The 72,089-nt window shown below is 38.1% G+C and overlaps 1 protein-coding gene across 1 annotated transcript; it reads right to left on the bottom strand.

Annotated features, from left to right (window-relative positions):
• Window positions 1–13,255: 13,255 nt before the first annotated feature.
• LOC309820034 (cadherin-6) lies at window positions 13,256–68,899 on the bottom strand (the record flags this gene model as incomplete). Its single annotated transcript, XM_082650495.1, has 11 exons — window positions 13,256–13,746; window positions 19,038–19,289; window positions 19,423–19,540; window positions 20,601–20,722; window positions 23,251–23,387; window positions 28,497–28,750; window positions 30,758–30,945; window positions 33,105–33,272; window positions 35,305–35,424; window positions 38,729–39,023; window positions 68,672–68,899. The coding sequence occupies 11 exons, from the start codon at window positions 68,897–68,899 to the stop codon at window positions 13,256–13,258; spliced, it is 2,373 nt and encodes a 790-aa protein (XP_082506621.1).
• Between the last annotated feature and the right edge of the window lie 3,190 nt (window positions 68,900–72,089).

Raw genomic sequence — 72,089 nt, 5'->3', positions numbered from 1 at the left:
GCTGGAAGCGGATTGACTGTAAATCTGTATCAGGAGCAGTTAGTCTCCAGATCCTCTTTCCTACCCTGCACATCCAGCTGATTTTTTTCACTGCTCTCTCCCCATCTCAGCAGAAGGTAGGAGGTTTACTCTAGAAACACTGAATCAGTGAAATCCTGTGCTCAGGAACAACAGGTATGGCTGAGGGCAGGGGGGAAGAACTGTACCTTAAAGGTGAATTACATGAAAAATCTCTATTCTGAACACTGGGATTCCTCCAGTTCCTTCCCTGTGTAAAGGTTTCTAAATACTGGCAACCAGGATTGGATCCCTGGGGAGGAGACTGGAAGAATCCTCTCACTGGAAATAGACCCAAGACGAGACATTCATAAATGCCGACATTTGAGTGCCCCAGTGAAACCATCGGTTCTTACTTCAGTCACACCATGGGGAGGCCCGCCAGCCGACAGCTAGACCTTCTAATTAGCTTTTTAGTACCTCGCTATTAATTAGGAACAGACAACTAAGGGTTGCTAGACATTTGAGGAAGACTTCTAATGTGGAAGACAAAGACCAAAGCAAACAGAAATTTAGAAAAAATAGAGATAAGCAAACAGGAGTAGAAGAAAATGTTTTAAAAAATTCATTCCTGATATCAGAGAGATGGAGAGTTTCTAGACGGATATGCAAGCAGAAGAGAATTGACAGATTACCTTATGTGATTGAGAGAAATTTAAGAATCACGTCAGGATGTTTGTGGCTGGATTATGACAGGTATATAAAAAAACAAGCAAAGTTTCAAATGAGGCAATTACTAATTTCAGGGAAAAATGAGCAAGAAAAGACGTGAAATCACAGTATAGTGTAAGGCTCAACTGTGAGTCATTGTATTTACACAGGCTAATAATGTAAATAAACTCTTAATCACCAGTTGTGCTATAACTATGTGGGAAGGATGGGGGGAGAAGTGAAAGCGTGTGTGTGCGTGTGTGTGCGTGTGTGTGCGTGTGTTTGGGGGGTTGTTGTAGGAAATCTAAACCCTTTCTCTCCATAGTGGGAAGTCAGTAGACAATGTTCAGAACTGTAAACCCCAGCGATAGTAGTAGTAAGCTGAACCATCTGAAACCGTTGATGTTAACCACTTTTCACCTACAAAAATTGCAATTTCTTATGATTCAACCTAACATAAGCATTATTTAGAAATATGGAAGTAAGCTATCTGGAAGAGTTGAAGGGGGTGACTTCTGGGTAAAGGGAGCGAGGGTAGAGTGGGAAGTTCTGGCTTATAAGCTTTATAGAGCAATTTGGCATTTTAGACGATATACGTATATTAATTTAATAAAAATTAAAATTAATAAAAGGATGAATAAGTGGATTACTTCCAAAGTACCTAAGTGAAAAGACCCATTTTCCTAGGAGGAATGATTAACGGTGGTAACTGATCAGATTGTGCTCACCTTTCCTCCTTTAAGAAGTTTTACCTTTTAAAAAGTGACTATTAGAAGAGCTTTCTCTGAAAAGACAAAAATAGTCTGTTCTAATAGCTCATTTAGAACTTTAATTGGAAATTTGGTTGTGTCTTCTTCCAATTAAGCTAACTGAAGTGGAACTCTGATTGGGCCCTGGGAGAGGAGGAGTTCCCCAGCTGAGGCTCATAGAATAACAGCTGACTTTAAAAAGAGAAACAAAAGCAAATGCTTAGGAAGACTGGAGAATTGACTTTATAGGGATTTCAATTATTTACTTATTGACTGACATATGCAGGGAACATAGCCAGAAAAGTTCTGAAAAAAAGATGGGAGAGTGAAGAGCTTCACCTGAGGATTTAAACGAACGTGTATGAACTACTCCTGGTATTTTCATTGGAAACTTGCAAACTTTTCTAGGGAGGGCACCTGTTTTAATTCCTTTATCATTTGCTAGACAAGTACGTGCATTGTGTTCAATAAGTAAAGGAAAGTTGGAAGCCATGTGCAACTATTACAACTTCTATCCCTCCTCCTCCCTTCAAGAACCTTCTTTTCTAGTTAAATCCGTCTACCCAGAGTTCCTTGAGCATGCCTTGCCTTTGTTACCGCAACAGAATTGTTTCTAAAGCTCTGGTGTGCATAAAAATCACCGGGGAACTTGCTATAAATGCAGATTTCCAATCCTGTCTTCCCTTTCTCCATGACATCTTTTAATATATTAGGCACAGTACACACAGTACTTATTTATGCTCTCAGATGAGCTGCAGCCCAAAAAAAGCCTAATTTTTTTTAAAAAAGGCTTTAAAATGCAGAAGGAAAATTGCAAATATAAAATCAATACAGGTCTAGTGGTATATATATATATATATATATGAATATATAACAACATTGTGTAAACTAGTGAACTGCAGCTTGATTCACATCTTCAAGGTAAAGTGTGGGTATAACTTAATATGTTGAATATAGTGAAGGTGGAGCCTCCAAACTTTGGAATGCCTACAGCCTCTGGAGTACATAAAATAGCCCTGGCTATTTGCGGAATGGGACCAGGGAGCTTGCATTTTAGAGAAGCATTCCAGTGACACTGCCGTAGGTTCTAGCACTCCTCCTGAGACCCAGTTCAGGTCTTAATGCCAAAATCAATCTGCCCCTCAACCTTTTCTCGCTTGAGAGCTATCATTTGAATCTTGGTGTCATTTTGCCAAATTCTTTTAAGATAGATGTAGTTCTTTGGATCCAAAGGGAACCAAACAGTCTGGATTGCATATTTATTATTTTCAGTACAAATTATTTGTTAAATATATATTCACTTGTGATTTAATTTTTGTAACTCTGCAAGATTCTTTTGTATAAATGTTTTCACAAATCAGAAAATACTTTGTCATGATCTTCTTGATTATGATAAGGGAAAAATATGTTTTATACAAAAAGTAGGTAGTAAAGTTTTCATCACATAAGAGATGTTCAGAAATCTTTGAAGATTGGCTCAATTTTAATATATTTTTTATTATATTTTAATACTATCATGAATACTTTTTATAATGCTTGAGATAGTAAAGAATAAGAAAACAGTTATAAATTAGCATTCAGTTTGAAGCAGTGACATTCTAAGGCAACTTTGAGTTCTTTCTGAATCTCTGCCAAAACCATAAGTCAGGAAAGAAACAGGTGTCTTTCTTAAGCTTTTGATCCTGACCTTCTGAGAATGAGAAATGACAATAACATAAAAAGCATTTCTGATCAATAAACTTCAGCTTCCCCATTTTGCAATAGGTGGGAGGACAGACAGGGAGGGTTAAGAGAATTATCATATTTTTTCTGGAATCCATCTACTCTTCCTAGCAGGTTGGCTTTAAGCTTTGACTATGCCTCGTCTTTCTCCTGACCCCCACTCTTGACGTTACTTTGGCCCCTTAGAATTTAGCTATAATATCAGTGAAAGGGTGTGGAAAGAAACCCTAAATGACTAAAGTTGAGCTTCTGTTGCTCACAGGAATGAAGGTTCAAAACAGAAATGAAGTTCAATTGTAGAAAAATATGGAAAGTACATTACTTTTAGTTTGTAAACAAAGATCTGTAGCTACTGCTCTGGCACATGGATACCACCTCACTGGGCAGTTGGGTTTTCCAAGGATATAACAGACACTGGGCTGTTGGTGTGGGTGCTTGGATTCAATGGATGCTCCTGGCTAGAGCAAGTCTCCTTTGTTCCTCCAAACTCATGAAATCTGAATTGCGACAGGAAGTCCTAATTCTTTTCCTTCTCTCCCATCTCTTGAAGGGCATGGTTACCCTATAGAGGGCTTACCACGATTTGATGGTGTGAAATATCAATACTGTCAAGATGATTATTATATAAACAACGAGAGTTTTTGCAGTCTGGGGTGGAATTTTATGTTTCTCGGGAATATTTTTCCTTGGGAAAGCTGTTTCAGTGGTATTTTATAATAGGAATCAGTTGGATGATTGGTGTTAATAGGCAGAATTTTGCTTTTCAGTCTCTTTTTTCCTTCACAGAGCATTTGGACTGATGTTATGGAGAGGAATCTTTTTTTTTTTTTTTTTGCGGTAGGCGGGCCTCTCACTGTTGTGGCCTCTCCCGTTGCGGAGCACAGGCTCCGGACGCGCAGGCTCAGCGGCCATGGCTCACGGGCCCAGCCGCTCCGCGGCCTGTGGGATCTTCCCTGACCGGGGCACGAACCCGTGTCCCCTGCATCAGCAGGCGGACTCTCAACCACTGCACCACCAGGGAAGCCCGAGAGGAATGTCTTTAAGGTTGCAGCCATCAGTGGAGTCCAACCTCATCTGAATTTATGTAAAGGAAAAAAGAATCTTTCTTTCTGCCAATAAATATTTATCTCAGATGGATGGGATTGGACTATGTGTACAAAGGGGAAAATGGGGGATTCAGTGGCAGGATTGCAGAGCCTGAGTTAAAAGAATTGAGTTTAATCCTAATTCCTGTGATGGGACATAGGGACAAATAGCCCCACTTTGTTTGTGAAATGGGAGTGATACAGCCTAGTGTACAGGGCATTTGTGAGAGTTATATTAAGTCATGTATAAGATAGTTATTTCTAAAGTGCTGCATAAAAGCAAGGCATTATTATCAGGCAGCTAAGCAAAGTTAAAAGCTTTAATAAAACCTATCCTTTACTGACTATAAGGACACATTTTCTTATCAATGTGCAAACAAGACATATTCACCATTAAAAGTTAAGTTTTTGAGACTAAATGGCTCAGGAAGCAATAAAGATGATCTAATATGTCAAGGGAGACATTTAAAAAAAGGAATAAGTATATTATAGACAAGTAGGAGACAATCTACTCCTTCTAAAGAACCATATCTATTCATAGCATATTTAGAAAAGTATTGAATTCAGGAATATAAGACCCAGAAAAGTGATCTAAAGAGTCAGGGTGTCATTCTGTACAAAATGTTTAGTCAGGTAAACTAAGATTAATAATAGGAGATTAAATCAGGGCAGTCCTGAGGGAAGGGAATGCACAGAGCAGGGTGTGTGTCTGTCTTTTTACCCCTGTATTCCTATCACCTTGATCAGTGCCCAGCCTATAGTAAATTCTCAAATGGTTTTTGCAGAATGAATATAAAGGTTCATGAGTATCACTATGGAGAGATGCAACAACAAGGCTGAAATTCACATCTGAATTGTTGAAAGAGATACAGGCTTGTTGGTTCAGATTTATGAAATAAAGATGTGAGCTAATTATAATGGCAGGCTGAGCCTTTTAGCTTCCTTAACTGTTCCAAATTTTTGATAACCTCAAGACCAGAATGCTCTTCCCAAATGTCAGTGGCGAGTAGTCAACAAAATTTAGAATGAAAAAAAAAAGCATGTCTTTTACAAGAGGACTTAATCTCTAAGGTTTGGGATGGCAAATAGGTCAACATTGTTCTGTTGTTGACAGCTGCTGGAGCATTCCTGCTAGAGATGCTAAGGCTAGAAATCCGTGAGTCAGTTCATCAGCAATGCCCACCATGGGTGTTAGAGTCCAGGGATGGTAGACAAACATCTCTTACAAGGGTTTTCAACTTGGAGGTTGAATTTATAAATGACTTTTTTTTGGCTGCCCCTCATGGCTTGCAGGATATTAGTTCCCCGACCAGGGATTGAACCCAGGCCACAGCAGTGAAAGCGCTGAGTCCTAACCACTAGACCGCCAAGGAATTCCCTATAAATGACTTTGTACCTGCTCTTCTGATAACACACTCAAGATTATTATGAGATATGGCTTATTATGGTGACTGAAATTGGAGCGGGGATTGGGAAAGATATTGCAAGATTGACAGAGACTGAACTTATATGTGGCAGATACATATATGTGTGCTGAACAGATTCACATGTTGCTCGTCTTTCTACATCTCCCAGCCTCTGTCCAGTGCCTTTGGGGCCATATGATTGAGTTCTGGCCAATGAGATATGAGCAGAAGTTGCATAAGCCACGTGTAGGCCCTGACTTTAGGAAGAGCTCATATGATCGTCCAGCTCACTCTGCTCCCCTGGCATGTTAGCCCTTGGAGGCAGCGAGCTGCGGATGGCATACCTACAAGAGGGAGAAAGGCCCACGACAACCCTGACGTTCACAAGGGTGAGACATAAATTTTATAGAGATTTTGGATTTTGTCTACTGCAGCAGCTAGCGTGAATTACTAATAAATATCATTATGGAAAGTGGTTTGTTAAGGTGATGGGAAAGGGCTTAGCCCATCTGAATGTTTGCAGGAATCTGCTTCCTGAACTGGGTCCTTGAGAAAGCACATTGCACTTCCTGCTTATGTTACTATTAGGTCAGGGAAGTTTCCTAGATCCTGCAGACTATGCTTGCCTTGGGGTGGCCCAGAGCTGGGGATGGGGTAGCGGGGTAGGAAGGGGTTGGCTTTAGTGCACCGTGCATACTACTGTACAATGTACATATCCTTCAAAAAGAATATTTCTGGTAGCATCATTTATTTCCATCGTTTTCTGTTTCCCACCAAGTTAACTTTAAGCCAAATGGCAAAAAATGAAAACACAAAGCAACAAGAAAAAGCAGCTGCTATGGCATTGGTGATCCTCTGTGTTCTGATGACATGTGACTTTTCCAAACCTAGTCCCCTTCACGGAACCTCAGCTGAGATCAATGGCATTACTTAAACATCCCTCTCTTTTCTCTCCTTTTCCTGCTATTCTTTTCAATTCTTACCTCCCTTTGTCTCAATCTCACTAATTCCTAAACCTCCCACACCCTCCTGTATCTGGGCAGAAAGAGTTTCTCCATCCTATGAAATCCTATGAACATTTTCATATATACCTCTCTGAAAACATCCCATGCCACCTTCTGGTAGGTACTCTAGTTATGAGTTTATGGCAGCCCTTCCTCATGGACAGGCATCTGGAGAGAAGGGAAAAATATATCTGGCTTATTGTTGAATATTCCACAGCACACAGTGGAGTGCCTGCTGTATACTGAACAAATGAATGAATAAATAAAAATCGCCGTAGCAAAGCAATGAATTCAATTCTCCCAATTAAAAAATTGGGAAACTTCCTCTAGAATAGGAGGCAGCTTAAAAAAGAGCAAGCGGGTAAAATATTATAGCTCTGAATATGCTGAAAACATTTTATTTACTCATAGTATAAGAATGCTGGAAGGATTTTATTCTTATTCCCCTTTGGACTAACCCTTTTTCTTTTTTAATTTTTATTTATTTATTTATTTGCGGTACACGGGCCTCTCACTGTTGTGGCCTCTCCCGCGTCCGGAGCACAGGCTCAGCGGCCATGGCTCACGGGCCCAGCCGCTCCGCGGCATGTGGGATCTTCCCGGACCGGGGCATGAACCCGTGTCCCCCTGCATCGGCAGGCAGACTCTCAACCACTGCGTCACCAGGGAAGCCCCCCTTTTTCTTTTTTAAATCAGAGATCCATAGATAATTGCTTGTATGGGAGGGAAATGAAGGATGGAGATTTGGGATGGGCAAAAATATAGAACTGTCCTTTTTTATCTAAAGCAATTACCATGAGGATAATCAGCTTTCTTAATACAGCGATTCCATAAATAACAGTAGAATTCTTGATGTCCCAGTGGTAAGAAGTCTGCAGGGCCCTGCCAATGATATATATTGCTGGCTGGGAGAAACTGTTGTTTACAAGCTAATTATTGTATAACAAGTTGGCTTTAGCTAGCTCTCTGAGAGGTTAAAACAGCAGATTTGGAAAGATAGAGTGTGTATCAGTATGTACATTTTAAAGATCTCTGATTACAAACAACAGTTTGAGAGAACTGAAAAAAAAAAACAAGTTAGAAAAAACCAGTTTATTAAGTAATATCATATAAATAACTTGTTACAAAAATTGATTTGCAAAAGGCATATTTACTCTTTGTGAGAAATCACTTTTTAAATTGCATTCTTTTCAAATTTTTACGTCTAAGAAAACAAAGGAAAATAAAAGAAGCCATTTCAAGGAGCGTGTATTTGCCATTTGACTACAACAAAAGGCCCGACCACACTGAGCTATAAGGTAATTGTCTCAACCCCATTCTTCTAATACAGAAAACTTTCTCCTGTAAACTGTGAAGTTATGAAAATCTCCCTAGCTAGAAATGTGGATGAAAGCTGAGCAGTGATTGTTTCCATCAGGTGTTGTTGCCAAAGACACGAGCGATACCAAGAAAAACCACATGAACTGAGCACTCCAGTCAGTAAATCTTCCAGGGTGGTATCAGCTTCAATTTATACTTGGGAGTATTTTTAATTAAAAACAATCAATACCAAAAAGCTTTTATTTTGGGGGTTTAAAATCACAAATCACTGTAGGAGAATGCCATGTTGCCTTAGCTTGGTACTACTGAAGATGCCCATAGCAATTATTTTAAGTCCTATTCTTATGCAGTTTACTTTCAAAGCAATGAAAATAATCACAAACAAAATAGTACAGTGGTTTTGAATCGCTCCTGTGTTTCTCCCGAGCAGATCAGTTTTCGTTTGCTACACAGCATTCCTCCTGAATGCCTAGTAATTCTATACATATGATTCCTTAATAAACACTAAACTAATAGATCATAGAAAACTAAAAGCTTATAGCGGGTGCCTCTAGACGTATTTACATAGATAGCACAGTCTTGCAAGAAAGACCAAGATCTCATTATAGTGGAATGCTTTTTCCACAACGCTGGGTCCATGCCTCATTTGTCGGATTAACCCCATTTGAGGAGAAATTTGAGTTTGTGGTCCATGCGTTTTTAAAAAAAGGGAATTAAGCAACTTGTAAAAGCTCTTTTGAAATTAATCTAATAACCCAGTGGCTCTTCGGCTAAGTGCCTGGTCCTGTCTGAAATACAGTGGGTAATAGGCTTTGTTTCTATTTCACCTCCTTTCAGCACTTTCATCTGCTGGCTCTGTCGGGCAAACGTTCCCCCCAAATTAAAAAATGAAACTGCATCATAAATAAGGTATTACCAAATGGGGAGTAGACTAAAGATTGTCTCAGCAATGCTTAAATTAAATTGACAATGCAGAGACCATAAACTTCTGGCTTTAAAAATGAACTATTTCTTTATTAACTTTTAACAAGTGTGTGAGTCAATGTATTGCTCTGCACAGAAAATATGGTCGGGGTCCGATATTTTTTAGTAGAGAATTATCCCTTTAGAAAATTATTCCATAAAGATGCCAAAGGGAGATTAAAAATGCTGCAACCGTAAGAATCACTGAACTTTTAAGGAGATGATACTGTAATTTTGTATTCTCTAGAAAAGAAAGCTGCTGTCAGACCTCAGGAAATAGTTCATTTTCCTGAAGATGCACACACGAAGTCTTAATCTTTCCACTCTTATTACCTGTTAAAGGAGGCTGGGTTGTAGTGGTAATAGTAGACTGCTTGGATTTTTAATCTCCTGTCACAATTCAAAAAAGATTTCCTCTAGACCAAAAAAAAAAAAAAGAATAAAATTACACTAAAATGATCCTTTTCAGAGGATACCTTTCAAAATAGTGGAGATCATGACTTTTTAGTGTTCTTCCAAAGTAATTACACCACTTCAACACTAGTGACTATGAAAAAATAATTTATTTGGTGGTTCGTTCAGTCTCTGGGGAAAATGAATTTAGCTGTACCTGCTTTAAATATTTAGTTTGTGCCCAGGAATCAAGTTTCTTCTTTCCTTTCAACTGCATACTTTTTTAATGGTCCTCAAGTATATAGAATTGAGGAATGCCCAATTCATAGTTTATACATGATTATCTCCAGTGAAATACCCATTTCAAGACAAAGCATTTGGTATAAGGTATTGCTCAGCAAATCAGAACACCTCAAATGTACGTATCACTTAAATGTTTAAATTTAAAAATTACCTAAAAGTGAAATGAATGAAAATATTCTGAAGTTAGTTTGGATCCATAAAATTTGGATGCTTCTAAGATAGAGATTCAACTTATAAGAACTTTTTGTATAACTTTTTGGGAGCTGAAAATGAACACTAAACCAAAATTTTTATACTGAGTTAGAATATAACACCAGGTGTTATTCCATCTGAAAATGGAGTTGATCTGTATCCAAACCTCCCTATAGGCACCTAAACTGTAAAGCTAGGAAAGCTCTTACAAAAACATATATTTTCTGGGCCCAGGTCCCCTCTTTTATGGCTCTATGAAACCAGTTTTGATTCTCCCTCATTTGATTTAGTCTTTTATTTGGGAATGAATGTTTTCCAGGCCTTTCAGAAGAGAGTGCCATGAAGTGAAGGGGCTTTAAACTTATGCACAATAGCTTAATGTTTTCAAAATTTCAGCTTATTCTAGGGAACATCTCAGTGATGAAGAAACTTTCTCCTTTGAATAGAGGGCAAAAAAAAAAAAAGTGAGAAGGGCCTCAAAGTTCTTGAAACAACCCACGAAGGCAATCTCCCTATACTTAATGAATTTTAGTTTCTCAGTGATTAAAGCAAATATTAAAACAACTTTACCTCTTCTCAATTTCCTCCTTTCTCATCACAAACATCTAACATCAGGACAGAGACAGTGTGAAAACTGAGCTGAAAGCTAATGTTTTCTCCAGTCATTCATGTCAACCCAGGTTCTTGACCGGATGTCTTGGTGGAAGGAAGTGAGACCAGCACAGAATGATGGAACTATGGCTCTTATTGTTTCCACGACATCAGGCAGCTTTAATTTTAGGAAAATGTTACTCAGTCTTGACATTTATAGGACCCTAGTGCAAAATATTCAGCTCCAATCTATCCAACTTCTTAGAGATTCACTTCATCATCAGCTTTTGTGGTAAGAGATTTAACAGTTATGTACTTAGTCATATTAACCTGCTCTTGGTATAACTGTCCCATCTTTAGGGTGGAATAAGATAACTTCCAATTACACCTCAGAAGTTCCACTACAGAACTTCTTACTTTCACTTTAGGAGGAAAGCGTAAACCTTACCCTTAAACATGGAAGTTGCTGGCATCAACCCACACACATTCCAATTAATGCCAAAATTTTAGAAGGAAGACTTCTGATGATACTTTTCTTTTACAGGACTGTCTTTCTTGATATACTTTATTACATGACATGAAATATAAGGATAGAGAGCTCTTAAATTTTACAGTAATTTGTGTGATTAAGGTGCTGTTCTATTGCTATAAATAACTAGTTCTTATAATTAACTTTCCTAAGCTATCTTTTTTTCAACACTTACCTGTGACTATGATATATATCGACTCATTACAGTGAAGCCCTCCTGTAGTATTTTGTCTGCGTTCCTGTGTGTGTGTATGTCTGTGTGTGTGTGAAGAACTAGAAAAGAAAACCTTGTAAGCAGGAAACAGCCCAACCATGAAATACTTGTTAGTATACAGGGAAGTCCATCCATTCAGGAAACACAAGGAATAATATGGTTGTAAAAAATTTTCACTCTCATTGGGTAACCCCAAAGACTATATTTCTCTTATTTTAAAGGTGCTGTCTTTACTTCCTGGGTAATAAACCTATTTAGAACTTAACTACTAAACAACAGTGTGTTTCCAAATAGAAAGTATGTGCTGATAGGACATTATCCCCAAATGGAAATGGCACTAAGATTACCTGTAGAAAATTACCATTAATTGAAAATAAATCCCTAAGACTAATAATTGAAGTCAGCGTATTCTTAAGTACATATTATATACATACAGAGCCTGTTTTTTTCAAAGTTTTCAAAACAAGGATGTTTCATTACAGTACTTTGGAAATTTCTGATGACTGCACAATGTAAGAGTCTAATGACAAAAATCATTAGAACAGCATATGAAATAAATGATCTGAACCTGCCAAAAGGATTAGTTCAGTTCAGGGTCCTCTGGATGATAACTATGATGCTAATTGCATAATTAGAGAAATAATGGATTTGAAGGATTGTACATTACTTTTCTGTTGCAGTTTGAGACCATTACTTTATCATTCGTTCAAAGACAAGGAGGGCAGGGATTGCCGTGGGAACAAAGTTAAAAACAATGAAAAAATTTTAATGCTTTTGAAAGTCAGCTATCATTTTAATTACAATCTTAAACACCCTTGTTGAAGGGAATCCAAGTTTTCCCTTTTTAAGTGTTTTCCAAACATGTAATATGTAGGTTTTCACCGTGATTTCAGTGTTCATCTATATGTATCATGTTATATAAATATATGGATATTTCCAAATGTGAAGGGCAGGGTGTCAAGTTCAAGTGTGACTGGCTCTTACCTCCCCATTAGACTCTGAGAGAGGGATCTGAGTTTTATGTAATCTACCTTCACTAATGCAACTTAATTGTATAAGACGTATCTGAAGAATATGAATTATTGTACTTCACACTGCTACTTTCAAGTATATTAGAATAATACTGACAATTACAGACAAGGAGTTAAACTTTGTCTCAGAAAAGTTCCTTCAAGAACTTTCTAAACAATTTAGACTTATTTGTAATTAGCCTACTGATGGCTGAAATAATTTCATGATACATTTGGTGGCCCAAACTTTAAAATATGCTAAATATTTCCTTTGTTAACATTGATTATCTATTTTTTCTTTTCCCTTTATATGGTGCAAGGGCAAACTTTTGTATGTCTAATATATAACAAATTATGAGTCAGTGGCAAGGAATGAGGTCTTATTAAATTTTTTTTTTTTTTTGGTTATCTTTGAATGTTACCATTTAATTGGCATCATTTCCTAAAGAAGAAGACGAATCTCAAAACGTTGGTGGATCTGATGTTTTGAATAGTCACTGGTGCCAGAAAAAGATCATGAAGGATAAACAGGACTGGCAAATATCATTTGAAATTCTTTGTAACAGAAATACACACCCATATATAGTTCATCATCTCCTTGTGAGCTGATATACCAGGAGCAGTGGTTCCTCCTTCATTTCTTTAACTAAAACTATATTCTTATAACGTATAATCCCTTATCCCATTAGCATGTGAAATGTACAGAGCAGTCAGCTGACCTTGAGTCAATGCAATGTACTATGAGACCAGGCCAGTGAAATCGAGCATGTTCCAAACCTGCACTAAGAGAACAGGGGAAAGGATTACTCCCCATCCTCTCCTCCAGCACGGTGCCTGTTGGGCTGACATGGTTAACTGGATGCGCTAAAAAATAAACATTTGCCTCTCAGAAGCTCATAAAAGTGTACTAGAAAAAAAGTCTCTAACATTGGATCCGCACGGACTGCAGCCATTAACTTTTGGAACGGGTAGAACAGAGAACCCTTCACGGAGCGGTGGATAAATAGAAAGAAAGAGCCACTTCACATGTTTCAGTGTCGTACTGGAAAATGAAAAAGGCAACATATTAGGAGTCCTTGTCACTGTCCACCCCTCCGTACATATCTGCGAGCTTTTTGAACCGAGGCCCCCAGTCACTAAGGTATTCGTAGTCCTGGTCTCCATCCGTGGTCACCGACTCCAGCGAGCTCAGGGAATCGGCCACCGAACCGGTACCCTCGTAGGCGAAGGTGGCCAAGGAGTCGTAGGGCGGGGCAGTGGGGTCCGTGTCATTTTCCTTTAACCTTTGGTTAATGAAATCTCGGACGTCGGTGTTATCACAAGCTGCTGGAGTCCGTCGGGGTAGAAAAAGGGCTTCGGGCACAATGTCCCTGCGTAATTTGCTGTCCTCTATGGCTTCGGGATTCCTCAGGGTGCCGATATCAAAGGCCTGGGTGTCCTCCTCTCCCCCACCTTCGTCGTTGTAACTGACAATGTTGTCTCTGATGTCCTCTTTGGAAATGATCAAAGGTTCTTTTTTCCGCTGTCGCCTGAGAGCCGCAAACAACACCACTGTCACTGGAAGCAGAAACAAAACAGCGAGGGAAGGGAAAGTTAATTTGCCGACCAATTAACATCAGGAAGAAACACTGCTCCAAAGTGAAGTTTTCAAAGTTTTCGAGGAAACTACTCGAGACTCAACTTTTGCTTCCTTAAGGTTGCACGTGCCTCCACGCATGATCAAACCATGACCCTCTCCCACCCCCAAATCGAGTAACTATTTGAAAGAAAGTTAGGATTTAAGTAGAGGATAGAACACCTTCATGTTTTGTCAGTAGTTCCTTCTTGCTTTGAAATGGCAGACTAGTTTCAAGGTAAGGGAAAAAAAAATAATGATAAAAAAGAGCTCAAACACAGTGAGAGCACTGCAATAAGAGTGAAAATTATGCTGAACACCTGAAATGCTCTGAAACTGTTTATAAGTACAAGGCTGGCACCTTCGGGGATGTGTTGAAGGGTTTGCATAACTCCACTTCTAAAATAACTTTTGCACTGATGCCTTCTTTGTTTTTCCCGAGAAAAGTATAAAGTTAGTTTAAAACCCAAAGTAGAGACGTGGATGTTTGGATACCTTTCTTACATATAAGGACAGGTAATACCTGCAGAGACCCAGATACTATTCAGAAAGCCGTTTTGGACTTCAAGATCAGCCAGTTTGAAGGGGGCAGGTAATAGTGCACATGCCAGATTATCTGTATTTAGGCTAAACAAAACAAACACATTTGAGTGGGAACTTAAAAAATCTCTCAGAGTTTCATGTTCTGTAAGTCTGTTGCCCGGAATGTTTGTTCTTTTGATTTTTCCTAATTCGGATTAGAGGCAAAGCAAGAGCTGTGTTTAAATAGCTCCTGACGTGGGCTTCCCTGGTGGCGCAGTGGTTTAGAGTCCGCCTGCCGATGCAGGGGACACGGGTTCGTGCCCCGGTGCGGGAAGATCCCACATGCCGCGGAGCGGCTGGGCCCGTGAGCCATGGCCGCTGAGCCTGCGCGTCTGGAGCCTGTGCTCCGCAACGGGAGAGGCCACAACAGTGAGAGGCCCGTGTACCGCAAAAAAAACAAAAACAAAAACAAATAGCTCCTGACGTTTCTTCATAGCTGGTTGGGTAGAAAACAGCTGGCTACCTGTAAAGAGACACATCCATGAATGAACACATAGATGGGAAAGTGACAACATACTGACAGCTTGGAGAGAAAACAGCCATCCAGGGCAGAAAATGCATTGTTAACCTGGGGTTGTCCATGGGAGATTAGTACCAGTAACACCTCTTTACTCTCTCATCCATAACATGGTCCAGTTTTTATGAGCCGTGCAAATTGAATTATCACAATAAAAATTGCAGAATAATGGCTTTTGGTGGATGTGTATATCTATCTCTATATTAATGGATATAGGCACACCCAGGTGTCTATATATTTAACATTTCAGATGTTAATAGTATTAATAATTGGTGATCTATCGAGATAGTTCTATGTGCCAAGCACTGTGCTAAGTGCTTTACATACCGAATCGAATTTAATTATCATAATAGTCTTACAAAGTAGGTACCATCATTATAACTCTATTTTACATAAGAGGAAATTGAGGTTTAGAGATGTCACGTGTACAAACAATTGAAATCTAGGTCAGTCAGACTAAAAAGCCTGTACTCTTAATTACCCTGCTTTGAAGCATGTTTGGATTGTAGACTATTTCTAAAGGATATGCAATTTTGCTGTTTTCAAGCATGCGGTTGTGTAACGGTACACATTCTCTTTTGCTGCCAGAGAGTATCCTGATGCCTCATTTATCCCTTTCATTCAGGGTATTTATTTACTTGTTCATTCAATAAATATTTATTTAGTGCCAACTCTGTGCCAGGTATAGTTCTAAGCATTATCAATAAAAAAAAAAAAAAAAGATCAAGAGCCTGTCTGAAAAAGGGAGGCAGGAGTGGTGGTGATGGGGTGGCGGATAGAGACAGAAAAAAACAATGTATGTAATAAATAAGGAAGTTATTATAAGGTGATAACTGCAATGGAAACAAGAAAAAGTAGGGCAGAGTAAGGAGGATGGGAAGGACTTCCGTGGACGTTTGAGGGGCTGTATATATTTTCTGGGGGGGAGACTGCATCATTGAGGAAGTAACATCTGAGCAAAGAGATGAGGAGTTATGTAAGGAACTATCTGGAGAAAAGGACAGAGCTAGGAGGAAGGCCACGGGGTGGGGGTGTGCCTGCAGCGTGTGAGGTGCCGGGGAGACGAGCGGAGTAGGAAGGGCCATGTCAAGTGGGGCTGTGTGTTCTTTGTACGCCTTCACTTTACCCGGGGGTCCAGGTGGGTGGAAAATTGCACGGCTTTGGGTGGAGGGATGCTCTTAATCTACCTTTTATGCTGGTTTCCAGTGTGATGCGGATTTGCAAAACAGAGGGTTGTAAATAAGGACAGCCTTTGGGATAGAGAATAGAATCAAGCTAACTGTCGCTCAAAGAAATAAATTCTGATGGACACAGGTTCATTCCAACGTTTAAGGCAAGATAGCAGGCATTTATCACTTCCTGATTTTTCCGCAGCTTAAGGTGCCTATATCTTGTCTTTTACTCCTGTGCACACCTGAAAGTGCAATTGTCTAGAAGACAGAGGGCACATTCAGTAATTTAAAGGCATTTGTGCACTGCCTAATTCTCCTACTGTTACAACTGCCTATATCTTTTCTTATTGGCCCAATGCACATCTGAACAGAATTTCTTGAGGGTGTAACTGTCTAAAAGGAAGATCTTTTTCAAAGCTAATTTTTATAAACCGAAAATGTGAGTTCTAAGCACATGGAACAAAAACACTCTGAGAAAGTAAAATGCTGCCTTCTCTGTAACTGAGCCCTTCCCTTTTCTCTACCCCCTTGAGTCCAGAGGACAGCAGTGAGATATTTGGGGCCAGCGTGCTTGGACAAATTTGTGTTCAAATCCCATCATAAAACTGGAAGGTAGCAAGGCATGTGAGATCAGCAGATCTAGGTTCACTTAAACGATCCGACCTTTCTAAGTCAGTTTCCTTCTCTGTAAAAGAGAAGCGATAACACAGTGCCCAGTGTGAAAGTTATTATGCCAACTCTAAAGCACCAAAGAAGCACGAGATGTAGTAGTTGTTTTTACTGTTGCTTTATTGACAAAAACAACAGATGCCACATGATCCACTTTCTTGACGGCAGATTTCCTCCTATATCAATGTGGCTTTCCTTCTCTTACCAACTCTCAGGTTTGCGGCCACTTTCTTCAATGGTCTCATTTTTAGTTCGAGCTCTCTTTCAGCCTGAAAGTTACACTGCATTCTATAAGTTCATGGAGAAAATAGAGTACAGTGTGGAAGCACCAGGGGTCGGCAGGGTAAAGACCTGCGTTTGGAACTTAGCTCTACCACCTGTTAGCTGTGTAACTTGGCTTCACACCCTGGGGCCTCTGTTTTCATATGTAAGATGCAGATAAATATAGACTAGATGGTTCTGAGGATTAAGTGAGAAAGACATTTGTAAAGCATCTTGCCCAGTGTCTAGCCCATGCTGTGAGCCTAGTAAAGATTAGCTCCCATTTTTCTCCTTTTTAATTAGGTACAGAATTCCAAAGAGACTAGACAAGATGTGGGAAACACTGAGGCAGATTAGAAGTAATGAGGAGACAGTGAAGTCACTGGAGGGAAAAGATGAAAAGAGAGGACATAGGGAGCTGGTTAGAAGGAAACTAAGGGGGAGGACAAAGTGGGTAGATGATGAGGGAAGGGAAGCATGACCTCTATGAGATGAAGGCTGGCTCTTCCTCCATAGACCATGAGTCCATGGAATTCTACCTGAGTATGGCATGCCAGTCTAGCCCTTCTAAAAATAACCTCTTTTTTTTTTTTTTTTTTTTTTTTTTGCGGTACGCGGGCCTGTCACTGTTGTGGCCTCTCCCGCCGGGGAGCACAGGCTCCGGACGCACAGGCTCAGCGGCCGTGGCTCACGGGCCTAGCCACTCCGCGGCATGTGGGATCTTCCCGGACCGGGGCACGAACCCGTGTCCCCTGCATCGGCAGGCGGACTCTCAACCACTGCGCCACCAGGGAAGCCCATATAACCTCTTTTTTTAATCAAAAAGAATATTCATATCTTTCTCTTGGAAAACAGTTTTTACAGACTCACACCATTAGAACACTGATTTGTCTTTGCATACTGTCAGTTTTTATTTACCCTCATATCTTAAAATACTTCCCCCAAATCTTAGCTGACAAAGAGAATCACAGTTCTTTAGCCGAGTTTCAAGACTCTGTTATAATTAGCAGAGTTGATCTGGAACGTGAAACTCTTGAACAGGGATCCCTAGGCTTTCTCTTCTTGGAGAAATGGAGGTTTTCCTTTCCGCTTTTCGAAGTCACTATATTGTCATTTTTTAAAAAGGAGTTTTTCTCCTTCTGTGAAATCCAGGTTAACTCTGGCTTATTTTTCCCCCCATGGTGTAGGCAAGCTTCTCAAATCTTAACTTTTTTTTTGAAGGGCTGCATTAACTAGCATTTGATTTCTTAGTTCACAACAGTCAAGGGACTTTGGAGCATTTTGAGCTCAACTTGTGCACTTAATTAGTTGGTTGGGGGTAAAAATTTCCTTTGATTCACCATTAGATCTTGATTTTCACTATTCATTCATTTCTTTTAGGTCAAAGATTTATTTCCTGAGTCACAAACATTATTTATTATTGAGAGTCTGAGAAATAATAGACATTGTGTATGTGGCAATCAGAGAGCAATGCTAAGAAGGTAGTTATTTAAGTGGGTGGATCCAAATAAGTTTTCTGAGATAAAGAAAATTTCACCACGATTTATTCTCCTGTATGGGAAAAAAAAAAGTCATCACATTTCTCTTTCCACTTTCCCATTGATCTTTAAACTTTACCTTTGTAGAAATGGCCTTCATTACATACCCCATGTCCAATGACTTTTGTTCTTTGAAAATTTAACGTTTGCCAGGTTAAATATTAAACAACAAATGAAATGGAAAGGGCATATTTATATTGCCCTCAAATCCCCCTGTGGTTCATTCCCAGTCTGATAGAAAAGAGATTCTTTTGGTGGAATGACTCCCTGGGTAGGGAAAGACATGGGCAAGTTTCACAGCTGTTCATTCTCCAAAGCCATTTTCAAGCAAAAACTAGTTCATGGGTGAACCACATAAGATTCTCAGCACATAACTCTCCTCACCTAGATCGGGCTGTATGCCTTAATGGGGGAGGCGGATAAATCTAGAGAGCCACAGTAACAGTGTGTGCCCCTCAGCACGGGGAGATAGGATGCAGGGAGAAGCAGTTTACCTAGTAGGGTCACGATGCACAGCAGGATGGCAACCAGAGCCCCCGTGCTCAGTCCCGTGGGGTGGACGAGGGCCTCCGCGTGGCAGGACTGCATGTTCCCTTGGTGGTCACACGCACAGACCCGGACAGTCACTGTCCCAGTGCTGCTTTGGACTGGGTAGTCATTGTCTGATATGACCACAGGCAGGAGATAGGTGCTCATCTCGTGTCTATTGTAGCCATTTTTCCGAGTTAAGATTCCCGCTGTGTTGTCTGGAACCGGAAAGCAAAGTGGTGAATGGAAGTGGAAACCATGTTATATATTGGATCAATTGTGATGGGAGTAGACAGATAATAGATGCAGATATAGATATATAGACAGACAAGGCAACTTGGGCTCATTTACCTTTGTTGTCTTGAATGGTAAAGTTTGAGCCACTGGCTGCTTCTGGGGCCAAAGAGAACGAGAATTGGTGCCCGCTGTAAGGGTCATCCTTGTCAACGGCTCGTAGGGTCTGAATCAACTAAAATTGAAACCATAAAGCTGCCATCAAGTCTTGCTGACTCAACAGTGTTTCTTACAGTTTTGCAGTAAATGGCTTGATCAAATGATTTCTAATTTTACTTTTAAAATGATAGCCTCTAGAAAATTTACAATGAATCCACTGTATGCAAAGAACTAATAGGCTGGAAGTAGAGCCAGGGACAGTACTTTGTTGTGGAGCTGTCCTGCGCACTGTAGCATTTTTAGCAGCAAGCCTGGTCTCCTCCCTTCAATCCAGCAGTACCCTCTTCCTTGTCACAATCGGAAATGTCCCCAGACATTGCCAAATGTCCCCTGGGGGGCAGTATCACCTGGGTTGAGAAACATGGCCCTAGAGTGATACCAAGCTATAAAATATCACAATGATCTATGACAATATTGCAGCTTAAGTAAATGGAGGCACTCTTTGGACAGCCTGCTTAGAAATTCAATCTTGGCATATACATAAGCCGTCAAGCTGCAAAAAAAAGCTAATTTGAATATAAAACACATAACTTCAGCTTCTCATTTTAACATACATTTTAACAGTGCACTTCTATTTTGACAAACTGTAACATAGTTTTTATATCACTGTCAGAAAAGACCGATTTCAGGTGGGGACAAATGTGTAAAACAGTAAAACATTCATGAATTTGTACTGCTTGTACAGATGGGCAATGTAAGTAAGTGAAACTATGAATTATAGGCAATTGTAAAATATGTTCTAACTTTTACTTTCCAGTATATATGGTAATTAAAAGTATCTGCTCACCAGTAAAGATTTTTCCAATAAAGCTCTGACTAATCTGTTTTATGTCAAAACTTAAGACTGATTTGGGATCAGTGTCAGTCTTTGAGACTGATGAACTTCCTGTTCTTAAAAACTGTTTGTTCTCTTATGCAAGTTAAACATTCATCGTGGTTCTTATTTATAGTAATAATTTTGTTGGCATTTGTCTCATAGATAATTCAAAACTTGCCCTCAGCTCTGTGTATCATCTGAATTATTAGAAGATCTAAATTAATCTGAGCTAATTAATTTACTTTCTTTTGAAACTCACCTGATCTGCTTTTGCTTTTTCACAGACAAAGGTTTCATAGAATTCAGCAAATTCTGGAGGGTTGTCATTGACATCTAGAACTTTAATATACAGCGGTACTCGGCTGCTTTGCTTTGGATTATCTGCAAAATGCCAAAAAGAAAGGAATAGGCATTTATATGTTGATGGCCAGCCCCTTTAGATGATGGTTACTCACTCCTTTCTCATTCATACATAGATTCCCCAAGGCTCCTGTGAGTACCACAGTGAATTATGTATCATCATAGTCACAAAAAAGTAGAATTAGATTGTTTGGTACTTCTGGAGTTGGATACACCTGACGGAAATATCTAGGAGACAAAGCTACTTCTATTGGTACAGTGCAACTGTATAACAAACCCCAGAGTAACACAAAATAAAGAAAAGCTCTCCAGGAAAGGAATTTTAGAAGCATATTTTAAAGGAGGCCAAGGAAGTAGGCAGATGGGAAAAATGTGGGCAGAAGGAAAAAGGATGGGATAATAATGATTGTTAATGGTCTTAGTTTTTTAGTTTGAGAGCTAGACATTGTGCTGAGCACTTTGTTATATTTTATTTAATCCTTATAAACTTCTGAGATAAATATAATTATTGCCCCCATACTATAGATGAGGAAACACATCATATTATAGATGAGACACAGAGAAGTTAGGTAACTTGTCCATATTCACAGAGATAGTAAGGACTGGAGCCTAGACTCAAACTTGGGTCTGTCTGACTCCAAAGCCTAGGCTGCTCATCTAGGATAATGATAGAGCAGAATCAGTGTTTGAAGACCTGAGATAAATGAAGTATTTTGGCTGTCATCTCTGATAATCTCCTGGGTAGTATGGAAGGCAGATTCCTGTTCTAAGAATCAGGAGCTGGAGTCTCTTACCTCAGGTCTCTTCACTCACTTCACTCATGTCTATTTGTTTGTTCACTTCATAAATATTTAATGAGCATCTAATATCTAAGTAGTGCCAGCCACTGTTTGGGGTACATAACAAAGATCCTGCTTCCTGGAGCATTGTTCTTATGGGGGTAGGCGAACTGTAAACACATAAATATATAATGTGCCAGATGGCAAATGCTATGGAGAAATTAAACAGGCAAAAGGGACTGGAGAGAGATGGAGGTGCTGCTTTGTATGGGATGACCAGGATTGACTTCTCTGATGAGATGCCATTTGCATAGAGTTATGAATGAAGAGAAGGATTAAGCCATGTGAATATTTCCGGCTCTCGAGGTAGAGGAAATGGCAGGTGCAATGGCCCTGGAGTGGGAGAGTGTTGGTTTAATACAAGCTCTTGGCTCTTGGCATCAAAGGTAGTTAAGAAGTTTAGACAATAAGATTCTTAGGTTCCTTTGCATCTAAAATTTTGCTCACATTATTCTTCCCAAGTTAGAACTGCAGAAGATGAAGTTTTAAAAGATCTTTATCACTAGTACTTTCAGAGATATCATAGAAACATTAAATCTTAAAAACAGAAATTTTTAGGTACAAAGTTTAAAATACACATGAGATGACTACTTCAGTAAAAAATAAAATTTCATGATGTTATAAAAAATGATCTTTTCAGTGGGAAATAATTTTGTAATTTTAAAGCTTGAAGTATTCTCAGTCATTGGTATCCACATTAGTCCACATAAATTCTGAAAATCAGATTCCTACCTAACAAATTTATAATGAGGAGTTCTTATCACTATCAGAAAGCAATGCTTCATTTTGTCCACGTTGGTTGTTATTCTAGTCAACATCTTTCAGTCACTTCAAATCTCATGAGTTATGTTGACAAAGAATATTACTGTATTATACCATTTGATATGGAGTATTTCACACTAGATACCCCACTGAGCTAAAAATGTTTGAACTTTAAAAATCAAAAACAAAAACTAAAAAATGAGCTATAATTTAGAAGCCTATTTTCAAACATTTCAATGTTATTTTAAAGATCCTTTTTCTTTCATCTACTTAGGTCTATACATTGTGTTTACATTATACAGTTTTCACTGTATATAACCGTTTTATTTGAAGTATTCCTTTGGCCCTATTTTTCTCTGCCTTAAATTTCACGGGGACTGCCATAAAATTCATTCTAAACATTGTGTTGATTAGTATTGGTGATTAGTAGTAGTCACTTTGGTGTACCATGAAAAAGTTACAATTTATATCTCTTAATTCTGTAACAGTTTTGAAATAGACATTCTACAGAAAGCTAAAGGATGACTATCCAGAAGATTTCTAAACAGTGACTACATTTTAGAATATACTTGATCTCCACCCCCTCCTCCCGGCCACACACACACAACGTCTGTGAGCCCATTTCTTTTAGCTGCTTCTGTAATGTTCTGATTTATAAGCTTTTTGGAATCAAATCCAACATGTACCAATTCAACCTAGGTTGACAGATGCATTCCTGTTTTATTGTTCCCAAACTGCAGAACTTCCACAGTTGCTTCTGCCTTTAGGAACGAACCAACATGTGTCTAGAAGAAACATTAGTGCAAATCATTGCAGAGCTCTTTCCCTCAATAAGTATCGAGTGGGATCATCAATACATGGTGACGAGTTTCAGCCGCATTTCACTAGCCCTTGTGGAGATGCTCTCTCTGTCAATCAGGGACAGCAGTGGTAAAAGGGTGGACTTACTGATCTCTGTTGCTATCACTGTAATGTTGTGCCACAGCAATGTTTCTCGGTCAAGAAGTTTCGATGTAAAAATTGAACCATTTCCAGAATCGATGTTGAATATTCTGTCCATATCTGTGTGTCGATCAACAGAATACCTGATAATGCAGAGCAGAATTTAGAAAGGTTTTCTTTGATTTGCTATTCTCGCATCCTAAAACTATTCCCAGAAAATCTGTTACGTGAATTTTTTTCTACCTGTAGCACGTATTTGAATATCGGTAACTTAATATTAAGCAAAATATTCTGATAAATTATTTCTTTACAATTGAGATCTTAATAGTACACCCACTAGACAAGTTGCATGATTCTGAGTATCATTACTAAAGTTTCATTTAAAAAAATGTAATTTAGATCAAGTTTATATAGTAATTGTTACATTTTAACTTAAGTTTTTAGACATTTGGTTAGGACTTTAATGTGTGTGTGTGTGTGTGTGTGTGCATAAGTAGCGTTATTGGCTACTTTTCTATTATCCATTTTATTTAAAAAATCGTTATGTTGAAAAAGCAAAAGATGGTTAATGTGGCTGAGGTTAGTGAATCTGGAGAGGGAAATAGCAGATGAGCTTGCGGAGAGATCCACAGTCGGGACTGCAGAAGGATGGGCTGGCTGTGGGGAGCAGCTGGAGTTTATTTGAACTGGATGTGGATCTTCCAATGGATTTTAAGCAGAGGGGTGTCACCATCTAACTCATGCTTAACAAAGATCACTGGCTGAATTGTGGAGAACGGTTGGACGGTGCTGTCACAAATGATAGGAGTGAAGAACAGGATTTGGGGAAGATCATAAGTTCCAGTTTTGATATGTTGAGGCTGAGGTGCCTGAGGAACGTTCAGGAAGCTCAAGATAAACATCCAGACTGACAACCTAGATTTCCTATTCAACACTCTAGGAAGAGAACGGGAAAAATGCAAAGAATGGACTTGCTTAAAGGATGAACGGGAGAATGGAGACCCACAGGGACTAGAACAGTGCCCAGAGTAGAGTAGGAATTTGATAAATCTTTAAAAAGGAGAGTTTGGAGAATTCAAAGAAAACCAAGAGGTGCTTTAGAAACCAAAACAGGACAAAGTCTTCAACGCTGGAATTGATGAAAGACTAGTAGATTTTGAGAAACGTTATCTTCTTTATAAATTTATTACTAGTGTCTGGATAGTCATATGTAAGGGGAAAATATGTATACGCCGTTTTATGGGGGGAGCATTAAAGAGAAAACTCAGAAGAAAGTTGATATGCGAAGGCCATTATGAACAAAAAATTGCCTATTTCAGCTGAATTCTCAAAATGTACATCATGATAGGAGATTTTAAAATGTCAACTCAGTAGAAATATATTTTAAGTAAATGTCCTACCTAGTCATACACATGTGGAAGTATTATGAATGCTTTTTAAAAAAACTCTTGTTACTAACTTGCAAATAGTGTATCATGTTCCAAGATTCTATTTCAATTAATTATTTTGTTTTAAAGTACTACTAGTGAATTATAATAAACAATGTTATCTTAATAAAATCTATTTTTGTCATCTAGCAGGTGTCTAAAAAATGTATATTCCATTATTGTAGGCTATTTAAACTTGATTTTAAAGAGAATTAATGAAGTTCACAATGGATACATATATGTCAAGATGGAATTTTAGTTTCAGTTTACATAAATCTAGTGTTTTATTATCAAAAGGTTTCAAACAGATGAAATAGCTACTGTTTTGCCATTTATGTCATGAATCAACATTTATTAAGAATTTAGGGGCTTCCCTGGTGGTGCAGTGGTTGAGAGTCTGCCTGCCGATGCAGGGGACACGGGTTCGTACCCCGGTCTGGGAAGATCCCACATGCCGCGGAGCGGCTGGGCCCGTGAGCCATGGCCGCTGAGCCTGCGCGTCCGGAGCCTGTGCTCCGCAGCGGGAGAGGCCACGACAGTGAGAGGCTCGCGTACCGCAAAAAAAAAAAAAAAAAAAAAAAAAAAGCCAATTGCATTGAACTTGCTTGATCACCTTTCTTCATTTTTGAGAATGATAAATATTTATAGGACATAATTACCAAAAAGGAAATCTCAGTATTCATAGCCTTTGTAAGGAATTTAATAATTTTCTACAAATATATTTTTTTCTTTCATGAAAAATGTCAAGTTTAAGACATGATGCTTATTGCCTTTATAAGCTGTTAACAATTATACACAGCAGTAATCTTTTCTTGCTCTTTGCCTCTTTTCTTCCTGCTATAGTTTTAAGTTTTACAAGTAATCGTATTTTCCAATCAAGCCTTGAAATAAAGGGTAAGGGGTGAGGAATTTTTACTTGAAGGTGGCTTTTGATTTTAAAGAGAGAGGACTGTTTAGGAAATACCATAATTGTGTATTATTTTCTTTCCTTAATTGGGGCTTTAAAAATTAATAGAAAACCTAAAATGTCTACATTGTTTAGGAAAGATATCTCATTTGAGGCACACAAGGCCTCATTTGTTTGTTGTTTTTCTTTCCAAAGTAATTTCTATTTATATCCAGAAATTTACTGTCCAGTCACATTAATAACTGATAAGGAAAAAGGTAACCAATCTCATCATGATTATAGCAGATCATTCTGCTAGGTACCTCGTTTTATTCCCTAGAACTTTACTGTATTCTGTGATTCAATAATTTGTCTTCTCATGTATCCTGAAGGGAGATTTGTGGGTCAGGAAAAGAAAATGTGTTTGCATGTAAATTTTTCATAAGAAGTATTCAGAGTGACATTTTATAAGACTTCCATGGAAATCAAAGGACATTTGTGATATGAAGTTGTTGGAAGAAAAGTATTTTATGTAATTAAAGAATTAAAGATTTGTGCTTACATAATGATAAATCATTGTTTGGGGGAAGAATTCTCCAGTATTAATTGTGCACCTAACATTGTGTCTAGCACTTACTTGTGCAATATTTATGTCTTGCATAACCAAAAACTATGTGTGGTTGTAATTTCCGAATATAAGAATCAGTTTATCCTATAAAAAACCCCACTGGAATATGCATCTATATACCAATATATCTATGTGTATTTTTATCCTTAAAGCTATATCTATATATGAAATCCATATGTACCAAGGGAAGGCTGGCAGAAAAAACTTTAAAATTAGCTGACAGCCAGCCTAATCTGACAAGCTAACTACTTCCTATAATAAAACATAATATAATTGCAATGGGTAAAAGTGGTATTTGGTATAAAAAGTAAAACAGACATAAAAATGAAGCCTACATTCCCAGAAGACATTATCTCTTTCAGTTAAAAGCATGTTGACTGATCAAAGAGGTAACCGAAGCTCATATTTATAAACTTCCAGCATTAGCACTTTTAAATTGGTCTTGATGTTGACCTGCTAAGATTTTTGTCTTATGCAGTAGAACGAACTCAGCACGTTGGGAAAGTACTTAAGGTTATTTGTGCTGTAGGAGCAGAGGCCGTCATTCATTTTCCTTATTAATAATGTTAAATGTATACGGAGGAACACTTGACCCATGGGGCTCTCATGTGGCTGCTTTGGGTTGCCCATCATCCAATTTAAGGAGCCTACAGGTATTCCAGTAGAATGATAAGACAACAGAGTCTGTTTTCCCAAAGATTTAAAATTATTCCCTGAAAATAAGCCAGGCATTTTTGAGTCTTAGATGTGGGACTTGCCATGAGGTTTCATTTGAACTCAATGGCTAAAAAGTTGAACTCAAGGGCTCAATGGCTAAAAAGTTGGAAAACGACTGCCTTAGAGCCTCAAACTCTTTCATGTGCAATAGTATTCTTCATGCAGCAGCCAATGTGGTCCTCTTAGAGAGTAGTTTTGGATTAGTTAACTTTTCTACCCAAAGCTCTCCAGTGGCTTCTTACCTCAATCAGAAAAAAATCCAGTGGTTACCAGCGCCTACAAACCCCAGTAGGCCCTGCTTCACTCACCACCTACCAAACCTCCCTGTCGCCTCATACCGTGCCACTCCCAGCCTGCATCCCTCTCTCAGCTGCGGAGGCCTCTCCTCCTACCTGCCAAGCAAGCTCTGATATCAGACCTTACCCTTGCTTTCCCCTCTTGTTGGCATGTTCCTCCCCCAAAGAGCAGTGTGGTTCATCCCTTCATTTCATTCAAATCTTTACTCAGATGATTTCCAACAAGGCCAAGCCTGACCACACTATCTAAAATAGTACCCCAGATACCCTTTGTTTTCTATACTCTGTCTTATTTTACTGCTTACACTTTAGTTTCACCTGACATAGCATATATTTATCATTTGCTTATTTCTTTCTTCCCCAATTAGAATGTAAGCTCCATGAGATCAGGACTTGGTACTGTTCTCTGTCATATCTCTAGTGCCTAGAACATGCCTGGCACACGGCAAGTGCCCTGATCAGAATAGATCTGTAGACTCACGGGTACAGCTTCTCAGTCTGCTTACTTTCTTCAGGAGGAATAATTTACACAATACTATTCTGGTTTAGCACTTTTTTCATCTAGTCAACTAAGCTACTGGTAAAGGCTCAAAGTTGTTGACTCCAGTGCTTTCATGATAAGATTCTAGAATGCTTAAGCAGTGGTGGTCTCAAAGGGCAATGAGGCTTTCTTACAACATGATTTACAACGAAGGTGTAAGGAAAGTACAGGGAAAATAGAGCTTGCTTACGTAGTATATATTTGGATTCAGCTCTATTAATTTAATTTCCCCAGGATTTCACAGACGTATATCATGAAACAGTGCTTGTTTTTATCCGTGTCTGCAACAGAAAAAAATTACGCATCCAAATGGAGCATAATTCTGCCTGTAAGTGTTACATGGTGGGTTCTTCCACGCTTGAAAAACTGACTTTCAAGCACAGCGCCTTGTTTGTTAAAAATGCTTTCTCCATTCCATACCAATCTCTGACAAATCTAAGACCTAAAAAAAAAAAAAAAAAAATCCAGACCATTCAGCTGCATTACCTTGTACCACTTCCATGTAAGCAGTAACCTCCTTATAGGTCATTTTATGTTTTTTCACCCCCAATTTTGAGTTTTTTAGGTTTACATCGTTGCTAAAATAATATTTTATGATGAGCAAGGAGGGCAGAGTTAGTAAAGGTACTTTAAAGTAGTTTTTCAGGAAGACAAAACTAATTGGAAAAACAGGATTCCTCTTTTCCAACTTACAAGTGAATATTTGAATATAAGTCAACAAACTAATGGAAGAGACATGTCACAGAAGTGTGCTTACTTGACAGGATTTCGGGCAGCATCTGGATCTTGGGCTGTGACTGAGCCTATTGTCGTATTTATCTGAGCATCTTCTCTTATTTGTAGGATGTAGGCCAGTTTGCTGAAGACAGGGGGCTCGTCTACATCTTCCACCATAATTTTAACTGTGGCTGAATCTTTGAATGGACCCAGGTAGAGAAAGCGGGGTTCAATGTGAGGGTTGGAGGCTTCCACTTTGAGGCTGTACACTTTCTTCTTTTCAAAGTCCAAGAGCTTGCGGGGGGTGCGGGGAGGAAGAAGTGACATATTTAAAGCAGCCAAGACACAGAAAGCCAAGGCATGAGCCATTTTTAGTGCAAATCACTGATAAATGAAAGTGATCATATTGCTTTGAGACATCACTACACAGCGTGATACTGGATAAAGACATTGGAATTCAGATACCACACAATCCTGATGGAAGTGTGGGCTGAAATCACGCACCACGGGTGCAAGTTATGATGGGCAAGAGAGGGAACCTAGAAGCAGGAGGGAACCTAGAACAGGCCCCCTTTAAAAAAAATCCTTATATTTGACTACAGGGAGCCTCGCCAGGGGCAGGTTGGCAAATATGTAGTAGATCCTTCTGTGTCAGATGTTGTCACATTTGGCTGTAATTGAACAGCTAATGAGTGCTTAAAATTTGCCAAGGGACTTCCCCAGCAGTCCAGTGGTTAAGACTCTGTGCTTCCACTGCAGTGGGTGTGGGTTCGATCCCTGGTCAGGGAACTAAGATCCCACATGCTGCGTGGTACGGCCAAAAAAATTTTTTTTTAATTTAAAAAAATTGCCAATATCTGAGCCCCACCCTGGACCATTAAACCAGAATATCTGGGGTGGGGATGGCAATCTATACTTTTAAACACCTCCCCTAGTGATTCTCCTGTGCAGCCAGGATGGAGAACCACTGGTCTGCAGCATGATTCCCTGTTCTTCATTCAGATAAAATAGATTATAAATGGGTTTTTTTTTGGCGTGAATTGAGAAAATATTCCAAGTGATATCCTGATAAGGGCGTCTGGCTAATTACTTGCTGAAGAAAGTAATGATCATTGTTGTCAGAGGTCTTTAGGAGAAGTATCTCTGCTTCTGGAGACATAGTGAACCCAAATGCTTGTTGCTGACTTTTAGTTTTAGATGATAATATGACAAGGCTCACGAGAAACACAATTAATCAAGACGTTAGTGAATGTGATTTAGTCGGCTAGGCAAAATTTCAGTTTGAATCTGATAAGGCACTAAGAATATTAAAAAGGTTAATGCACACTAATGGGCGTCCTAATTATATTATAGTATAAAACATTGATCTGAATGTCACTTAAACATGTTTTATTGTGTTTCCAGATATTAAGGCATGTAATCCAAAGCTTAAGATGAAAATTTTTCTTCTTATTTACATCTACTTACGCGTATATTTACCAGCAAATACAACAATATGCGACAGGAGAGAGAAAATATTACACCATACATGATAAAAGTGAAATCTTTAAAAAAAGTAACCAAAACTAATATTATTTTCAGCTTTGAAGCACACAGTTTATTGGTTTTTAATTTTTGCCATATTTTAATATACTGCTCCGTGGTACCAAACAATTCTGCGGGTTAAATAGTGAATAAGTACATAGGGGAAAATAGGAATTTAGAATATAAAATCTTTATTATTGTGTTCCAAAAAGTAGCTAAAGAGCTTGCAGGAAATTTTGCTACTTTATTTTTGTGGTCTTTATATATCCTCTCTAATTCAAACCATCTTTATCACTGCTTGTATTATTCTCTTCCTTCAAAGCACGTAACGGAGTTTGTAGTTATACATGTTTCTTTGTTTATTTGCTTCCTTGTCCATGGGAGCAGTTCCCTGAGAGGAGAGACCATCCTGTTGAATGTACTATTGCACCTCCAGCATCTAGAACAGTGTCTGGAACTGTTTTTAAATTTATTCTTCACTTACATTATTTATTTCATGTATTTTTTGTATATCATTTGTTTATATTGTTTATTTACTTAGGAAGTTTTTAATAAAAATTTATTGAAAGTACGGAATTAATGAATGTATAAGATTATTGAGGACCCCTGAAAGCCAACCAAAGAACTCTCAATGTAATTAGACTAGGTCTTAAAAAGAAAATTAATAAAACAAGACTTGAGAGGAACGTTCATGTGAGATGTAATTGCCCCCAGTTACTTAGGGACCAGAGAAAAGTAAATGCCTTCATTTGTGTGGTATTTTAAAAAATGCATTACCTTTTTGACAGTTATAATCCCTTCCTGGGTTTCCTGATCGGTGATGACATCAAACATGTCCAGCCCCTCTCCCTCTGTAATGCTGTACTCAATTTCAGCATTTTCTCCCAGGTCGGCATCACTGGCTTTGATCCTGCCAATTGGTGTACCCGGCGGAGATGATTCAGGGGTTTTAAACTGGTATGTACCTATTAATCACCAGACAGAAATAAGTCAAACACAGACTAATTACACTCCATCATACTAAAAACAAAACCCATTTTCTAGCAGTTCATTCACACATTACCATGGATGCAGGCAGATTTGTGCTTTCCTTAAAATAATTAATGGTGCCCTAGTCTCCTTAACGTTTTTACTTTCATGATTGTTAAGAATATTTCTTCTATTTCATGACCTGTCTCGTGGCAAAGGGAAAACACTTTTCTTGTCCTGTAAGTAGGCTTCCAAGTTTTTGGTGTGATTGTGAGAAAGTCTGAACTGTGAAAGGAGGGCGCAGAAGGTTGCAAAGACCCCTGTTAATGTAATCTAGCAGAAAGAATAAAAAAGAATTTAACCTGAACTGTGACTTTAAGCCAATTACTAGGTGTTCTTTAAAAGAGCTCTTTCTGTCATTGCTAATAATAACTGAAGGTGAAAACAAATTACAGCACTTCCAGAATGTATCCAAGTAGAGATTCCTTCACTCCTACATGAAGCTGGTCTAGTTGCAGTTAGGGATATAGATAAATACATTGAGAAAAAATCTCTTAATTTTTTCTAATTTTGACTAATTTCTTCCTTTAAATTTTACTAGTGTTTTTTCTATGCATAGATTTCTCCCATTCTTGTATTTATATTACTAATTTAAAAGCTAGACATATACTTTTCTCATGTTGGAAAAGACATTGAAGGAGAGTACATGTGAGTTTCAATTAGATCTGTCAGGCCAGCATGTGCTTAGGAACAGACAAATAGTAAAAACAAAACTTATTCTATTCTCACCCATTACATTTTGCCAACTATTTACACAAATTGCTTTGGAAAAAAAAATTTATAGACTATGACACTACTAAAATATAGTCCTTCAACAATATTTAATCCACTAAGTATTGATTGAGCTCATCCTTGGTAAAATGATAAAACATGCCAAGTTTTTCTCTAGTGTATTCCACTTCCCTTTCCGGTGCCTCCAGCCCCTTTCTATATTCTCCGGTCCCTTGCCTCGGGACATTACGCAGTAATGATCACAGTCTATTTATTCAAGGAGAGAGCACAGAGGGGGAAGGTCCCGTGGTATGGGTAATCCTTCTGTTATCCTTCCCCAGGACATCCCCATATGGAAAAGGAGGTTTCTGGGAAATGTGCTGGTGATTCTGATATTTTCATTTCAGGCCTCTGTGGGGGATGTTTTAGCGTTCATAAAACCTTTCTTCTCCCCGTTAAATCAGAAATTAGTTAGCTATTCTGTTTTTGCATTTAACTGTGATTAAAATACTTGAAAAAAGTAAACAAGATAAAGCTATTTCCTGTTGATCTGTGTGTATCTCCATTATAAAAGAAGCCCTTATTAGCTGACCAGCTTTACAAAAGGGCCATGCTTGAGTAAGTGGGTTTTCTACTGAATGATGGCAGCTGTTTTCTCCTGGAAGACAGGATTCAGGTAGTGTTCTTAGGAAATCATAGTCAGAAAGGAATTTTGATCCTGGAAGAAAAATGTCATTAAAACCAGTACCTACTTGAGGTCTCTAAGTGAAAGGGTCAAGTGTACTGCTTGAGACAGAGTGGGCATTTATGAATGCTGGTTTCTCCTTTATCTTCCTTCTTACCTAATCATGAGCGTTAAAGATTTTAGAGATGACTTTTGGTATCTCAATTAACCATAATGTAGAAAACTATTTATGATTACAAATGGATTAAGTAAATAGTTATTTCCACAGTTGTATTTTTAGAAACAGTAAAATGATAAATCCTCCCCTTGCAAAGCCTCGTGAGGACTTAAGGGAGATTACATGCCTGATTAAATTCACAAAATATAAAGTCAAATTTTTCCTCACAGCAGCAGGCTTGTATACATATGTTCTGCACAAGCATATTTATGCCTGTGGTGGTCTTATTAATAAGGAAAAATAAAATAATGATGTTGCTTTTATAATAACAGCCACATCAGACTATCGCTCAGCTAATTACCAATAAATGTTCACATCTGCTGAGCATCAGTGTTGTCCACTCATTTTAATAAATGTGCCAGTTCTTACTAGGTTCACTAACTTTGGCAATTAATAATAATAATGGGAAATAAAATATCATTCTTAAAGTTACAGTTTTACAAAAGTGCACTGAAGACACTCATTCAATCAAATGTTCCTACTCTGGCGAAACCGGGGAGGGTTGTCATTGACATCCGTCAGCGTGATGTTCACTGTGGTGGTCCCAGACAATCCCCCCATCTGTCCACCCATATCCTTGGCTTGAATCACCACTTGGTACTGCTCCCTGTTTTCACGATCCATGTTGAGCAAGGCTGTCTTGATGATACCTATGGATATGAAGTTCAGAAATGGAAAGGGATATATTAAAAATACTTTACAAAATCATTTATTTATGCAAACAAACATAGATTGTCACCCACGATATGCATCACACTGTGCAGATGTCATGGGTGACCATAAAGATGATTGATTATAGTAATCAATCAATAGTAATCAATTTCCTTCGTACTGAAGGAAATTAAACCCACATAGGGGAGGTGGATACATAGATACATTAAAAAAAAATACACCTATAATGCAAGGAGAATGAAAACAAGTACAAGTCACATCCTGCAATAGTGCAGACTGTAAGTGGTATAAATATTAAGTGTTATAAGATGACACAGCAAAATATAACTTGGCGTGTGGCACAGTGCTAGACTACTGTAGCTGCTTGATAAAGGACACTGGGTGCATTATGAGGAAATTAATAGTCATATATACTTGAACTGACTCCTGAGTTTCACATTACCGAATTAACTAATTCCTCAGCAAATATACCCACCATCATGAATGCTCTGAGGATCTTCTAAATCACAAAACTGTGGTCTTATAAAAACACAGCATCAGTTGTCTCATAATGATCATCTTGTATGATCCTAGAGAATTTTTTCCCTAAAGCTGACGTGCACTTTAGTTCAACAGGTCCCAGCAGTGACCAACATTCTTCAGTTAGGTAAAATTTATTTCTGTTGTTAGATGGTTATAAAATAATTAGTTTAAAGAACTTCTAAAAGTTTGTCTAATTTCTATGTAAGGCTTATGCTTCAATTAGCAGCATTCTTTGAAAAATCACTGGAGAAGGCTTTATAACCTTCTCAGGTGGCACATTCCAGTGCTTAATGACTAGTGAAGCTGAAAATATCTTTTTTTATTTTTAACAAGAATACCTCAGACAACAGGTAGGAATGAATACCTCAATTTCATTCCTGCAGTGCTGGCTTCAGTGAAAGTGAAGCTGCTTTCTGTTCTCCAGATAATAGTACTTCTCTCTTTAAACACAGGAGGTCACCTTAGCCTTCTGTCCTTTAAGTTGAATAATTCTAATTTTTCATCCTCATTGTTTTTAAACTCAACATTTCCTTTTTCCTTGGGATTCTTTCTAAGTTCATGGCACCTCTTACATCGATTTCCAGCTGGATGTAGTGACCTAGAAAGGTTTTGATTTCTACTAACAATAATGGATGCTTAAAAATCGTATAAAAGGAACTCTACTCCTATTATGACAGCAAAAATATGTGCAGAATTTACTATACAATACAAGTGATATTTATTAAAAAACAGTTCATCATAAGATAGTATGCTACTCTGTGGAGATAGTGCAGAAAAATGAGATGTTGAAGAAGGATTCCATTAAGGCAATCTGTTTTGTTTTTTAGGGCAGTAGCAGTTAGGATAAGCTAGACAACGTGACAACAAAAGTAAAATTTTAGTGGTTTAACTGAACTGTAGTGCTCTGTGCAGGCAAGTAAGAAGCTCTGCTCATGAAAACCCTTAGACATTCAGGCTGGAGACCCACTTGATACTGGTTTCCATCCATGATCACTGTGGCAAGAGGAAGGGAACATGGTGGGTTGTGCACCAGGTCTAAAAGTTTCGCTTGGAAATGACTCGTATCACTGCTACATTTTATTGGCCCCAATAAATCACATGGCTACATCTAGCTTCCCAGCAGGGTAGAGAGATGCGATCCTACTAAATAACTAGAAAAAGAAGAATCAGATTATGTATAAACAGCCCTACTGGCTATCAGAAGGAGTTGGCCTTTCAGCTTCATCTCAAACTGGAAAAGAGAATAAAACAATGTGTAATTTTTCTGAATCTCCTCTGAATAAACATGGTGGATGAAAGATCCATTGTCAGATTTCTTGCTTAAAATGACCTGGATGTCATATTTACAAGTGTATCGCTGGTGTTGGGGAGATGAATCTAAGAAAATTCAATCACACTGATTGTTTTTATTAAAAAATATGCTAGCTCAGTTGAGCATGTCGATTAAAATTACAGATGGTAAAAAGAAGATACAAAAGGAATTCTAACCTGTTTCTGATTCAACTGAAAAATAGGGCTGCCCCTGTAGGATGCTATAGACAATTTTAGCACTGTTTCCGTACGTTGGATCATCAGCGTCAGTTGCAGTGACTTGGACAACAAATGTGCCTGTAATGACAGAAACATGAATTGAAAATAAATTAAGGGTTAATGACGGGTCCTTGATACCCACACATAAGGAGAAAGCACAATCTTACTTCTACAGAAAACTATCATGGCAAGGGAGTGAAGAACTACAGTGGGATGCTGGGCTAAAAAGCCTTGGATTTCTCACTCTGAAGGAATGTGATCAACATTAATAAATATTGTAAGGATTAAATTAAAGGGAAGCATGGGAATGATCATGACTTTGGGTGTAACTGATTCCAACCCATCTCCAAGGGTGAGATTTGATTGGATTCTTGCTACGGCAATTCTTTCAAGTTATCTAGGCCTCAATCTATTGGCATCTTGCACTATTTTTTCTACGAGGATTAGTGTAGGTATTGTTTAATCAGGAGGCCATTCGTGATTTTGCTGGAAATTTGCTGTGTCATAGGTGCTTTTACTCCTGGACTAGAACGTGCCGGTGTGGAGCCTGCAAATGCAGTAGCTATTTTGTGATCTTAGCAATGCCAGCCTGAGGACAAAGCTGAATAGGACAGAAAATTACACAGAAATATCTAGAACACAAATCAAACAATGTTCAAAGTCCACTTTACTTTTGGACTTAAGTAATGTGACCAATAAATGCTTGCATTGTTTAAAGTAATTTGAATTGTGTTTTCTGTTACTTACAAATAAAAGCATCCTAAGTGATAAATCTGATAATTCTAAGAGGTTGAAAGACCTTGAACCTTATGAGAAGTAGTTTTGGATTAAGTAAAGAATTAATTGGAATAGCAGAGGATACACATCCAGAATTTATAATCCCAAAAGATGATTATAATTAAATCCACAAAGAAGGCTATGTTGTTTTAGATTGGCATTCTTATCTTAGAGACCACAGTTAATAATAACCTTCAAAGTATCCCTAACCCCCAAGAAATTCCATGCAAATTTTTACATGTATATTACAATGAGAAGAAGTTCCATGGACTTTATCTGATTCTCAAAGGGGTCTGTGACTTCCAAAAAGGGTAAGACCCTCTGATTAAGATCATTTTATGGCTGACTTTTGGTATTCATATTAGACAAAGAGTAAGCATACTGCTAGAATTCTCCTGTCCACGAACAGGGCAGGGAAGTCACATTTAGGGAATATTAGAATTTTTACATTGCTTTTTTAATGTAAATAATTACATTATTTACAAATTACAAATTACATTATAATTACAAATTACATTTTGTAATGTAAATAGTAATTTTTACATTGCTTTTGTAATGTAATAAATTGTTCCATTTATTGAACAAATATACTGTACTGTGTTAGGGTTGGATGCTCTGGAGGTAGCATGTTGATGCATGAGATAGAGCACCCGTCCTTGTAATTTGACAAGGTATGTAGGGAAAATGAGAGCATATGATGTTAAAACGAGGAGTAGTAGAAGTCAACAGACACCTACGTTCTTATTTGACATCAGTACAAAATTTGATTGCTTTTAGAATATGGTTATCTGGACACTTTGAGTGCCTATTAGTTGCCAGATGTGGTACTGGGGGCTCTGCACTTGTTTTCTCCTTTCATTCTTACGATAAGGATTAGGAGTTGATGTTTATTATTTCTTTTTTTATAGATATGGAACTGGAGGATCAGAGACATCAAGTCATTTATTTACCTAAGGCCACATTGGTGCTTATTAGTAGGGATAGTTTCAAACTTAGGTCTGTTTGTCGTCGAAGTCCTTTTTTTTTTTTTTTTTTTTGCGGTACGCGGGCCTCTCACTGCCGTGGCCTCTCCCGCTGCGGAGCACAGGCTCTGGACGCACAGGCTCAGCGGCCATGGCTCACGGGTCCAGCCGCTCCGCGGCATGTGGGATCTTCCCAGACCGGGGCACAAACCCATGTCCCCTGCATCGGCAGGCGGACTCTCAACCATTGTGCCACCAGGGAAGCCCCGAAGTCCATTTTTACTACCTTGTTATTGTCCCACTACCTTCATGTAATTCTTTTGGGATGCCTTTACTATCACAATAATGACATGTTAATTTATGATAATGATGAATGTCAACATAACTGTGCCTGTGTGCAGATTAGAAAAAGGCTTCTCTTCCTCAAGACGTGTTACTGCCAGCTACCCTCAAATATTTATAAAACATATTTAATTCTATAATGACTTCAAGAGCACGCTGCACCTTATATTGTGCAGTTACACTTTGCACATCTTGTTAGAGTTGCCCAGTGTGGTGCTGATGACCAGGCTGTCCTTCATTAATTCTTCCTGCCCTTTACCACATAGAGGAAAAATATTTTTCCTAACAAATCTTCCTCTTAGAAGAATTCTAATCCTCCTCTTAACTTTGGTGATCATTTGTGATTTTTCTAACAAAAAGTGACTTCAAGTAATGAGATGAGTAACTTCTTCATGGGAAAAATTGAGATGTTTTATAATCATTTCTGTAGATTATGTATTTTCCAAGTCTTAGAATTGTGAACTGAAATGTCTCTGATATCTGACTCGCAAAATTATGGAAATGTTTTTTATTATGTAATTTAGCCCTTTTGAACTTGACACTGACTATAACTTAAAATAACCCTTTACACAATAGTTGAACATTTGTCATCGTCTCCCCTGAAGTGTTTTAATGTGGCTGACAGTGATGTCAGTAGGATTTTTTTCTTAATTTAAATTCTATTTACCTTTTCCCTATCTAAGCAAATTAAATGCACACGTATTAACTTTAAAATTGGTAGTAGAATTGTGCACAAAATATTAATTTACCATATTAATGTCATGAAAGTCTCTTAATTTCTACCACTTAGTAAAGAACATATCCTCTAGACATCGTCTGCATATTGTTTACGGATTTTTTAAAAAGTTTTCTTTGAGTCTCTTTCTCAAATATAATTACTCTTTAGTCTGGACTGTAAATTCAGGGCTTTTGTTTTCCATTGGGGAGATCCTTACCTGAAGCCTAATAGCACTATGGGCTAAGAGAAATAGAGAGGGCTGCTGCCTTTCAGTCCAAGAAATAAAGTGGGCATTTTGAGTGGGGGAGGAATTAAATGAAATGGTCTCTCCTCCCTCCCCCTCTCACCCTGCCACTTTTCATACCCTAATCACTAGAGGAAATGCTGTTTTCTTAAAAATAATAAGACTAGAGTAATATTAGGAGACACCGGTGCACTTACAAAAAGGACATAAATGGACTGTTTGAAACACAATGCTTCTAGAATTTAACAGCTAAGTCCATTCAATTCAGCAAATTTCACTCATAGGACTTGTTATTCAGTTGATGTACTAGAGGAAATGGTTGAATCACATCTCACTCACCGACATCAGACATTTCAGGAACAGTGGCCGTGTAAACCTCCTTGGTGAATATTGGTTCATTGTCATTGATGTCATGGATCTTGATGATGAATTCAGACTCGGGCTCCACAGGTCTCCCTGTTTTTCTGTTTATGGCCTGAGCTCGAAGGATGTAAACAGGTTTTTCTTCCCTGTCCAGCCTCTTGGTGGCCTGTATATCCCCTGTGTTTTCATTGATAATGAAGAGATCTCCTGCTCCATCTCCTGAAAGGATATATTTAAGTGATCCATCTCCTCTATCCTGGTCTGAATGTAACTAGTGTAGAAAAAAAAAAATTAAAGAAAGTAAAAGTCAAGCATGTGATCCTAAACTGTTTGTCTTTATGATGCAATGCTATGTTAACTTTCATTCAAGTCTTTCTAAGGGTTGCAGATTGTTCTCTTTTACTATTTACTTAAATCCTCAGTAGTAAATGCCATTCGTTAATGAACATGTTTCCTTATAATCACAGAGATTTCCAGAAGTGGAACAGAGCTTGGATAAAATTTAGTAATCCTGATTTTGAAGAATGAAAAACTAAAGGCCAGAGCAATAGTAAGATGCCCAAGGACATATAGGCCTGGCGGGAACGAAACTATTTTCACTACAGCTTTCAGATCTATTAATACACTCTCCCCCTCACTTTTATGTACACAGATACACTAGACAAGCAATATACTACTGAGAAAAGGATTTTGGTTTTTGAATCAGAGTATACATTTTGCCTCTACACATTGCTATCTTGGTGAATTTAGGAAAGCTAGTCAATCTTCTTGATTCTAATACGATGGAGATTATAGTCAAGTTTCTAGGAAGATGTGAAATTTATTTATGAAATTCAACTCAAGTGTTTGAGAAACATCTTAAGTGCTGTCAGGGACAATGCCTTGAAACCACCCTGACTAGGTAATTTACAAGATACATTGGAATAACAATTTACAAGATAAATTGGAATAAGATAAATTTACAAGATAAATCGGAAAAGAATATTTAACACATATTTTAGTTTAATATGGGAAAGGACCTTCTAAAAGATTAGATTGAATAGTCTGCCTTATGAAGCAGTGGGTTCTCTTTTCCTGAAGGTCATCAAGCAGAGGCTCTGATAAGATTAACAGCCAGTGAAATGGGTCCGGGTAAAGGGTTGCGGTAATGAACGTGAAGATACCACTGAAGTGAAGAGGGCGATCCTAACTTGGAAAAGTAGCCCATGGGTTACTTACCCTGAACTTTATATCCACTCTATTGACTTCCCTGTTGTTTCTTTAGTTCCCTTTTCCCCACCTCAGCAAAAGTTTAGGCAGTATCTCATAGGTCTTCCAATAACCTAACCCTATTCACAAGTTTTTTCAAAAAGTGCTTTTTACCAAGGAGAACTGTTTTCAGATCTCAGTTGTAAGTGTCAGCTACATACAGACAAGTCAGCTTTAATGGCTAGTAGGACCCTGTGGGGCCCTCCTGGGTACAAAAGCCCCTCTGTGCTTCCTGTTTCTTGTTTGTAGAGAAAGGCTTTAGTCTCCTAGGTCTTTGCTGAGTTCCAAAGAGCAGACTCAAGCAGTTACTAATTAGGTAAGTGAGGGAATGCAGAAACAAAGGAAAAGCAAATAGTTCAGTGATAAAACAGAGTCCTAGTTCCTCCTGAAGAGATATACATAACAATCTGACATATATTTTTGAGTTCTGCAGAAACTAAGCTCCCCCACACAAGGTAGAGGATGGTGATTACATGTTACCACAAGCATGCAGATGCCAGATTCAGAAGGTTGATGATTATGATTCCTTGAAACATCACCCTGTTACCTCACCACCAACCAGTCAGAAGAAGGTCCATGAGCTGCAATCCTCATGCCAAATGTTGCCTTTAAAAACCCTTTCCTGAAAGCCATTGGGGAGTTTGGGTCTTTTGAGCATGAGCTGCCCATTCTCCTTGCTTGGTGCCTCCAATAAACACTGTACTTTCCTTCATTACAACCTGGTGTCAGTAGATTGGCTTTGCTGTGCAGCAGGTGAGCAGACCCAAGTTCTGTTTGGCAACAATCTCTACCTTATTTCAACTCTGTCTAAGTGGAGTATAGGCTATGTTACAACAGTAATGGCAACAACAGCAGCAGGTAAACCATCTCTGTGTTCTCTTGATTGATACTGCATGGAATATTCAGAGTAATGTCTACAAACACATTTGAAAATAGAATCTCAGGGGAAAAGGGGACTTAAAAAATATGTAACCCAGACTTTCTAAAAGTATGCCCCGTGGAATATCATTTACACAAAATGCTGAGGAAAAAGCGTTCTGTGGCCCAATAATTTTGGGAAATACTTCATATTCTGCCTCTTTCTTAGAGTCACCCAGTGCCCATTAACTTAGGAAAGGCTGTGAGTACCTATAGTCCACAACTAAACATCATTTAATCTAGCTTTCCTGAACTTTCTTATGTAATGAATCCTTTTTGGGTGTGATCCGTATTGATATTCCCCAAAACAGTTTTCCAAGAAACTCATTTTGGGAAACATGAGATAATTGAATCCATCACTGCGAGAGTCAAGAAAACTGAGGCTCCTATATGTAGTGTTTCCCAAATCACGCAGCTCATGTGAGAGTCAGATTAGAACTTGAGTGCAAGAAGAGGCTTATCGATTATTCCATGCAACCTTCTCATTTTGAGAGATAAACTGTGTCTAATGCCATACAGCTACCACTAGTTAATAGCAGAGTTTGAGGAAGAGAATATTATTTATACAATTAGTGGCCTTGAAAGCAATTTGACAGAAATCATGCAAGATAAGTGCGAACGGGGAGGAAATTGCTTAGAAGTGAGACAAACGCAATAAGAAATGTAAAACAAGAGCACTCCATGATTTGTGTAATGTGATGTGCTAAGAAAACGCTGAAACACTGACTACACAGAAAGAGTCACTGGGGAAAGTTTTAACTCTCCATCGTCAAATTCTTATGACTGAAGAGAGCTCTTAAAAAGCTATTTCATTAACTCATGAGTAATGAAACCAATGTCACTGCCCTTTGGATCTGGCTCTAGGACAGCCATGGTCAGCAGCCTGGCACAGTGCAGGGGGCACCACACCAGGAGTCCCAAGTGTGGGACTTGCTCATTCTCTCTCTCTCAATAGGACAGTCAATTAACTTCCAAGCCCTGGGATCCTTATCAGAAAATGAAGATAATTGAGCTACAGGACAAGGCTGTAGTGAAGCACTAAGAGACTATATACAAATACTATGTTAGTTCCTACATAAACATGCGATAAAAGCATGTGTTTTATAAATTATAAAGTGTCTTCCAAATTTAAGATATTGTTACTATTATTAGCTCTTAGTTCACAATAAACATGTTTTTGCTTTTGACTTTGAGAACTTTGTTCTGAGGCCTTTGAAAACCCAATTTTACAAACACATGGTATCTCTAAGGTAAAATCTGTTATCAAAAGCCCGTATTCTTCTATCAGGTGGCCATTGCTATCTTTCCACATGATTTATTATATTCTGCATTCCGCTAGATTATAGACTCCCCTCAGCCGGTTCTTTCATCACTTTCAATATGTAGTTGTTGCACAATTAGTAGGTGAATACCACATTGGATCACAAGATTTATTCAGGTAAAAGTAATCAGAAACTTATTTTTAACTGTCAGGAGAGACCATTTCGATGACTTATAGAACAAACACCAAGACAATGTAAAAGGGCAGTGGAGATGCCACCTAAGAGCGTGAACAGGGATTGCTCTGCAGATCCCAATTCTGATTTATCAGTATTTGAAAACTAGTGGGAAAGTGCATCTCTTCACTCAGGCATTGTATAATAATAAAACAATTTAACCTCATCCCCCTCCCAGTGCAGTGTTTGCATCTGATGGAGCGCACAGAATAGAAACCTCCAGAAGCCTTTGTGTGCTCTTTCCCCCTCTACTTCCCTTCCACTGAACCCCCCTGAGGCCAGTTCTTTTTTCTCTTCTTGGGGAAAAGAGGAAACGTAAGAAGACATCAGTGCAAGTGAAAGCGGTGGTGACAAGCAGACATTAGGGGTTTATTGAGCTCTTAGAGTTTAATTGGATTTTTTTCTTTTGTGATGTCATTCATCATGGCCACTGTAAAAGGCAGAAGTTAAACAACAACAAATAAAAGGTTGTATGCTGCCCGAGGCATGTTTTTACTAATTTCAGTTTAATGTGGCTGTTCCATTAAGTTTAATCATCTGGCTCACTTCTAACGATTCACCATCAAGTAAAAATTATCCACTTCCCTCAGAAAGTCACATTTCACCTGGGGCTCGCAGGACTTTTTACTACTGTACCTGGAGCATTTTGTTGCAGAAGAAGCTCTTGGTCTTTGCTTGTTTTTCTGTTGACTTATCATTATTTTTTTAAGTGTAGCATCTTGACGAATAAATACAAGGATCTGGGGTTGTAGATACGGCCCCATCGCAGGCATCGCTAAAGCGGTGCCAGTATCTTTTTATCTGCTACGTATGCCACCTCCCGACTTGATTTTGTCTCTAATTCAAAGGTATAACACTAACTGTACAGATTTTTAGTGGTTTATGGAGCTAGTTAATGCTGCCCCATTCCCCCCATTCCCTATGTGTCACTGAGTCACTTGTCTTAAGTCAGTAACCAAACTGAATCTTCTAAGCATATACATCGTTGAGACAAGAAAGCAGCGTTTAAACAGAAGTTTACCTACATGGCACATCTGGAAGTACCTACAACAGCCTGAAAGGGGCTTAGGGAAGGAATTATGTGATTTTTTTTGCTGAAATTAAAAAAATGGGTTATGACTAATATGCTCATAGAGTGTAATGTGGCCCTTTAAGAAATGTAATGATTGCTAATCTGAAATGTTATAAGAATCAGAGAACAGCTGTGGTGAAAAGATGTTGTCTGATTGGGATTGAAGTGTAGAAACTGGAGTTACAGCAGAGAGAACACCTTTGTGCTAAATAGATTGAATATTATTTTAAATTGGGAAAATAGGTTTACAATCAACTTAGGACAAATGGAAGCTTAACTGAATTCAATATGTATATGTATATATGAGTGTGTCTATACATACATCTCTCTACATAATGCATGTATACATAATGCTAATAAATATGCTTAATGTAAAAATTGTGAAGAGCTTGTTAGGTAGAGTTTATGTCAGGAAGAAATTTCTTGAAGTACATGGCAGGGATTAGGAGTAGATTCTGTTTCAGAGATCATAGGGGTAGGTAAATAAAAATATCTTTTTTTTTTTTTTTCTTTTGCGGTATGTGGGCCTCTCACTGTTGTGGCCTCTCCCGTTGTGGAGCACATGCTCCGGACACGCAGGCTCAGCGGCCATGGCCCATGGGCCCAGCTGCTCCGCGGCATGCAGGATCTTCCCGGACCCGGGCACGAACCCGCGTCCTCTGCATCGGCAGGTGGACTCTCAACCACTGCGCCACCAGGGAAGCCCTAAAAATATCTTTTAATAAAATTTTATATTACATATTTTAATATGCTCTATTTGGATGTTAATGATTATTATGAATTAACTAATTTATATCTAGTTTATATTTAATTTATGTTTTTTACAAGTTAAAATACTGAGGGCAGCATATTTTTGTGGCAGGTTGTTGGAACTAGACATGCAAATTCTCAGGCCCCATCTACCTCCAGAATCAGAAACTCAAAGGGTGTGGCCCAACAATCTGTGTTTTAAGAAGCCCTCCAGGTGACTGTGATGAGAGCTCAAGTTTGAGAATCACTGCCTTAACTAGTACAATCATAATGCATGCATGGTCTTGGGCAAGGGAAAGAAATGGGTATGTAGTAGTCGGGTAACCTTGGGGAACTTACTTAATTTCTCCAAGTCTTATCTCCCTCATCTACATAAGAATAATACCATACTTAGTTTACAGGTAGGTTGTTCTGAAAATTAATAAAACAATGTATGTAAAATGCTTAACAGAAGGCCTAGCTCAGAGATATGCATCAATAAATGATTCTTACATCACAGACAGGAAGTATTCAGAAGGTGGACTTTGAAGGTGGAAACATTTGGGTCTGAATTCTGACTTTCCTATTAATCAACTAAATTAATTAAGTTATCATAGTTTTCATAGGTCATCTTTAAGACAAAACTCAAAATAACTAATTTTGCCAGATATTCCTCTTCTACTTGTCCATTAAATGTAGATATTCCTTAGGCCTGTCTTAGGTCCTTGTCTTTCCTCATTTCACATACTCTCTCCAAATGAGATTATCTATTTTCATGGATTAAACTATTATCTCTGTGCCATTAATGTCCAAATCTCTATAAAACCTCAGGACAGACATTTTCGTGAGAAACAGAGTCAAGGATACAGTGATTCCCAGGCAAGTCTCTTGGACAACTCACACTCAGTACTTCCCAGTTGACGTCATTACCTTCTCTCCCAAACCATTCTTCCTCTTGTATGTCCCATCTCTGTAAGGACCACCAGAGAGTCACCCTAGAACCTTCCTTCTGCCTCCATCTCCAAATTCATTAGGCCCCTAACTCCTGCCAATTCTACCTCTTACCTATATCTCAACTCACCGCCTACTTGTCTCCATTCCCACTGGTGCCACCCTGGTCCAATTCACCACCATTTCTCTTTGACCTATTGCAATGAGGCTCTCTGAACACACACTCAGTCTTGCTTCCTTTCCATCTATTTTCCTTTCTGTGACTAGCTGAACTTAAACAACACCATCAACAACTTTCAAGATACCACTCTTTTCTAACTGAATCCTTCAGTGTTTTCTCTTTACTCTTGGGATAAGGCCCCTAGCCCCACTCAGCATGGCCTCCAGTCTCCACAGTCTCTGCCCCTCTCCTTAGCTTCATCAGCCATCATTCTCTCCTTGACACTCTTTGTTCTAGGGTACTGTACGTATTGCAGTTGGTTGAAGATACATCAGACTCTTTCATATCTAGGCCTCCTTGCATGTGGTCCCCTTGGTGTAAAGTCCTTTTAAACACCTTCACCTGGTTAATCCAATTCATACATCAGGTCTTTGTAATCTTGATTTCCTCAGGGAAGTTCTCCCTGAGCTGCTAGTCTAAGTTATAGCCTCCTGTTCTACACTCCCAATTTCTTCCCCAGTTAGCCATCAGTACATTCTCAATTTTTTTTTTTTTTGAGAATTTCACAGCTGTTTTCATGTTTCAGTCAGCAAACAGCTAGATGGCAAATTTCATGATTAAAAAAAGCATCAAGCCTGTCTGGTTCACTTCCGTATTCTCAGCACCCAACATATCAGCACATTATAGATCTTCAATAATTAATGATTGCAAAGGAAGAATGAATGAATGTTATAAAGATAAAATTGGATAAAATATCAATAATCAATGAAGGTTTCTGGAACATAGAAGGTAATCAATAAATCTTAGTGTCCTCCACCCCCTTTCTCACTTGATTTTAGGATAATTCTATGTATCGAGAATATATGTTCCTGAAGCTGCCAGATAATTTAGCAATTACTACCAAACACTAAGCACATTGTCTAGTCTGAGCAGTCAGAGAGCAATTCAAGTTATCACCTCAGATATAAAAAATTTTCTTTAATAACCAATTAAACCTCAATAATAAAGCCAACCTGTATTGGATTTGTTCAAAAGAGCAGATGTTATAAGTACCTTGACCCATTATAAGTGCTGGGACAGAAGTCATCTGTTAAGGGTGAAGAAGTTTCAAGAATGAAGCTGATGGAAAATTCTCCATTTCACAGAAACATTGTTCTATTAAAATATAGTTTAACTGTCAACCAAGGCCATTTAAAAACCCTTATTGGCCTGAAGAGCTGCATAAGGCAATGAATAAAAAACATCTAATACCTGCCTTCTATACCTTTGCAAATTAGCCTAGGAAATACTTACCCGTACATAAAAGAAAGCAAATAAAAGCAGAAATTAGACACTTCGGTATTCTTATTAAGTATTAGTTAGGAATAACAAGGTAAAGGAAACGCTAGAGAACAATACAGAGGGAACCTGTGAGTTGGACAAGGTGGAGTCAGGGGACATGTTAGCTCTTTGATGGTTTAGGAAGACTTCTTGGAGAAGGTTGGATCACCGAGGGGAGAAAAATGGCTTGGCAACCAGTATGAGCACGTGGCATGGTTTCAAGGCTCTGTGTGGGAGAAAATCAGAGAAGGCCTTGAGTATGTGCCTGGAATAATAAAAGCAATAAAGTCAGCTAAAATAGAAGCGTCCTTCCCTTGAGGTGCAGGGTCACATATTTTCTCACACTGCATTCAGATGTGCACGGGAAGATGCAGCTTCCTTATTATTTCTTTCTTTTTTTTATCCCTCAAGCTCTAATCCCATTGAGTATTAGGAACTCGATATTAGGTTGAATATTCAGTCAATATTCAGTAATTTAGTGCAGTCCAATAAAATCTGCCTGATTCAATAATACAGTCTCTTTAGATAACTATTTTAAATAAATCCCAGTCTTTCTGGGTTTTGCTTTCTCTCTTTGCCCCTGATTCATTCCAAGATGACATCTGGGTGTATGAAGAGGAGAGACCCACATGGCACAAATCAGAGGAAAATTCGGGGCTTTTGGAGCTAAGGGCAGTCCTGTACTCCCTCTGATCCACTGGTCTCTAGACAATAGCTCTCATCCTTTACTTTCCTCAGGGGCATCTATGGTTTTGGCAAGTGGAATCACGATCTCAGCTCTCCAGGGTCCAAGGTGACTAGTCCCACCCTACCTGCCTCCTTGGTATCACATACCCCCTAATGTCTGAGTATCACTCCTCCATTGCCCTTGGCAAATGTGGACTTAGCCACAGGGTTGCTTTGTCCTTGGTAGGTACCAGCAAAGAGATCATCCACCCTTTTCTTGCCCTGGAGAAGCCCAGGAGCTTAAAGGAGCTTCTCCTCCACCACATGATTGCCTCAAAGGGAAACGGGCAAAAACCCACTTTGTTTTCACCTTTATCCACAAACTTGCCACTGCTTCCCACTGCCCCCTTTTCCAGACTTCAGATACAATGTCTCAGAGAAGTAGAAATGACTATAGATACACACAGGGCTGTGTGTTTTTGTGTTTAATAGCCAGGAATGTGAAATGCTTCCCTCAGTTTCAGGAATACCCCACCACTTAAGTTTTGGTGGGAGGAAGAGAAAATTCCCACCATAAAAACTGAGAAGATAACTGGGGGGTAAGAATGACCAATAGCCCAGAGCCTGGCACCAATAACTTTTGGTAACTACATTTATAAATGGGATTCGTAAGTTTTATTCGAATTGGCCAGGCTCATCTCTTGATATGTTAAATGGGCTCTAGAAGAATCAGGACAATCTCTTTTCCTCTGACAAAACCTAGGTTCAGGCTGCCTCCATCTCCCATTTTCTTTTTTGATTATACTGTGTTGCCTCTTATCATGACTAGAAAACATTATATCCTTCTATATAATATAAATAATTTGATTGATTTTTAGAGCAGTGTAAATATTTTATCTTTAAAGCTTTCTCTTATATGATCAATCATTTGGCAATGGGTCTGTCTGGAATTTGGGAAAATAATAATAGCAGACATTTATGAAGCCCATCCTATGGGCCAGGAAATGTGCTGCTGTTACACAGATTATATAATTTGTTACTCATTATGACCCTCTTCCTATCACCTCAACTGATGAGGAAACTGAGGCAAGGTAAGAGTTTAGTAACTTCTCAGCATCATACAACCAACGGGAGAAGGATTGGAGTCCAGGCAGTCTGACACCACAGTCTAGTCTGTTAACTGCAACATAAATATTTTCTCTGGATATTCACATTCAGTTCTATGACATTCATTAAAGGTTTATCCTGTACCAAACAATATTTTAAGTGCTGAGTTACACAGATCTATCTAATTCAGGATTTTTGGACCTCTGCTCTATGAACATTTTGGGCTGGGTAACTCTATTCTGTGTATTACAAGATGTTTAGCAGCATCCCCGGCCCCTACCCACTAGATACCTGTAGTACCTTTCAAGTTATGACCACCAAAAATGTCTCCAGACGTTGCCAAATGTCCCCTGGGGGGCAAAATAGCCTCCTTTGAGAACCACTGATTGAATCCTATATCTATCTATCTATTAATATCATCTATCTATCTATCATCTATCAATATCATCTATCATCTATCTATCTAATCTATCCTTCAATCTTTTTTTCCTCATTGCGTACCTTGTAACTTTAAAAATACGTTCATATAATACCGTAAAGTGCTCTGCATCTGCAGAGATTCCACATGACCCCACTCAATTCAGTCTTTTACCTTTGTTAGATTTAATAAGCACTGAAACAGACCTTGTGTTATATGAAGGAGAATTTTTGACAAAACTGCTAAAAGCAAAAGAATTTTAAATCTAAACTCAGAAGAAATGTATTAATTCCCTTGACATTTATCCTTTACACTCAATACCTTGAATTTAATGTCAAAAGTACCAGAGTAACTATTAAATGAACAAAACTTTAGTGCTATAATAGTTGTGGTAAGCAGAATAATGGCTCTCCCAAAGATGTTCATGTCCTAATTCCCAGAACCAATGACTATGTTACCTTACATGGCAAAAAAGACTTTACAAGTGTGATTAAGATAAAGATTTTGAAGTAGTGAGACCGGCCTGGATTAACCACATGAGCCCAATGTAATCACCAGGGTCCTTATAAGGGAAAGAAGTAGGGGAGAGCTGGAGCCAAAGAAGGAAATGTGATGATGGAGCAGAGGTCAGAGAGAGAGACTGAGATAGAGAGAGATTTGAAGATGCTATGCTGTTGTCTTTGGTGGAAGGGACCATGAACCAGGGAATGTAGTCAGCCTCTAGAAGCTGGAAAAGACAAGGAAACGGCTCCTCCCCTACAGCCTCCAGAAAGACATCTTGCGGCACCTTGATTTTAACCTAGCGAAACCCATTTCAGACTTTCGACCTCCAAAGCTATAAGATAATAACCTTGTACTATTTTAAGCCACTAAGTTTGTGGTAATTCATTACAGCAGCAATAGGAAACTAAGGTAGTTTTTTTGTTGTTCTTTTTTGAGGGGGGAGGATCTTAGTTCCCTGACCAGGGATCAAACCCGGGGCCATGGCAGTGAAAGTGCCGAGTCCTAACCACTGGACCGCCAGGGAAGTCCCACTAAGGTAGTTCTTTACCTTTGGAATTCAAGGTGAGCTGGAACTGCATGTGGTCCTTCAAGAATTTCAGTGAAGAAAGAAGAAAACTAACACTTGGTGAACATTTACTATGTGTTAGGTACTGCAGGAATGCTTTGTTTGTTAATCAATAATACTCATAATGACTCCAGGAAGTAAGCTTTAGTTTCTCCACTTTTTTCAGAGAAACTGAGGTTAGGGAGGTTAAGTAACTTATCCAAAGTTAAGAGCAGAGCCAGGGAGGTTACCAAGATCTGCCTGACTCCATCAGAGTCACTCTCTGACTCACATCAGAGAATACTACCAAAAAGCACTCCCTACCATGATTATAAACGTTTCTGGATTCATTATATTATTATATTAGACCCCAGGCTAAATTATTTGTAAATTCTATTGGCACAAATGGTACAAATTATAATAGATGTTGTTGTTCATTTGGGATTTATCAATTAAACAAATGCATTTTGGTTTATTCACTGCATGAAGTTATTTCCCCAAAAAGGAGTTGTTTACTGCCTTTTGCTTGGCTCTGGAAGACCAAGGTCTTTGGCAGACTGAGACATTAGTCTGACCTCCTGCTTAGTCTAACATTTTCATTTTAAAAAAGCCAGTGGTAAATCAAGCTGAGAGCCAGATATCCAGTCAAAAATTGATTTAGTAAGGCATTGTACCTCACCAATTACAATCCTACTTTTTGCCTTATAATGTAATCTCTTCAGCACTTACCAAATCTAAGGACACACACACACACACACACACACACACACACACACACACACTCCCCTTGCCTCCTCTCTCTTTCTCTCTGTAAAATTACACTTTGGAAGAAAATATTAATAGATAAATGCAGACATCTGAGACATGATGATTCAAGCAGCAGAAATTTAAAAAAAATTATGCTCCTCACTAGTTAATGGACTTTTCCCCAAATGTGTTTTTCGCCAAAGGTAAAAAACATATTGGAAAAAAAAAAGAAAAATACTGGATATAATATTCTTATGTAGATTCTTACTTAGAATCTAAAAAGTTAAAGCCATATCTTTATAAAACAAGTAGTTTGCTTTAGGGAGAAACTATTTCTCATTCAAATTCATAACTCTCAAGCATCCTGTACATGTCCAGTAAATGATGATTAAACTGAATTCTGTAACCCACTCATATACTCAAGGAATGCTTGTACACATGAAAACACTTTATAAACTGTAGTACTTGATAAAATGTGGAAAAATATTATCACTGCTCCTATCTCATTACAAATTTTCTGCAATAAAACTCTGCTAAAAAACAATCTAAAAAGCTTCTTCACCTACCAGGGGATGATTTCCCTTGTGTTGTGTTTTCTGTTCTGTCCCTCCCACCCAGCACCCTCCCCTTCTTTGAAGTTATTTGATGGTTTGAATTGCAGTAAAGATTCTGACTGTCTCATTATCATTTTAAAACTCAAGTAAGTGATGTCTAGACTGTTGAAAAGGAGATAAAACTGAATAAAGTACTGCCACTGAAGTCTGCCCAAGTCACTTCATTTTCTTGGTTTGATTTTAAAACAATATTTCCCTTTAAGAGGCAGGTAGATTGGTAATCACCAAGATCATAGCTTTCATACAAGGTAAATGATTCCCCCCTTTTGTTCTTTTTACGGAATACACACAGTTCGGAGGGTAGCTAGAACACTCAAGATACAAATGGATAATAAAGTAATTTCTTATACTCCACTCTACCTTATTGATTTCTTTTTAAAAATTTTTAAACACTTTTATTTGGCAGTAATCTCAAACTTAGAGAAGATGCAAATATAAAAAATGCTTTACTTGATTTCTAAAGGGAAAGTTTGCTTCCTGGAGGGTATTTATCTTCATTGGAAAAACAAAAAAGAAAACCTAGGATGTAGATTAAGTAAATGAGCCAGATTCTTATGCTTCACGATTTATGAAAAGAAAACAATAAAGCATGCTAAAGTTTTGCATAACTGTTTTAAAGCAGAACTTTCTTTTCATCTCCTCTTTCATGTTCGCTTCTGAACTGTACTCATAATATAAACAGTAGAAAGAGTTAAGATGTGATTATTTTCCAGAAATGATTATATTTCTTGTGTGAACTCAAAATATGTTGATTAGAAGAATATATAGTTGGTACAAAAAGAATTAGTCGTTATATAGAATTTTTCTCTCTCTGTGTTATCCCATTTTTCTGTATAGTTGATTTTTTTGTGAATCATTGCAATCAACATTCTCAGGTCTTAAATGATTTCTCTTTTACTGAGCACTTGAATTATCTGCACAGTGTAGCTTAGGAATTTTAAGAAAAAAATTTGTTTTCTATTAATGAACTCCGGCTTTTTCTCATTTTGTTTCAAACTTTCTTCTACTGAGATCCTAAATAATGTCTGATTTTTCATTTGTAAAAGTCTTAAAGGAACCAACTTTTATATTATTTGCTATATATTTTCACTTTTATCTTTCCTGTTAGTTTATGCACATACAACTAACTGTGTTATCTTTAATTTCTCTGGTTTGCACTAAGGAAGCTTGAGTTTTCTGCTATTATATCATAAAATACCTATGTCATTTTGATGTGAAATTTCCAGAGGTAGTTTCTGTGGAAAGACTTTCATGATGATTTGGTTTATATGTTTACTATCTAATATATCCTTGAACTTTAAAGACTAGATTTTCAGTTGTCAACAACACAAAACGCTATCGATGATATCCATATCAAATCATCCACGTCAATAAATTGGGAGGCAGCTTTTAGATAACACAGCAGTGTTTTATCTTTTGTGGTCCCTGCAGCTTAATTGAAGTAATATTTGACTGTTTCCAATGTGCAAAATCTGTGCTAGATATCTTTAAGGATAAAAATATGAGTGAGGTGTAGTCTAGGGTCCTGCGTAGTTTATAAAGATACAAGTATTCAAAGGTTTAAATTCAATATCTAAAGTACTAATTTGAAAGACCAGACCTAGGACCCAATATAAAAGAGTACTCAATATATTAAAGGTCAAAGTTTAACCTTAAACAAGGAATTAATTATTTAGCTCTTAAAAAATGTAATTAAACAATTAAATCAAAAGTAATTTTCCCACAATAATAAACTTTGGTGCAATAATATAAGGATCTCATGATATTAAATCCCACTTAACAACTTAACTATGATAATTCCAGTTTAAAACATTATACCCTAAGTGCGATAGTCATTTTTGATTGTTAGATGCATTGAAGTTTTATTGAAAAAATAACAAGACCTAACCAGACTCTTAACATTTCACAGTAGTTTAAATATTCAAAAACATAAACTCCAAATTGTGGTGTTAAGTAATGATGTTTTAAAATGAAATAATATATAGCCTTAATAGGAGGATCTACAAAAGTTACCAGGATCATCAAATTACATAAAGTGTAGTGCTCGTTTTATTTTTAGTTTGGTTGGGATAATAAAGAAAACTTTGTGCTGTTATATATACTTGGCCCTCTGAATTGCTGGTGATGAGTTGTGTTTGCAGCTGCCTCAGCTGCTCTGGCACCATGTTCTGGCCCATAATACTTGACTTCAGAGAATGAGACTGAACATTAGTGGAATCATCAACTGGGCACTTTTGGTTCATCCTTCTCTTCACCTTTCCTGTTTTCTGAAGATGCACTTGATAGTAGAATGCCTTCCCTCCTTATTCTGGTGTTCCCTTAGTACCTTCCTAGTGAGTACCATATGCTGACCCCATTCTAAGCTCTTTCTCGTATTAACTTAATTAATCCTCACCTCAACAACTTTATTACTCCCCTCATTTAACAGCTGAAGAAATGGAGAGCAGAGAGAGGTTAAATAACTTGCCCAAGATTACCCAGGTAGTCACAGTGTAGCTGAGGCTCAAACATAGGCAGGCTGCCCATGCTATTAACTTTATAGTCTCTGGTGAATAATTGTTGAATGAATGAAAGCCATTTTCTCTCCAAATCTATTTGAAAATGCAAGAGCTGAGATAAATTCTTCAGCTGCCTTCTTAACTCCAATCTCTGTTCCCTCTAGTCAGCATTAAATCCCACATCCAGACGGATACGTCAGGCTTTTTGTTATGCTTTCATTACTGCCCTCAGGTCTTCTGAAGCACACCAATTCACCTAAAGTATTTATCCATACATCTTACACGTGTATACATTTTAATCTTTTAAAGTGCCTCCCTTTTCTTGTGCATACGTGTTCTCTGTGAATAGAAAACTGGAAGAAACTATAAATATTTTTCCTGTGAAACATTTTGGCATGCTGCTTTTCTTCTTATTCCAGGCTGCATAATTTCAAATTTGATTCCTCACATTGACCTTTGAGAATAGCTGTTGTTATTTTTACTTATTTATCAATAATGGCAATAAGAAAAAAACCTCTAATTCTCTTATGGAGAATTCTGTACTTTCAATATCTTCTTCAATTCTAGATGGAAAGATAGGTATTCAAAGAATATTGATATATTTAGCACACTCATGAGGATATGATATATGTCATGTATGTATCAATATATGATGACAATGTATATTACATTATCATCTTAATAACTGGCAATGTAAAAACTTGTAGGAAGGTGGAGCTTGCTAACAGCAGCCTACATCTATACAAAAAGAGTTGAATCCTTGAGTTTCCAATGATACATTAACATCTAAATATAATCTCTAAATTTGATGAAGGTTGTTAAAGGCAGGACCCCTTCCAAAACCCATTTATTTTTGGTAGAAAAGGGTAGAATATTAGAAAGACAGCTTTTAATTTTGACTAGAGGTAGGGCACTCTAAAAGTTAAATTTATAATTCTTGTTACAATATATTCTTAGTTTCTCATATTTAAAATAATGTACGAATTCACATCAATGGAAATGAAGAAAATCAGTGGTTTAAGAATATTTTGACCTTTGACTGCCAATATGTCAGAGATTTTTAACTGATTTTTGAAATGAGTCAATCAAAATGATAATTAGGGATTTTGATTTTAAAAGACATGTAAACTGGGATGTTGGCATTCTGTATATTTATATTCCCATTCTGCTAGGGTGGACCCATACATGACAAAAAATGAAGAACTCTGGTGCAAATCAAATATTTACATGGTTTCATAAACAGATTAAGGTGATGAGTAAAGAAATACTTAACAACGTCCATAGGCTAGATTCTGGCGGGTTTGTTATAACGAGCATGCAGAGCCCTTATAACCTTCTGACAGCCTCTAGCTCTGTTTGGCTTGTGGAGCACGGAGGCAAAATAACTCAGTGGGAACGGAAAGGATTTGAACCTTTAACTCTCTTCTGTTCAACTTGATCCCTCCATTTTTTTCAGCAAATTGAGTTATAAGCAGAGGATATAGGAGTCCACAGGCATAATAACATGGAAGTTGGAGGATTTGGGATTGGGTCCTTGTTTGGCTTTCTATACTTTACTCTGCTTGTGTGACCCAGGTAGCCAAACAGTGCATTTGGGTTTATGACCAAGGTCAGACATTCTAACTCTTCTGCTCTCCATGTGAGTGACTGCAGAGAGGGAGGTTTAAGACTCAGAGAACGGCTGTTACACAGGACATTTTCTTACGCATAAAATAGCAAATTGAAGCTTTTGTCGTAAAGAAAGTGGAATCAGTTGGCCGACAGTGGAAACAAAATCAGCATTACTGCCAGTTATTGACAGTTGGGAAGTTACTTGTGGAAACATTTTTAAAAAGTACGTTCAAGGAGCAAGTGAAGGCACGTTCTCTTAAATACACTAACCGGTTGAAATATGAAAATGTTAAATGTCTGAGCATTAAATTTAAATGATGAAGAAGAGAGATGTGCCCAAGGCATTTGCCCTGACACAGGGAGAAAAGATTACTGCAGGTGACTGAATCAGAATAGAAGTTTAGAGAAGGTTATCAAGGGAAATAAAAAGAAAAGTGACTTTTTCATCATGATGACCAGAAACACCACTAATTGCATATCTAATTTTAAAATGCCGACCTATAACTATTTTGAATAACACTGATGTGTTCTTGAAATTAAAACAAGAAAAATTAAAAAGAATGTGTGGAATAATAATGCAACACATCTGTGTAGCTCTTTAAACGTAGTCTCTAAAATTTTTTTCTGTTTCTCTCTACGCTTGGGTTTCACACAGCAGGTCCTCAGTAGGTATTTGTGGTATTGAGTTGAATGCAATCATTGAATGCCAAAGCATATTCTAGGACTGTTTCTTCATTTGTGCCTCAAAATGTCTCTGTGAAGTAGTGGATGCACAGGGTAGGGGATATAACTGAGTACTTGTGAGGTCAGACAGAGGTCGACTGCCAGGTTATAGCAGTCAGAGATCTTGGGCTAAAGTACTGGCCCAATCTGAGCCTTAGTTTACTCCTCTGTAAAACACGGATTACAGTGGAAACTCACTGGTGAGGATACATTGCAATAGTACATCTGAAGCACTTAGCAGAGTGTTTGGAACAAAACAATACTCAGTAAGTGTTAGCTATGAAGATGTTTTAATCTGATGTTCCTGTTTAAGCAGCAGTGGTTAATTAGTCTCTGAATCACCTTAGGAGGTCTCTACTCCTAAGTCTATGTTCTTTAAAAAAAAAAAAAAAGAAATATAAGAAAGCAATCTTTTAATGACAGCATCTTTTAAATGGTTTTTCAGATGAATAAAATATGGCTTCATGTTGACTGAATTTGGATTATGTAATTAGGAACAAATAATTTTTCATTCCTAATTTTAAAGGTGTATATGGCTGACAACTTTTATTTTTATGGGCTGTTAAAACATTACTGTCTAATTATCCTATGACTAGTGGCTCATTGAATCGGGTAGACATTAATGACTCAAGAGAAAGGCATATTAGGAGGACCTGTACATTAGAGCATCAAAGGGAACCCAAATATTCATGATATTTAAAAAAGCACAGAATATCAATTTTTGGAAAAACTCCCCCAAGAAAACCATCACCAAGATGGCGGAGTAGAAGGACGTGCTCTCATTCCCTCTTGTGAGAACACCGGAATCACAACTAACTGCTGAACAGTCATCGACAGGAAGACACTGGAACTCACCAGAAAAGATACCCCACATCCAAAGACAAAGGAGAAGCCACAATGAGATGGTAGGAGGGGCGCAATCACAAAAAAAATCAAATCCCATAACTGCTGGGTGGGTGGCTCACAAACTGGAGAACACTTATACCACAGAAGTCCACTCACTGGAGTGAAGGTTCTGAGCCCCACATCAGGCTTCCCAACCTGGCAGTCTGGCAACGGGAGGAGGAATTCCTAGAGAATCAGACTTTGAAGGCTAGTGGGATTTGATTGCAGGACTTCAACAGGACTGGGGGAAACAGAAACTCCACTCTTGGAGGGCACACACAAAGTAATGTGCACATCAGGAACCAGGGGGAAGGAGCAGTGACCCCATAAGAGACTGAACCAGACCTACCTGCTAGTTTTGGTGGATGTCCTGCAGAGATGGGGGGTGGCTGTGGCTCACTGTGGGGACAAGGACACTGGCAGCAGAGGTTCTAGGAAGTACTCCTTGGCATGAGCCCTCCCAGAGTCCACCATTAGCCCCACCAAATATCCTGTAGCCTCCAGTGCTGGGTTGCCTCAGGCCAAACAACCAACAGGAAGGGAACCCAGCCCCAACCATCAGCAGACAAGCGGATTAAAGTTTTATTGAGCTCTGCCCACCAGAGCAACAGCCAGCTCTACACACCACCAGTCCCTCCCATCAGGAAACTTGCACAAGCCTCTTAGATAGCCTCATCCACCAGAGGGAAGAGAGTAGCGGTAAGAAGAACAGAAGCAAGAAGAACTACAAAAGCAAGAAGACAGGAGAAGCAAGAAGAACTATAATCCTGCAACCTGTGGAACAAAAACCACATTCACAGAAAGATAGATCAGATGAAAAGGCAGAGGGCTATGTACCAGATGAAGGAACAAGATAAAACCCCAGAAAAACAACTAAATGAAGTGGAGACAGGCAACCTTCCAGAAAAAGAATTCAGAATAATGATAGTGAAGATGATCCAGGACCTCGGGAAAAGAATGGAGGCAAAGCTCGAGAAGATGCAAGAAATGTTTAACAAAGACCTAGAAGAATTAAAGAACAAACAAACAGATGAACAATACAATAACTGAAATGAAAACTACACTAGAAGGAATCAATAGAAGAATAACTGAGGCAGAAGAACGGATGAGTGACCTTGAAGACAGAATGGTGGAATTCACTGCTGTGGAACAGAATAAAGAGAAAAGAATGAAAAGAAATGAAGACAGCCTAAGAGACCTCTGGGACAACATTAAACACAACATTCGCATTATAGGGTGTCCCAGAAGGAGAAGGGAGAGAGAAAGGACCACAGAAAATATTTGAAGAGATTACAGTCAAAAACTTCCCTAACATGGGAAAGGAAATAGCCACCCAAGTACAGGAAGTGCAGAGAGTCCCATATAGGATAAACCCAAGGAGAAACACGCCAAGACACACAGTAATCAAATTGGCAAAAATTAAAGACAAAGAAAAATTATTGAAAGCAGCAAGGAAAAAATGACAACATACAAGGGACCTCCCATAAAGTTAACAGCTGATTTCTCAGCAGAAACTCTAAAAGCCAGAAGGGAGTGGCATGATATATTTAAAGTGATGAAAGGGAAGAAACTAAAACCAAGATTACTCTACCCAACAAGGATCTCATTCAGATTCGATGGAGAAATCAAAAGCTTTACAGACAAGCAAAAGCTAAGAGAATTCAGCACCACCAAACCAGCTCTACAACAAATGGTAAAGGAACTTCTCTAAGTGAGAAACACAAGAGAAGAAAAGGACCTACAAAAACAAACCCAAAACAATTAAGAAAACGGTCATAGGAACATACATATTGATAATTACCTTAAACGTGAATGGATTAAATGCTCCAACCAAAAGACACAGGCTTGCTGAATGGATACAAAAACAAGACCCATATTTATGCTGTCTACAAGAGACCCACTTAAGACCTAGAGACACATACGGACTGAAAGTGAGGGGATGGAAAAAGATATTCCATGCAAATGGAAATCCAAAGAAAGCTGGAGTAACAATACTCATATCAGATAAAACAGACTTTAAAATAAAGAATGTTACAAGAGACAAGGAAGGACACTACATAATGATCAAGGGATCAATCCAAGAAGAAGATATAACAATTATAAATATATATGCACCCAACATAGGAGCACCTCAATACATAAGACAACTGCTAACAGCTATAAAAGAGGAAATCAACAGTAACACAATAATAGTAGGGGACTTTAACACCTCACTTACACCAATGGACACATCATCCAAACAGAAAATTAATAAGGAAACACAAGCTTTAAATGACACAATAGACCTGATAGATTTAATTGATATTTATAGGACATTCCATCCAAAAACAGCAGATTACACTTTCTTCTCAAGTGTGCACAGAACATTCTCTAGGATAGATCACATCGTGGGTCAAAAATCAAGCCTCAGTAAGTTTAAGAAAATTGAAATCATATCAAGCATCTTTTCCGACCACAACGCTATGAGATTAGAAATCAATTATAAGGAAAAAAACTTAAAAAACAAAAACACATGGTGGCTAAACAATACGTTAATAAATAACCAAGAGATCACTGAAGAAATCAAAGAAGAAATCAAAAAATACCTAGAGACAAATGACAATGAAAACACGACAATCCAAAACCTATGGGATGCAGCGAAAGCAGTTCTAAGAGGGAAGTTTATACCTATACAAGCCTACCTCAAGAAACAAGAAAAACTCAAATAAACAATCTAACGTTACACCTAAAGGAACTAGAGAAAGAAGAACAAACAAAATTCAAATTTAGCAGAAGGAAAGAAATCATAAAGATCAGAGCAGAAATAAATGAAACAGAAACAAAGAAAACGATAGCAAAGATCAATAAAACTAAAAGCTGGTTCTTTGAGAAGATAAACAAAATTGATAAACAATTAGGCAGACTCATCAAGAAAAAGAGGGAGAGGACTCAAATCAATAAAATTAGAAATGAAAAAGAAGTTACAACAGACACCACAGAAATACAAAGCATACTAGGAGACTACTACAAGCCACTCTATGCCAATAAAATGGACAACCTGCAAGAAATGGACAAATTCTTATAAAGGTATAACCTTCCAAGACTGAATCAGGAAGAAATAGAAAATATGAACAGAACAATGAAATTGAAACTGTGATTAAAAATTTCCCAACAAACAAAAGTCCAGGACCAGATGGCTTCACAGGTGAATTCTATCAAATATTTAGAGAAGAGCTAACACCCATCCTTCTCAAACTCTTCCAAAAAACTGCAGAGGAGGGAACACTCCCAAACTCATTCTATGAGGCCACCATCACCCTGATCCAAAACCAGACAAAGATACTACAAAAAAATAAAATTACAGCCCAGTATCACTGATGAATATAGATGCAAAAATCCTCAATAAAATACTAGCAAACAAAAACCAACAACACATTAAAATGATCATACACTATGATCAAGTGGGATATATCCCAGGAATGCAAGGATTCTTCAACATACGCAAATCAATCAATGTGATACACCATATTAACAAATTGGAGAATAAAAACCATATGATCATCTCAATAGATGCAGAAAAAGCTTTTGACAAAATTCAACACCCATTTATGATAAAAACTCTCCAGAAAGTGGGCATAGAGGGAACCTACCTCAATATAATAAAGGCCATATATGACAAACCCACAGCAAACATCATTCTCAATGGTGAAAAACTGAAACCATCTCCTCTAAGATCAGGAACAAGACAAAGATGTCCACTCTCACCACTATTATTCAACATAGTTTTGGAAGTCCTAGCCACGGCAGTCAGAGAAGAAAAAGAAATAAAAGGAATCCAAATTGGAAAAGAAGAAGTAAAACTGTCAATGTTTGCAGATGACATGATACTATACATAGAGAATCCTAAAGATGCCACCAGAAAACTACTAGAGCTAATCAATGAATTTGGTAAAGTTGCAGGATACAAAATCAATGCATAGAAATCTCTTGCATTCCTATACACTAATGATGAAAAATCTGGAAGAGAAATTAAGGAAACTCTCCTATTTACCATTGCAACAAAAAGAATAAAATACCTAGGAATAAACCTATCTAGGGAGACAAAATACCTGTATGCAGAAAACTACAAGACACTGATGAAAGAAATTAAAGATGATACCAACAGATGGAGAGATATACTATGTTCTTGGAGTGGAAGAATCAATATTGTGAAAATGACTATACTACTCAAAGCAATCTACAAATTCAATGCAATCCCTATCAAACTACCAATGGCATTTTTTACAGAACTAGAACAAAAAATCTTAAAATTTGTATGGAGACACAAAAGACCCCGAATAGCCAAAGCAGTCTTGAGGGAAAAAAATGGAGCTGGAGGAATCAGACTCCTTGACTTCAGACTATACTACAAAGCTACGGTAATCAAAACAATATGGTACTGGCACAAAAACAGAAATATATATCAATGGAACAAGACAGAAAGCCCAGAGATAAACCCACGCACATATGGTCAACTAATCTGTGACAAAGGAGGCAAGGATATACAATGGAGAAAAGACAGTCTCTTCAATAAGTGGTGCTGGGAAAACCAGACAGCTACATGTAAAAGAATGAAATTAGAACACTCCCTAACACCATACACAAAAATAAACTCAAAATGGACTACAGACCTAAATGTAAAACCGGACACTATAAAACTCTTAGAGGAAAACGTGGGAAGAACACTCCTTGACATAAATGACAGCAAGATCTTTTTTGATCCACTTCCTAGAGTAATGGGAATAAAAACAAAAATAAACAAATGGGACCTAATGAAACTTAAAAGCTTTTGCAAAGCAAAGGAAACTATAAACAAGATGAAAAGACAACTCTCAGAATGGGAGAACATATTTGCAAACGAATCAACAGACAAAGGATTAATCTCCAAAATATATAAACAGCTCATGCAGCTCAATATTAAAAAAACAAACAACCCAATCCAAAAATGGGCAGAAGACCTAAATAGACATTTCTCCAAAGAAGACATACAGATGGCCAAGAAGCACATGAAAAGCTGCTCAACATCACTAATTATTAGAGAAATGCAAATCAAAACTACAATGCCATATCACCTCACACCAGTTAGAATGGGCATCATCAGAAAATCTACAAACAACAAATGCTGGAGAGGGTGCAGAGAAAAGGGAACCCTCTTGTACTGTTGGTGGAAACGTAACTTGATACAGCCACTATGGAGAACAGTATGGAGTTTCCTTAAAAAAGTAAAAATAGAACTACCATATGACCCAACAATCCCCCTACTGGGCATATACCCGGAGAAAACCATAATTCAAAAACACTCATGCACTCCAATGTTCATTGCAGCACTATTTACAATAGCCAGGTCATGGAAGCAACCTAAATGTCCAGCGACAGATGAATGGATAAAGAAAATGTGGAACGTATATACAGTGGAATATTACTCAGCTATAAAAAGGAATGAAATTGGGTCATTTGTAGAGATGTGGATGGATCTACTTACGGAGTGAAGTAAGTCAGAAAGAGAAAAACAAATATTGTATATTAACAGATATATGTGGAACCTAGAAAAATGGTAGTGATGAACCGGTTTGCAGGGCAGAAGTTGAGATACAGATGTAGAGAACAAACGTATGGACACCAAGGGGGTTAAGCAGCAGGGGGTGGGGGTGGTGGTGGAATGAATTGGGAGATTGGGATTGACATGTATACACTAACATGTATAAAATGGATGACTAATAAGAACCTCCTGTATAAAAAAATAAACAAAATAAAATTCAAAATTTCAAAAAAAAAAAAGAAAAGACAAAATAGGAAGATTTGAGCAAGACTAATAAATAAACCAAGAGGGCAGGCATAGATAAATCATATTAGGAATAAAAAAAAAAATTGCAGATTGAAAAAAAAAAAGAAACCATCACCAACTTCCAAAAAGCTAACATCAGAAAATATCTATGAAATACATGGTTTATCAAATTCCACAAAAACAGATCTCTTGATATGCTGCTAAAAATAGAAGCATTTCAATGGCCTCTAATGGAGACTAGTTTTACCTATACATTGTGTGGAAGGAGAGGATTAAGAACATTGTGAGGGATAAAATGGAGGAGACAAGGAAATTAAGTGTTGCTGTGGGCTGTTTAATGATAATATGTGAATCTTTTGCCTAAAATTGTGCATTGTTTTGAGATTTTAAATATATTCATTCTTATATTAATGAATAACCATGTCTTCAAAATCTAATCTATATCTACCTATGTTTTTTTCTTATTGAATTTAATCTTAGACTATATACCAGCTATTGTCAAGGAATTGCTATATTATGTAAAGCTGGAAGAAGGGGCATGGGGTTTTCTGAAAATGTGGAATTACAATGCTTCCCTCTTATTTTTCTATTCAGCTTACATAAAGCCAAAGATAATCTAAGTGATTCTGCATAAAATCAAATACTCTTTCCTTTAGCCCTTGACAAGAAAACATGTACCTCTTTCTGTTTTCTGTGCCAGCATCAGTGACACTTTCACTATCTTGATTGTTCTATCTTGAAATCTCTGACTTTTTGAACCTCCTGCATTCTCTCCTTTGGCTTCTGCAACCAGTTAATTGGGAAGTACTGGTAATTCTCCCTCTGCCAGATGGGCTAACACCTGTTCTTCCCTTAAGATGTGGTCCCAACACCATCATTGTCTCTAGGAAGCTCTGTTGAACCCCTGAGCCCAGGTGGCCCCTCTCCTTTATATTTCAACAATACTTTGGGGATACCCATTTTATCACTGAGCTTGCCACATCTAATTATAATTATTGCCAATAATATTCTCCTAGGGCAATGGTTCTCAAGTTTCGCCACATATTCGGATCATAAATACTTAATTAAAAACCAACTAAATCAGAATCTCTGGGGAAGTGAGACCCAGGCCAACGTACATATTGTTAAAAGCAGCACTTCTCAAATTTTAATATGCATAAAATTCACCTAAAATTCTGCTTTTGTTGAAAAGCAGATTCTGATTCAATAGATCTCAGGTGGGGCCTAAGAGTCTAAAGTTCTAACAAGCTCCCAGACACAGATGCCGCTTATGCTAAATCAGCATAAAAGTTCCCCCAAATGGTTATGTATTTTAGAACATGGGTCCCCAGCCTTTTTGGCACCAGGGACCGGTCTCTCGGAAGACAATTTTTCCACGGCGGTGGGCGGGGGGAGGGGGCGGTAGATGGTTCAGGCGGAAAGGCGAGCTATGGGGAGCGGCAGGTGAAGCTTCGCTCCCCGCGCGCCCGCCCCCCCCACCGCCCCGCCTGCCTCTCACCTCCTGCTGTGTGACCCGGTTCCTAATAGGCCGTGCGGCCCAGGGGTTGGGACCCCTGTTTCAGAAAATAGCATCTTCCTTATCTGTATCCGTATCCACGTCTATATCTTATGCTCACAAACTTTTACCCAATATAAGACCACTTCTTTCTATTCTGATACCTCTGCCTGCCACCACCTTTTCAGGTATGTAGAGGTGTTGAGAATTGTCTCATAAATCAGAGTTTGGGTGTCAATATTTCAGCTGTAACTGGACTTCCTCACTTGTATTTACAAGTGCATCCCTCCCCAGCTGTGCCGTGTCCATGTTTCTGTGTTAATCTTACTGGACACAGAACAATGCTGAGGAGCATTAAGACAGTATGAGAAGGAAGGTCTTGCTACCTTTGCTTGTGCTTCAATTTTTAAATTATTATTAATTATTTTTGGCTATTAACCTATTTTTGGTCTTCGTTGCTGCGCGCAGGCTTTCTCTAGTTGCAGCGAGCGGGGGCTACTCTTCGTTGCGGTGCTTGGGCTTCTCATTGCGGTGGCTTCTTTTGTTGCGGAGCACGGGCTCTAGGCACATGGGCTTCAGTAGTTGTGGCACTTGGGCTCAGTAGTTGTGGCTTGCGGGCTTAGCTTCTCCACGGCATGTGGGATCTTCCTGGACCAGGGCTCAAGCCATGTCCCCTGCATAGGCAGGCGGATTCTTAACCACTGTGCCACCAGGGAAGTCCCTGTGCTTTAATTTTAAAGCATGATCTTGTATATTCACTTCATTGTCACTCCAGCCTCCAGACTCCATCTTCTGCTGCTTCTCGGATGCTTATGTGACTTTCTTTTTCTCCTTCTACACCAGGTAGCCTCTTGCTCCCACACCCATTCTCACATTTTCCCCCATTGTGAAGTCACTGTCATCCCTACTGACTTACCTCCAAATAACTGGAACCAAGGAACACACATATAAACAGCTGCTTATAATGTAAAAACTTCTTTCTTCTACTTTAAGTGTATTTGCTCAACCATATTACTTTTCCTTAGTTAATGCTTCTATCTGTTACATGTACAGATCAACCTTTTCAGTTTTAGGCTCTAAGTAGCTATTGTTTAGTAGGGCTAATGACAAAATTTAAGGTTCTGTTAGCCATTGTACACCTTTATATACCAATCTAACCACATTCCTATGGTTCCCAGAGTGTGCACCAAGGCACCCTGGTGTGCAGCAGGGAACTCGCTGCAGCACCAGGAAATATTTTAAAAATTTGAGGGAAATACAGCAACATGAGCTATCAGACATCTTGCGAATTACTAGCTCAGAGTAGATCACAGTTTCAACAGCAGGTGGTGCTACATTCCTTTCGATGATGTCATATACTTATTAAGATGGGTTTCCCACAGTGCCCGTGTTAAAAAGCAAGTACCGTGTGAAAATCAATGTGGAAAAGGAAACCAGGGGTCGGTGTCCAATCTGAGAAGTTGTGCAGTGTCCAATACCTGCCCACATTCCATTAGGAAGTAACATTATTTAAGAGTGAAATAAAAATATTATTTTTTCTATTAATTGCTATTTTAGTTACTTATTTGTTAGAACATAAATACGTATTAAGTTGTTTGGGCCTAATTATTTCTTTTGGCCTAAGGGCATTGTGAAAAAATTATCGAGATGTTACAGGCATTGCAAACCAAGAAAGTTTTGGAACCTCTGCTATAGTCTAATTTTTTTTTTTCCCCCAAATTTCTTGACCTTGTGGATTCGGATAATCTCATCAGGTACCTGTTTACTCCAAATCTTTTAAAAGTGGACCAACCTGTTGCCACATGAGAAACGAACCTTTTTTTTTCTTTTTAAATATTTATTTTTTGTCTACATTTAACTGTGGTAAAAAACAAATTGTAGTCTAATCCCTTTGTCTGTTGATAAAACATATAGTCCAAAGACAGATTCAGGAAAATGCCTTATCAATAGTTCAGGGACACCTCTTACATACATCTGATGTAGCAATGCTGGCACCTACGATAACTTCAATTATTGCCCTTGACTTTTTTTTTCCTAGTGTATATTTTTTATGGGTTATAACTTCAAGGAGGTGGGGCAGGGGCAGATAATGATGAGGAAGGGAAACTTATCTTGCTGCCGATAAAATATCCAAATCCAACGAATCAAACTGAAGCTGTGATTGTGAAGGGGTTTTCCCACAGTCCTCTACATTTGCCAGCCACTGAGAGATCCGTTAATTATATCATTTTACTTTTTCAATGATATAAAAGTCAGTAACCCACTTCCATGCATTACAGACAGATTTAATAGAGTGTATACAATGGAGTTTTCATCAATAACTTCTTTCTGCACCTACTACGTGCCAGCCGCTAGTTCTTGTCTCACTTTACACTGCAGCTCCATGCCGTAGGTAGGCATTGCTCCATGCATTTTCTAGATGAAGAAAGTAAAGTCTGGAAAGGTTAATAGCCTGCTGTGGGCCAGACGACTGGCAATTGGCAGCACAGCGATGCAGCCTCAGATCTGCTTGACTCCACAGCTTGCAATTTTTCCCCGTGGCAATATTACCTCTCACAATTATAATCATAAAACTGATTCTTCTGAGGTTTTATCCATTGTTGCTTCTAGTATTTTGAAATATCTGGCCTTTTTTTTTTTTTTTTTTGCGGTACGCGGGCTTCTCCTGTTGTGGAGCACAGGCTCCGGACGCACGGGCTCAGTGGCCATGGCTCACAGGCCCAGCCGCTCCGCGGCACGTGGGATCTTCCCAGACTGGGGCACGAACCCATGTCCCCTGCATCGGCAGGTGGACTCTCAACCACTGCGCCACCAGGGAAGCCCTACCTGGCCTTTCTTTAAAAATACATGTATTTTTATGTAAAATGGCATCACAATTTGAGAAGAAAAAGAAAAGAAAGGGGGGATCAATTATTTAAATACAGCACTTTAAAAAACTTAATCTTCTATAACAATAATGTTATTTGTATTGTAGAAAGTGCTTTAAAGATTATAAGATTATTGTTATTTTTTACAATAATTTTTTAGCCTTGCCAGTGTAGTGCTATTCAAATCTCACAGAGGAAATGGAGTGAAGTACAAGTAAGCGGACTGTCGTCAGCAGTCACACAGTACGTGAATTTCATAGCAAATACAAGGTTAGACCCTTGGGGATCCGTGTTGATGTTCACCCCTTCACTGAATACTTCCTCTCCTCCTTTATTCCACATTAATAATTCACTTCACTGGAACGATGCCTGGTTACCTCAGCCCAAGCCATGGATGGCTTTCCTTCATTTATTGTGGTAAATGCTTAAAGAGAACATTGGCACGGGGTTATTCAGGGATATTTGATAACAGATTGAAGTGTGAACATGCAGCCCCTGGAATCTGTAAAATTTATGCTTTTTGAGTGATATCCAAATATAGATGTTCCAAAATTGTAGCTGTAATCATAAAGACATTTTATCATCTCTATTATGTTTGTTCCCAGTGTGTTTACGTAAAGGATGTATGACAATTATTTTTCTTATCAATACCATGTTCTGAAACAGAGAACCTACGAAGTACAAACCTGTGTCCCTGTCTTTTTTCACTTATTTGCGGGATGCAGATATTCTGCAACGGGAATGTAGCTGATGATAAAATTTCAGTGAAAACTCATGATGACAGTATAGCTAAGCTGTTTCCCTGACTCAGCTCCAGTAATCTGGAAGGGCTGTAATAAGCGATACATCCTCATTTTACTTTCTGGAGTCAATAAAATGGTCAGATGATATTTGGAAATAGCACCTTTACATAATCATTTTTTCTCTTTTGTGAACCTTGCCACGATTAAATCATAAGTTTTGAAATGCCTAGCTCTTGCCAATTATGGGAGATAAGACAAAACAGCAACAGCAGTAACAACTAAATCTAAGGCAGTAGTGGGTTTTGAGGACAAAGGGCTCCATTTGGTCAGAGAATGGATGGCACTGTAGGTAGCAGAGTTAAAAAATAGTTAATTTGAACGTGGCCAAAGGACTAAAGCTCAGAATGTTTCCTTTCACAATGAGAAAAAGGAAACTTCTTTTCCTTACAGCTTAATCACTCTATTCCTATTTTTAATACATACTACTTTATAGAATAGCTGGACCGCATTTTTCAAGCTAAAGTAAAAATTCAAGGATTTATGATAATCCTATGCGGCTGGTTGTAGGTGTTTCGTTTTCAACGGAAGCATTTCTCTTTCTTTGTTGCAGTGCTAACATTTCTCAGCTTCTCGCTACAGTCTTCCTGAAACTACTCAAGTGAAAAAAAAAAAGTCTTACCAGATAAGCAACAATTCTTACTGTACTGGGGGAATATTTCACATCTTCCCCATCTATTTATGAGAAGTAACTTCTTCAAGCTTTTAAAACCAGAATGTCAAAAAGCCCAGTGGAATCCTACCTTGCCCACATACTGATAATCGGATCCTGTGTATTCCTCCAGCAGAAAGAACTGATTCCACATCCAGCTCCTTTTCGAACGGTTCAGCTCATTTTTGCTGTTTCCAGAGAGCTCCAGGGTCCTTTTCTTTGCGGGGAAACCACTAGTCCTCTTAGATAATGGAGTTGAGAAAGTTGGGTAGGGCTGGCCAACCCAAAAGAGAAGCAAGAAGTATCGGTAAGTTCTCATTTTGATGACACAGTCCAGTCTCTGAGTAGTGGGTGCCCTTCTCCTTGAAGTGTCTTTTTTCACTGCACTGTATCCAGCCTCATTCCTCCTCTCTTCCTTAATGTTCTTGGCTTGGCTCTCAGAGGATATCTGGAAAGAATAATAACATATTAAGCATTTTTAGAGGTGCTTAAAATTCAGCGTTAGAGCAAATAAGCTCTGGGAAAAAAAGAGGACATAAATTTGAATAGCAAAACAACAAAAAATAAATTGTCTATCAGTTTTGAAATGAGGAAAACAGTCTTTCAGATATGCTAAATGGAAGGTGTGTTCCGAGTAGGAAGCTGCTGTTTTTCTCTCTCCTTTTCTATCACTTAAAAACCCTATTTTAAGTAATAGCATTGCTGTAGGTCAACATGCCAGAGTGGATTATTTCACTACTCTTTTACCTCTGAGTATGTGGGTTGAGATCTGGTTAGAAGAAATGAGTTTGTGTTTCTGATTCTATTTGCATATTTATCCTCATGAAAGAATATCACAGACAGTTTTGATTCAGTTGAAAGTGGATAATGTTGAAATTTCGCTACAGTGTATCGAGCACCTGTGCTGTGGAGGCAGAAGCCTGTTCTGCAGACTCTTGGCTTCGGAGATGTGTTGTGATGGAACAGCCTGGGTCAGATAAGCTTGGAAAAGACCTAATGCCTTCCCTTCAGGATGCTCATTAGCATATTGAGGTTTCTTTTTTGTTTTTTTTTTTTGAAGATTTTTGTCTTAAAAAATTTTTTTTATACATATTGATGTCTCTGAAGTGAAATTTTGTAGCCATGATGATAAGCCTGCATTTAGTCCAGTATTTCCCAAACTTGACCAGGAAACTTTTTTCCTCATACAACCCAATTAACACTACAGGATGGGTTAATGAACAACCTATGGAATTTGTATTTAACAGAATAAAGAATAAAATGAACAATTCTATTCAAATTTCTTTAGGAAATCCTGGTGGGCTTTTCTCTCTAAATTTTACTTGTATCATAGGCAACTAAGTATATATATTAAAATTGGTCCAACAGTTTCTATGTAATTTTCACAGGTACATCAGATATACCTCAATACCACAGTGAGGGCAATCGACAGCAAGATCTTCAGAAAAGTCAGCTGTTATAATCACGGTAATAATTTTCCATGACAAATACTAATTTTCAAAAACACAACCTAGCATTTGAAACAAATCCTTGGGCCAGAGTGCTTGGCAAAGATGTCACAATTTGGTTTAATATCTTATGTAAATTAAGTAATACATGCCTATATCTCCTTCCTAAACTTTCCCATGTTTCTTGAAAAAAAATCCAATAGATTACTCCTTCATCTTACTATTTGATATAGAAAACCTATTTTCTTAAATAATATTAATAAAAAAGTGAAGGGCTTTGTAATGTAGAACAGAGTAGTAATTAAGCTGGTACAGTTAATAAATAAGTGCAGATAAAGAAACAGGTTGTAGGTAATCTGATCAGTATTTTTTTTCCCTTTATGTCAGAAAAGATTTGTTCCCTTTTGTCCTATTTTTCTACTGGGTAAATGTATATATGACCAGTTTTTTTTTTTTTTTTTTTAACCTCAGCAATTAATAATTATAGCCACCCGACACATGTTTAAGTGGAAGTTTTCTGTTGGAATATAAGTGTAATATTTCACAGTGTTCAGCATTTTTAAACCTTTATTCCATTATTATGCATCTTCTTGACAGCAGGCTGGGGAAGTTGAAACTTCCACAGGTGAGTGAATTAGTACTGTGACAATTAGTCATGCTGGAAAAATGCCAGGTAGCTATATTTGTCATTATGTGGCCTTGGTACAGGTGTGGAATGACTGATGATCAATTAGGTAACGACGGTTCTTCTCTCTTCTTGTGGATGGTACATAAAGGGGACTGAGAGACCATATGGAGAAAAGCCCTCTAAAGACATCTATTCATTTCTAGAAATGAATATCTAGTAGATATTACACTGAAGTTGATTCAGTGGAAATTACATTTTTCTTAATTTCCCACACTCTCCATTATTTGTGTAGACAAATCCTGCAGTGAAGAATTACACATCTGCTGCTGCACTCAGTGTGTGGCCCACAGTGCTGGCAGGAAAGAGGGATGCAGAGAATGGAGGTGTCAGCTGTTTAAAAGGCAGACTCCTAAAGGCCATTTTAAAGAAAAATCGATCCCTGTGGATGTTGTATGCAAACTCTACAAGCTGTTGCCACTTGACTATTAAATACTAGTTCTTTTTAATATCGCAGATACCAAAATGTCAAGTATTTCATATTTTTTTCTGCTTGGCTGGTAATAAGCTTTTAAAGTGGTACAAATTTAAGCAGAGTTTCCAAGTATGGTAGAACATGTAGTTTTGCTGTAACCCAGCTCTTTTTGTACCAACTTGGTAGGGTGTATCCTTGTTAAAACTCAATATGCAAAATTACTAAAATTACCATGATCCACTCATATTTGGTGTTAAAGGGATAGATTTCTCTGTGAAATTCTATAGTTAAAGAAACTCCAACAAACTCTACACTGTTGAATATAAAACTTAGCAATTCTCATATAATACTTCTTAATAGTCAGGATTGCATAGTGCTTAAGATTATCAGTGTTGGAGACAGATTGCCTGAGTTTAAATTGCTGTGAATTGGGGAAAATGCTGGATTCCACTGTACCTTAGTTTCTTCTTCTGTAAATGGGGGTAATTACAGTAACTACCTCATAGGGTGTTATATATGGATTAAATGAGTCATTGCATGCACTTAAAACAGTGCCTAGCACTCAGTAAGGTATTAATAAGTATTAGCTGTTATTATTATTATTACTACTACTGTTACTATTATTTGCATTGCAAGTGTAGAATCCATCTACAGCAGCTTGCAAAAGTCTGCAAAAGATAGCTTGGTTACCTCTTAGGCTTTAAATACTTTTTTATGTTTCAAGAGGCATCTCCAAGCAAGTCAAATTCTCTTAAAATTAAAGAATAGAAGCACTTTAAAAATCAGAATTAGTCCATTTGCCAATTGTTTGCCTTTGTGTAGACTTCGATTCTGTATTTCACAGTAACAGTATAGAAACAGAGACGGCAGAAGCTTTATGCCCACTGCCTGCCTCAAGAAGAATACGGGCAAAAAGGAAAGTTCACTGGAGGACAGACTCATTCATACAATCTATGTGTTT

This window comes from Grampus griseus, assembly GCF_964374135.1.
Source record: "Grampus griseus genome assembly, chromosome: 3".
NCBI classification, from domain to species: domain Eukaryota; kingdom Metazoa; phylum Chordata; class Mammalia; order Artiodactyla; family Delphinidae; genus Grampus; species Grampus griseus.
Note: the sequence above shows the minus strand (reverse complement) of the source record. Positions and strands in the feature narration are given on the sequence as shown.